Source organism: Piliocolobus tephrosceles, chromosome 11, assembly GCF_002776525.5.
Source record: "Piliocolobus tephrosceles isolate RC106 chromosome 11, ASM277652v3, whole genome shotgun sequence".
NCBI lineage: Eukaryota > Metazoa > Chordata > Mammalia > Primates > Cercopithecidae > Piliocolobus > Piliocolobus tephrosceles.
The window spans coordinates 66,109,025-66,181,113 of record NC_045444.1 but is presented as its reverse complement, the minus strand read 5'-3'; the positions used below and the strand labels follow the sequence as shown (position 1 = coordinate 66,181,113).

The 72,089-nt window shown below is 36.6% G+C and overlaps 1 pseudogene across 1 annotated transcript; it reads left to right on the top strand.

Annotated features, from left to right (window-relative positions):
* The first annotated feature begins 36,293 nt into the window (after positions 1–36,293).
* Positions 36,294–54,324, top strand: LOC111542807 (annotated as a pseudogene). The gene is made up of 2 exons (XR_002731663.1): positions 36,294–36,317; positions 53,739–54,324. The product of XR_002731663.1 is annotated as an NEDD8 pseudogene (transcript).
* The last annotated feature ends 17,765 nt before the right edge of the window (positions 54,325–72,089 follow it).

Genomic DNA, 72,089 nt, shown 5'->3' with positions numbered 1-72,089 from the left:
TCAACACACTGTACTGCTATACAACAGGCTCTCACTACTCAAACTATTAAGCAGCCTCCTAATTTAGTCCACATAATAACAGCAAACATTTATAGAAGATAACTCATGCCAGGTATTGTTCTGTGCGTTTTATGGCATTTGCCATTTGTCAGTGCTCAGTACATGATACGCCAAAATATGGCACCTTGGCATACTGAGTGTTTTTAGCTGAAGCAAAGTGAGAAAACCACAGAAGTAGAAAGGTCACTCTCCTGCTCCCCCTATTTTCCCAGAAGCAGGTCAAAGAGAATTCTCTGACCTACCTTGCCTGAGGTCATAAGACTCTCATTCTAGAGGGGTCCTCTCATTCTATAGTGCTGTATACCACCTGGAAGCCAAGACGACTCTGAACAAACAGGTCTTGCTAAGTTCCCCACAGTTTACTACCATTAGATCACACGCTTTCAGGCTTCAATCACACTTCTGCATAACTGTCCATAAAAATACGTCATTTTCCCTGGGTTTTGGAGCCTTCATTTCTGAAGCCCCCTGTGTCACATAAAACTTACATTAAATAAATTTGTATGCTTTTTCCTTATTAATACGCCTTTTAATACAGGGCTGTCACACAGCTGTGAATTGTTTGGACAAACGGAGGCAAGATGGTGCACATCCGGGTACTTCATCCCCCCTCCCAACTTTTCCCGCGGGCGCGAAAAGGCAGCGGCGCTGGGGAAGGTGCAGACCAACTGGGCATGTGCCAGGTGACGTCAATCCGAAGAGACCAAGATTTACCTGGTCGCACCTGTGGAACGCCCCTGACACGCCCATGCCCCACCTATTGCCCTCCCACTCCTAGAAAAGCCGCTCTCCGCCATTGAGCCACGGACTTCCCAGCTTCCCAGTCCTGTCAGATGTGGGAGAGCTTGGGGGAGGGGAACTCTGCCGGCCTTCTTTGCCGGAGGCCGACAGACTTCTTCTCCACACCTTAGGTTACTAAAATAAACTTGCAGTTTTGCGCCTGACCTTTGCCTACTTGCTGGTTCTTTTGTGCTCGCTCTGGTGGTCTTAGAAAAACAAGACATGAATGTTGCAATGGGTAAGAAAAAGATACTACCTTTTCTCCCCAACACAGTTAATTCTCATGTTTTTATCCCATTTTATAGATGAGGAAATTGAGGCACACAGTGTAAAAAACTTGCCAAGTTTTTCAGCCTGGTAGCAGTCAAAGTGCAAGCCCAGGGCAGTCTGATCCAAGGCCCTTACATACTTCTATTCACCCATTCAATATTTGATGTTGACTTTATCTTTTTCACATCTGTTCCTTTATTTCACACCCGTACTTTCCTTTATATTCCTCCCCCAAGCACTCTAAAATAAGCCCTGATTAAGTTCTCCTAATTGATGGCAATTGTCTCAGAATGACGTCTTCCTGATTCCTCTCTGCTCTGCACCATACCTCTTATTTTATCACACATCTGCCAGTTTAATATTTTCAAAATAAAGTTCAAGTGCAAATATCTTAGATTGGCATTTATAGTGTCCTGTACATCCATGTTCCAATCTACCAAGTACCTAAAATACTTCTATGTGTATTTTATACTTTGTTCAAACAGAATTTTTCATCACTCCTTGAGAATACCCTGTATTTTCCAAACTTTTATTTGCTTCAGATGCTATTTCCTCTACCAAGACTGGCCTCTCCTCATCTCTTTAGAAAATCTAAGCCACTTTTCAAGGACTCTTTCAAATGTTAACTACAATAGGAATCTTTTCTCAAGCTCCAGGCTGAAACTGTTTTGTCCCTCCCCCTCTTCCCCCTACCCTAGCATTTGAACTGTGCCTGTGGTATGAATCATACTGCATGTTACACTTAGTTATTTGTATACATATGGGAACACTTGGACTTGTGTGCTGATATAATATCCATAGGGGAAATTGTATTAAAGTCTATTTAGGGAGGATTTTAAGATTAGGCTGGGTTTTGATAAGTGAATGAATTTTTTTAGAAGGTGGGGGGGGGAGAAAAATTAAGGCATGAGACAGCTAGAAGAGAAAATTTCTATAAGGGAGCAGGTGAAAAATGGGTCCAGACCGTTGAAGGCATTTAATTACTCATTAAATAATTTAGATTTAATCTTGTATGCAATGGAAGACATCTAAAGGTTTCACATTTAGGAATGGAGTACATATAAGTGGTGTCCTGGGAAGATTAAACTGGTGGAGTGAGGATGGATTTGTAGATGGGAAGGCTCAAGGCAAGGGGATAGCCAATAGTGGAGCCAGGATGAAAATTCAATTATCCTTCTGGTTAAACTTGAATCAATCCTGAGATGTGATTGGCCAGAGAATATTACTGTATCAAAGAAATTGTCCCAAAGCAGCTGCTTAACAGCAAGATCTTTCAGGTCAAAAGGACAACATCCCCCTTGGCAAACTATTTTATAATCAAGTTTTCTCTAACAGCAAGGAGAGTTTCCAGGCTGTTATCTATTGTTAATAAAGGCCTATACTTCCACAGTTCTCTATTTTCATCCTGATCCCTGGAAACACATTTCTGCATCTCCTTCATGGGGAAATAGAACCAATATTTGTAGAGGGATTATTAGATTTTACATCTAATCTTTACAACAAGGCTACAATGTAGATGTTATTTTCCCCATTTCACAGTGTGGCAAAGAAGTCTCAAAAAGATTAGGTAACTTATTCAAGATCATATAGCTGGCATGTAGCAAGAATAAGAATTTGACTGCAAGTCTGGCTGGTAAAAATCTCATCCCCTTTCAAGGCCATGATGAACTTTTTATTTAAAATGAGGGCCTTGAGACATATTGGTTAATGTGTTTCATAGAACTTTCATTAAGATGTTCCATAAGATACTGATTCTGGGGAAACAGGCCCAGGATTTACAATTTACCAAGAACTCTGACTCATTATTTGTAGAATTAAAGAATGAGGAAATTAATTGGTTTTCTAATGGTTTGCTTTCTTATGAATAAAGAAGAAAACGATGGAACTTTTCTCATTTACATCAAAAAGCCTGAGTAGTTCACCTTCTAAAATCTGAATAACATTTTGAGTTTGACACCCCAACTTTTAAAGATGAAGACAGGCATAATGGGTAACACAGTGTTTTATGAAGCCTCAGATCTCCAAAATTAATGAAGATTTTCTTTTTCAGTATGACTGAAAATTAAGCAGCCTGGTTGCCAGGCTCCAAGATGGCCCCCAGTGATCCTTGCTTCCCGGCATTTATAATTTTATGGAGCCCCCTTTTACATTGTGTGAGAATTGGTCTGCATGACCAATAGAATACGATAGTTACGTACTTCCAAGGGTAGGTCATAAGGACATTGTGGACATAAGGATATTGTTCCAGTTACTATTACAGCTACCCTGGTTTAAGAAGCCTGTGTGATAAGGAGCCGAAATCTGCTACCAACCACATAAGTTCACAAAAATATTGTTCAGCCCCGTTAAGCCTTCTGATGACTGATGTCTCTGTTGCTTTGAATTGTAACCTTATGAGAGATACTAAACCAAGCTACCCAGGGAAGCCATTTTAGAATTCCTGACCCCTAAAAAAGAGAGAACATCCTAGTTGGTCTCCTTGATTTCTTTTAATTTCTGGAAACACTGAATTGTTGGATGTTAGGAATATTATAAAACTTAAGGTACTGTTTAATAGTTCATCATTGTAAACAGGTGTGCATGTATATGCATACACGCACATACATACACATGTGGGATCAGCAACAATTTGCAAGGTCCAGCACAAAATGAAAGCACAAGTCCTTGTGTTCAAAATTTAGAATTTCAAAACAGCAACAGCAGGGCCTTAAACTAAGGTCTGAGCATGAAGTCATGTGCTTAGGTTGCATGCATATGAAACTGGTCTTGTGTGTGTGTGTTAGTCACAGTTAATATTTGTGGAGTGCTTCCCATACCCCATATGCATACTCCACAATCATATCAAGTTAATCCTCACACAACCTTGTGAGGTAGGGCCTATTATTACTCCAGTTTCAAATGATGAAAATGAAGTTTAGAGATGCTGTTAACTTACTGAAGTTCAAACAGGTATTAAATGACAGAACTGAGATTCACAGTTGCATAGAAATTCCTGAGTCCAGACTTAAAATTGCTACATTGCAACTTTAAGGATATTGTTCCAGTTACTATTACAGCTTTCGGATTCTGGTTGGGGCTGCAGTTGTCTTGGAGGTTGGACTCTGCAGTTGACTGGGAGTTCAGGTGTCAGTCAGAGAAATCACACTTGGATCCTCCAGCATAGCAGGCTCAGAATAATTGAATCTCTCCCATGGTGACCCACTCTCCCAGAATGAGTGTCCCAGAAGAACCACACAAAAGCCACATGGTCTTTTCTGACTTAGCCTTGTAAATTACAGTGTTGCCTGTGTTGGTTCTAAGTTACTAAATAGGTCCATGTTCAAGGGAAGAGAATGTCAACCCCACATCTCAATGAAAAAAGTATCAAAGAATTTGTGGATATGCTGTAAATCACCACAGAAATTAGCTGGATGGTTATCTGGAGTCAATGTGTCTGTTTGAAATTTGTCCCCATTAAGGAGCTGCTTAATCTAATGAAATTTAAAATAGTCTGGATAATTGTGGATAAGTACAGATGAGATTTTATGATTAATTATTGTGGACAACACTGATAGAAGAAAAATTAAACTAACAGTGCTTGTTTATTTTACTAATTGACTAAGGCAGTCTAATTTGTAAGCAAGCATGTAGCAAAACCTTACAGGGAACATGATTTAACCTTGAGTCTTACCTTAATAATTAATATTTACACATGAAAGTAGCACAGTATAACTTGTCTTCACAAAGATATTAATGACAATTATGTTTAGTCCCCATTGCTTTGTATATTGCAAAGTTGTATTTGTATTTCTGAGGTGAAATGAATAGCTTAATGAGCTGCCATTTTTTTAAAATTTGTGAAAAATATACTTAACAATGATTCAACATTGTATGTGTGTGTGAGAAGAAAAAAAGAGAAAGGCAGAAAGAAAAATGGATAAGAATTAAAGATAAATGATTTGGACCACGGGTTGGCAAACTACAATGGCCAAAAACTGCAGCAGCCAAATCTGGCCTGTTACTGCTTTTGTGTTTTAATATAGCCTGAGAGCTAAGATATTGTTTTGTTTTGTTTGTTTTTTTTTTTTACATTTTAAGTCTTTTGTTAAAAAAAAGGAAAATAAAATAATATTTAATGGCATAAACATTTAAAACATTAAAACTACAATGACTATAAAATTTTATCAGAACACAGTTATGCTAATTCATTTCCAGATTGTCTATGACTACTTTAGCACAACAATGGCAAAGTTGAGTGGTTGCAATAGAGACCACGTGGCCCACATTGCCTAAAACATTTACTGTCTGCCCTTTTACAAAAAAAAATTTACCAACCCTGATTTTGACAAAATGAGAATTAAGAGAACTGAAATACATAGAGTTATTCTTATTAGCATAAACTACAGAGCCACACAAAGCCAATTAATAATGCTGAGAGAAATAAGTTTGTGAAAATTTTAGTAAATGTTTAAAAAATATAACAAGGTTTTTATAGACATAAAAATATATATAAACAAGGTTTATTTCTCTATATAAATATATCTATAAATAATATAACAAAGTTTTTCCCTGATTTTATACCTGTGTTAACTGAGATACTTGTCCTACAACATCTTTTTCCATTTTAGTAAATGTTTAAAAATATAACAAGTCTTTCTGATTTTATACATATGTTAACTGAGATATTTGTCCTACATCTTTTTCTGTTCTGTCAATGTAAAGCTGCAAATTCAAACACACATCTTCAATAATAATTTTCAATAGTTACAAATCAGAGGGTTTAACAAGCAGAGTTTTCATAAATGTTTGTGCCACAGATGTGAAAGTTTATAGAGAATAAAGCTGGAAATGTTTTTTTCCATGTACTCCTTTATTTAATGCCATTCTGTAAATTATTAAAGATATAGGTGTTCTGTGCAACAGAGCTTCTATTGTTTTAGCTATCACTAGCAGAGGATCAATGTGCTGACAGGTATCTCAACTGCAGATTACAATTTCAACCAGAGACTCATGAAGCTGGAACATTGGATTGTATATATTTTTCTTTAGTCTAGCTGTGGAAATAGACGCCTTAATAAAGAAAAGCACTAATGACTACAGTTTGAATTCCCCCTCTAATAGACATATCCAATCACAAGTTAAATGGCACAAGAACAGCAGCTTAGATAAAATAAATGGAGAGTCTTTCACCTCTAAGCTAGACTGAATTTAATCTACTGCGAATGACATACTGATTTTCTCTCCTATGGAAAATCAATCATTCAACATCTTTTCAGGGCTGATTGTTAAGTCTGTTAGAATGGATGGAATTACCCAGCCTGGGGACAGAGTCTGAATGTCTCATGGAATAACACCTGGGCCGGCACTCTTAAGAGCTGAGGCATGGACAGGGAGGAGCAGAAATGACCCTCAGACTGTAGAGCATGGAGCCAAGAGAGTTCCAGAACACAGTGCCCAGGTGGGATAGCGAGACATCAAGTGTCTCCTGAGGTGACTTGCCTATGAAGCATATTAGCCAAAAATGTTTGATCTCTAATCAAACTTTTTACACTTAACTTTTAGCAATGAGGAAATGAATATCATGAGAAAAAGTCTGACAAAATCAGAATGTGAGGTTTTCTATAAGAAGATTAGCCTGGACTCCTGGAAAAGTAAATATAGAGGCAGAATGGAGTGAGGAAGGGGTAGAAAATATGAAAACTGTTTCAATTTCTAAAAATGTCTTAAGTTGACATAAAATTGAATGTATTTATCATGTAAAACATGCCTTTTCAAAGTACATATACACTATAAAATGGTTACATCTAGCAAGTTAACTTTATAACCTCACATACTTCTCATTTTTATGACAAGAATACTTAAAATCTACTCTTAGCATTTTTCAAGGATACAATAATATATCATCATTAACTAGAGTAATCATGCTATTCAATAAATCTCTTGAACTTATTCCTCCTATAATTTTGTATTCTTTGACCAACAACTCCTAAACCCACCTACTCAACTCTCCCAGCCTCTGGTAACCACTCTTGACTCTCTACTTCTAAGAGATCAACATTTTTTCATTCCAAATATGTGTGAGATCATGCAGTATTTCTCTGTCTCTGGCTTATTTCACTTAATATAATTACCTCCTGGTTCATCCATGTTGTCATAAATGACAAGATTTTGTTTTTTTTATGGATGAACGGCATTTCATTGTGTATATACCGTATTTTCTTTATCCATGCAACCACTGATGGACATTTAGCTTGATTCCATATCTTGGCTATTGTGAATAGTACCTTCAGTAAACAGGGGAGTGCAGATATCTTTTCAACATACTGATTTCATTTCCTTTGGATATGTACGCCTTAGTGGGTTTGCTGGATCTTACGGTAGTTTTTTTTTTTTTTTTTTTTTTGAAGAACTTCCATACTATTTTCCATAATGACTCTACCAATTTAAATTCCTACCAATATTGTCCAAGAGTTCTCTTCTCTCCACATCTGCACTAACAATCATTATTCTTTTGTCTTTTTAATAACAGACATTTTAACAGACCTGAACTGATATCTCATTGTAGTTTTGATTTGCGTTTCTCTGATGATTAGTAATGTTAAACATGTTTTTATGTATCTGTTGGCCATTTGTATGTCTTCTTTTGAGAAATGTCTGTTCTAGTATTTTGCCCATTTTTAAATCAGATGGTTAATCTTGCTATTAACTTGTTTGGATTCCTTATTTTTTTTTTTTTTTGGATATCAATTTCTTATCAGATGTGTAGTTTGCAAACATTTCCTTACATTCTGTAGGTTGCCTCTTCATTTTGTAGATGGTTTCTTTTGCTGGGCAGAAATTTTCTAGTTTGATATAATCCCATTTGTCTAGTATTGCTTTTGTTGCCTGTGCTTTTGAGGTTTCATCCAAAAAAAATTATTAAACAAACCAATGTCACGGAGCTTTTCCCCTATTTTCTTTGAGTAGTTGCATAGTTTCAGGTATTACATGTAAGTCTTTAATCCAGTGTGAGTTGATATTTTATATGATGTGAGACTAAGGTCTAGTTTTATTCTTCTTCATATAGATATCCACTTTTTCCAACACCATTTATTAAAGAGACTGTTCTTTCCTTATTGTATATTCTTGGCACCTTTGTCAAAAATTAATTAGCCAATTAAATGTGTGGATTTGTTTCTGGGTTCTCTACTCTGTTTCATTGGTCTATGTATCTCTTTTTGTGTTAGCACAATGCCATTTTGGTTACTATACCTTTACAGTACATTTTGAAGTCAGGATGTGATGCTGCCAGCTCTGTTTATTTTGCTCAGTACTGATTTGACTATTTGGGGTCTTTCATGGTTCCACACAAATTTTAGGATTTTTCTATTTATGTGAACAATATTGTATTTTGACAGAGTCCACTGAACTTGTAGATTGCTTTGGGAAGTACAGATATTTAAAAAATATTAATTCTAATCCATGAGCACAGGATATCATTCCATTTATTTGTGTCTTCAATTTCATCAATGTTTTAGTTTTCATTTTAGAGATCTTTCACCTCTGCAAATCTATTCCTATTTTATTTTTTGTAGATATTATAAATGAGATTGTTTTCTAACAGTGCATTGTGTGAAAAACAAATTAAGAAAACAATCTCTATTGTGTTGAGATACAAGTTTTTATAAAGGGATATTGAATATTTTTAAATGCTTTTTCTGCATCTATTGAAATGATGGTATGGTTTTTCTCCTTCCTTCTGTTAACATGATGTATCGAGTTAATTGATTTGCGTGTCTTGACCCATCCTTGCCTCCCTGAGATAAATCCCACTTGGTCATGGTAAATAATCTTTTCGGTGTGCTGCTGAATTTGGTTTCCTAGTAATTTGTTGAGGATATTTGTATTTATGTTCATAGGGATATTGGCCTATAGATTTCTTTTTTTGGTGTTGTGTACTTCTCTGGTTTTGATATTATGGTAATGCTGACTTCATAGAATGACTTTGAAAGTTATCCCTCCTCTAATTTTTTGGATCGTTTGGGAAGAATTTATGTTAGTTCTTCTTTAAATGTTTGATAGACTTCAGCAGTAAAACCATCAGGTCCTGGTCTTTAATAGGAGACATTATTACTAACTCAATATCTTACAATATCTTACTTGTTAATGCTAAGATTTTCTATTTCTTCATAATTCAATTTTGATATATTGTATGTGTCCAGGAATTTATCAATTCCTTCCAGTTTGTTGGGATATAATTGTACATAATAGTCTCTTTTTTAAATTTAGTTTTGTTGTTATTAGAGACAGAGTCTTGCACTGTTGCCCGGGCTGGAGTGCAATGGCACAGTCTCTGCCTCCCAGGTTCAAGTGATTCTCCTGACTCAGCCTCCCGAGTACCTGGGATTACAGGCACCTGCCACCATGCCCTGCTAATATTTTATATTTTTAGTAAAGACACGGTTTCACCATGTTGGCCAGGCTGGTTTCGAACTCCTGACCTCGTGATCCACCTGCCTCAGCCTCCCAAAGTGCTGGGATTACAGGTGCAAGTCATTGTACCTGGCCTTTTTTTTTTTTTAATTTTATTGTTTCCATAGGATTTCGGGGAACAGGTGGTATTTGGTTATATGAGTAAGTTTTTTAGTGGTGACTTGTGAGATTTTGGTGCACCCATCTCCCAGGCAAGCAGTATAAGGTTGAAGCCAATTTTCTTATGATCCTTTGTATTAATGTGGTCTCAGTTGTAATGTCTTCTGTTTCATCTCTGATTTTATTAGACTCTTTTTTTTTAGTCTAGGCTAAAAGTTTGTTAATTTTATCTTTTGAGAAAACCAATTCTTCATTTTTTCATCATTTCTATTGTTTTTCTAGTCACTAGTTTATTTATGCTCTGACTTTTATTATTTTCTTCCTTCTAGTAATTTTGGGTTGAGTTTGTTTTTGTGTATCTAATTCCATAAGGTTCAATGTTAGATTGTTTGAAATCTTTTTTTTTTTTTTCCTATATAGGTATTTATTACTATAAACTTTCCTCTTAGAACTGCTTTGGTTCTAACCCTTAGGTTCTGGTATGTTGTGTTTCTATTTAAATTTGTCTCAAATTTTTAAATAATTTCCCTTTTAATTTCTTTATGGATCCATTGGTTGTTGAAGAGAATGTTGTTCAATTTTCATGTATTGGTGAATATTTCTGCATTTTCTACATTTCTTCAGCTATTGATTTTTGGTTTTGTATCACTGTAGTCAGAAAAGATACTTGATATGATTTCAATCTTTTGATTCACCAAAACTTGTTTTGTACCCTAACATATGATCTACAATGGAGAATGTTTCATGTGCTGTTGGTTTTCTCAAAAAGCTAAGAAAAATGTGTATTCCGCAGCTGTTGGATGAAATGTTCTGTATGTCTGTTGGGTTCATTTGATCTAGTGTATAGAGTTTAAGTTCAAAGTTTTCTTAATGATTTTCTTTCTGCTTTATGTTTCCATTGCCAGAAGTGGAGTGTCGACATCCCCTATTATTGTATTGCAGTCTATCTCTTCATTCATATCTATTCATTCTTGCTTTATATATTTTGGTGCTTTGACGTTGAGTGCATAAATATTTTCAATGTTTACATCCTTTTACTGAGCTGACCATTTTATCATTATGTAATGATCTTTGCATCCTTTTAAAGTTTTTGACTTGGATTTATTTTATCTGATATAAGTATAGCTATTCTTTCTCTCCCTTAATTTCCATTTGCACAAAATTTTTTCATCCTTTCAACTTTCAGTGTATTCTTACAAGTAAATGAATCCCTTGTACATAGCAGGTAGTTGAATCTTGTGTGTGGGTTTTTGTTTGTTTTTTTTTGTTTGTTTGTTTGTTTGTTTGTTTTGTTATCCATTCCAGCTACTCTGTTTTTTCATTAATTTATTTACATTCAAGGGAATTATTGATAGGAAGCACTTACTACTGTCATCTTGTTTTGTTTTGTAGGTCCCTTGCTTGTCTCTTGCTGCATTTCCTTGTGGCTAAGTGATTTTCTGTAGTGGTATGTTTTGGTTCCTTGCTTATTATTATGTGTATATCTACTATAGGTCTTCCTGTGTGCTTGTGAGGATTACAATATTTTATAGTTATAAGTTATTATAAGCTGATAACTTTAGATCAAAAGTACTTTAAAATTTTATTTCACTCCCCAGCTCACATTTTGAATTCTTGATGTCAGTTTGTTTTTATATTGTATATCTCTTAAATTATTATAGCTACTATTTTATACCCTGCTTCTAGGGGTCAATAGGGCAAGCTATCATTATTTTTTATAGTTCTTAAAGGATTATGTTATATGAGGTGGTATGGCTCTGTGTCCCCACCCAAATCTCCTCCGGAATTGTAATCCCCACATATCAAGAGAGGGACCCGGTAGGAGCTAATTGGATCATGGTGGCAATTCTCCCATGCTCTTCTCATGATAGTGAGTTCTTACGAAATCTGTTTAAAAGTGCCAGTCTCCCCTTTGCTCGCTCTGTCTTTCCTACTATCATAAAAGATGTGCCTTGCTTCCCCTTCACCTCCCACCACGATTATAAGTTTCCTAAGGCCTCACCAGCCATGTAAAACTAAGTCATTTAAACCCCTTTTGTTTACAAATTACTCAGTCTCAGGTGATATCTTTATAGCCACGTGAGAGCAGACTAATATAGAAAATTCATACTGGGATAGTGGGATAGTGGGATAGTGGGATACAGAAAACTGATACTGGGATTTCAGGTTAAAGATAACCTGAAAATGTGGAAGCAACTTTGCAACTGGGTAACAAGCATAGGTTAAAATAGTTTGGAGGTTCAAAAGACAGGAATATATGGGAATGTTTGGAACTTCCTAGAAACTTCAATGGTGTGGCCAAAATCCTGATAGTGATATGGAAAATGAAGTCCAGGCTGAAGTGGTCTCAGATGGAGATGAGAAACTTGGGAACTGGAGCAGAAGTCATTCCTGCTATGCTTTAGCAAAGAGACTAGTGACATTTTGCCCCTGCCCTAGAGATTTGTGGAACTTTGAACTTGAGAGAGATGATTTAGGGTATCTAGCAGAAGAAATTTCTAAGCAGCAAAGCATTCAAGATATGACCTGGCTTTTCCTGAAAGCATAGTCATAAGCATTTACAAAGAGGTGATCTGATCTAAAATTGGAACTTATGTTTAAAAAGGAAGCAGAGCATAAAATTTGGAAAATTTGCTGCCTGACCATGCAGTAGAAAAGAAACATCCATTATACAGAGAGAAATTCAATCTGGCTGCAGACATTTGCATAAGTAACAAGGAGCTGAATGTTAATAGCAAAGACTTTGGGGAAAATGTCTCTAGGACATTTCAGAGATCTTCACAGCAGCCCCTCCCATCACAGGTCTGGAGGGCTAGGAGAGAAAAATGGTTTTTGAGCCAGGCCAAGGGCCCCACTGCTCTGTGCAGGCTCAGTACATGGTGCCCGGCATCCCAGCTGCTCTAGCTCTAGTTGAAAGGGGTCATGGTATAGCTTGGGCTGTGGCTTCAGATGGTGCAAGCCCTAATCCTTGGCAATTTCCACATGGTGTTGGGCCTGCCTGTGCACAGATGATAATAGTTGAGCTTTGGGAGCCTCCACCTAGATTTCAGAGGATGAATGAAAATGCTTGGATATCCAGGCAGAATTCTGCTGCAGGGTTGGAGCTCTCATGGAGAACCCCTACTAAGGCAATGCAGAGGGGAACTGTGGGACTGGAGCCCCCCGCCCCCAGAGTTCCCACTGGGGCACTGCCTAGTAGAGCTGTGAGAAGAGGGCCACCATTCTCCAAATCCAAGAATGGTAGATCCACTGACAGCTTGCAGCATGCATCTGGAAAAGCCACAGACACAAGATCTTGGGAGACCACCCCTGGCATCAGCATGCTTTGCATGTGAGACATGGAGTCAAAGGAGATCATTTTTCAGAGCTTTAAGATTTAATGACTGCCCTGCTGGTTTTCAGAATTGTATGGGCCTGTAGCCCTTTTTTGGCCAATTTCTCCCATTTGGAAAGGGAACATTTACCCAATGCCTGTACCCACATTGTATCTTGGAAGTAACTGCCTTTTTCATTGTACAGGTTCATAGGCAGAAGGGACTTGCCTTACCTCAGATAAGTTTTTGGAGTTGGACTTTTGAGTTAATACTGGAATGAGTTAAGACTTTAAGGGACTGTCGGGAAGGCATGATTGATGTTGCGACGTGAGAAAGACATGAGATTTGGGAGGGGTTGGGGTTGAATGTTATGGTTTGACTCTCTTCACCCAAATCTCATCTGGAATTGTGATCTCCACATGTCAAGGGAGGGAACTGGTGTGGAGGTGATTGAATCATGGTGGTGATTTTCCCCATGCTATTCTCATGATAGTGAGTTCTCATGAGATCTGATGGTTTAAAAGTGGCAGTTTTCCCATTTGCTTGTTCTCTCTCTTTCCTGTGGCCATGTAAGGCATGCCTTGCTTCCCCTTAACCTCCCACCATGATTGTAAAGTTTCCTGAGGCCTCACCAGCCATGCAGAACTCTGAGTCAATTAAACCTCTTTTGTTTATAAAGTCTCAGGTCTCAGGTATAAAGCAGTGTGAGAACAGACTAATACATTGCATCTATATAGGTGAACATTCTTTAATTTGGAAATATATACTACAGTGTTTAGGTAAATTCATTTCTGCAATTTACTTTAAACCAGTTGAGCACATATCATGATAAAACAATATTAACATGAATGTAGTAGGTATATGTGTGTTAATTCTACTTTTTTATGATTGAAAATTTTATTTAAAAATCCTTAAAAACTTTCTGAGGAAAGAAGAGATATGCCTTATCAAACCTTTTATCTAAGGTTTTTACTAGAATGACAGAATCCAGCTATGCTGCAAATAGTAGTGCAGAGAAAGAAGGAAGTGGGAGCTAGAGTGATGCCCTGAGATGCTGCATATAACCAAGAGGTTTTCCATTCCTTGGATCACTCTTATCAACAGCAGGGAAGCTAATAACATATCAGAAGCCCTGAACCCCGTGCTCTCTGTCCACTGAATCTCTCTTCTGTTTCCAAACTTCAGCTTATTCTGCTATTATAGCCTTCCTGATAATCTTACCAAGGCCACGTTGAAGTTTTACATTAGTCCTTAGTTATGCATCTCCTTTGCCTTTCATAAATATTTAAAATCTCATAAGGCTCTATGAAGATGAGCAACACTATGTTTGCTTCCATCTCTTTTGAGTCATATGAATCTTTTATATTTGGAATTTTACTCTTAATAACTCTCAAGCTTTGGAGACTGTTTTCTTTTTATGCTTTCAGGTTACAAGAGTATGCCTATTTTAGCCCTTACTTGGAATTTGCCTTCCCCAGATTAAGACAGTTCCCTTTGCTCACCATTTTTTCCAGGACTGCATGAGATCTTCAAGGGTGGTAGTCATTCTGTTCTATGTTCTAAAACATTCAATTGACTAGCCCTGAATTAGGTTCAAATTAGCAGATATCAAGTTTCTAACTCTAATTTCTGAGAAATTAAATAATCAACAAAGAAGTATAGAATTTAGCTTTGAGTGCTATTTAACTCAGATAATTCAGCAGATATCTAAATTCCTCGGTACTCATTTTGCCTCTGTAACCTGTGGAAAGAATAAGACATACTTTTCCTCCATTTAGCCACTTATATTTTTATACTCACTTAAATGCTGTACTTCCTCCTTCCTTGATTTTCTCAGATATTCCTTTATAACAAACTATTATTCCACATTATCTCTTGCCCACTTTTGCCAAAGGTTGCCAAACAAATGAGGAATGGAGTCAAGTAGAGAACAGAAATCTGACTTCACAGTATCACACTGCTTTTCCTTCTATCCAACATGAAAAAACAGGTGGGGGGAGTGAGTGGCTTTCATTAGAAAGAGTCAGTTAGCTCCTGTTAATGAGGAAGGGGAAGGCTAGACATAAACATCACCCCTAAAAAATTAGGTTTAGGAATGCTGGACTTAAACCCTAGCCTCTAGAAGAGCAATCCTGGTGGAAATAACTAATGAAGAGAATTGGGGGACTGGGGAGAAAAATATTATAAGGAAACTAAGTCCTAATCACACATGTGACTGCTTTGGGGTGTTACAACTCGAACCCAACGGGTTACTTTGGCTTCCTTTTGAAATTGGGTCTCAGTAGCAGTCAAACTATTGTCTAACTGGAGTGACTTCCATCATATTAAATGCCCAGCAAGCCCATTCAAGGGAGGATGCCTAGCACAAAGGAATATCCTGACCTGGAACTAGTACAGGTTCCACTATTTAATTTGTCAGTTGCACCGACAATAAACAGGAATGTGTTCCTAAAGTCCTACATGTTAAGGCTGCTTATATTAGATTAACCCATATGAATAGGTTAAGAAGGAGTCCCCATAGATTCCCCTTTTCATCTAAAGACAAATTCATAATGCTTCAACCTATAGAATAGAAGGTGGGATAATCATTTTAAGTAGACGAAAAAAACATGTCATAAATGAGGAGATAGTAAGAGAGCATATAACTACTCTTTTGAACTTAAAACACTAGGTTCATATTAATTCTAACTTGAGGAAACATGATCTCAGAGCCAGGTTAGTAATTTGGAAAAATGTTTACAGAAGATCCAGATGCCTTGAAATCATTATGCTCAATCAGAATAAAAGGAAGGAATATGGAAGCTACAGATGTGGACATTTGGCAAAAATCTAAATATTCAGGAACTGATTATTACACAGTTAGCTTGTGAGCATTTATTTTTAAAAGGACAATGTAGTGATTGCTAAAGCAATAGTGTGCCTTGAACCAATAGCCAAAGCATACTTACCAGTGAAACAAGACAGAAGAAATAATTTAGAAACACTAAATCTGGAAAATTACACACAAAATTTTCATTATTTCTAGATAATATAATTGTATAATCAGAAAATTATAGAAAATCAATTGAAAACCCAGTTGAATTAATAAGGCAGTTCAGTAAATTAGCTGAATAAAAGATAAACAAGAAAAATCAATAGCTTTTCCATGTTTCTAGCAACCATTAGAAACTTTAATGAAGGTGAATTCACAAAATGGCACCTGGCTGGTAAGATGTGAATCAGCCTTGTTCAGTTTCCCAAGAAAATAGCTATGAAAATGCAGAAATGATGCATTTTAACAATGCTGAAAATTAGGACCACAGGCCAACTAATTGCAGAAATCAGAAAATATTGGCACTAATAGTAAGAACTATTGAGATTAAATGATCATTACAATGTATAGCCAAATTACACACATATTTCCCATTATTCATCATTTATGGTTAAGCAGTTAAGAAATGGATTTATTTGCTACTTAGGCAATTATAAAAATGCAAGGTCAAACATCTTTCAAAGTTAAAGGTTAAATTTAAAACAATGTAAAATTAGAAAATAATTTGAAGAGAAACAAGAATAACAGCAAAGAAAAAGTTGTCTACATAGCAATAGGTAAATGGAAAAGAAGGATGAGGCAGAATGAGGTGACAGGAAGCAGAAGAAGAAACAAAGGAGAGAAGAAAAGAGCAGTGCTAGGAGGAAGAGTGAATAAAAAAATAGAAAATAAAAACAATATGGAAGTATTCGGCAAAATATACAGTATGGCAATAAATTAAAATGTGTTGTGCAGACACAGTGGCTCACACCTGTAATCCCACCACTTTGGGAGGCAGGGGTGGGCAGATCACAAGAGGTCAGGAGTTCGAGACTAGCTTGGCCAACATGGCAAAACCTGTCTCTACTAAAAACACAAAAATCAGCCGGGTTGGTGGCAAGTGCCTGTAATCCCAGCTAGTTGGGAGGCTGGGGCAGGAGAATCGCTTGAACTTGGGAAGCGGAGTTTGCAGTGAGCGGAGATCGTGCCACTACACTCCAGCCTGGGCGACAAGAGTAAAACTCCATCTCAAGAAAAAAAAAAGTGTCAAAGACAAAGTCTCCAGTCGTGAACCTTAAAATATAACCAGACATCAAAAGAATGACTGAAAAAAGTGACATTTAAAAAAGGTTTAAAAGTTTAAGCATACAAAAAGTTTTTTTCAAACAAAAAGAATGATTAAAAAGTATAACTAGCATGAGCCATTAAGTATTACATAAGAGCAACAAAAACACAAGAGTAATTTTTAAAATATATATATAAGAAAAATGACAGAAAAGCCAGCAGGAAACAACATACCTCCCTCAGTCTTTGATCAATTAGGAAAAATAATAGAAGTTCTAAACTGGATTGTAATGTAGATCTAGCCAGGTGCGGTGGCTCATGCCTGTAATTCCAGCACTTTGGGAGGCCAAGTTGGGCAGATCACCTGAGGTCAGGAGTTTGAGATCAGCTTGGCCAACTTGGCAAATCTCCATCTCTACTAAAAATACAAAAATTAACCAGGCGTGGTGGGAGGCACCTGTAATCCCAGCTACTCGGGAGCCTGAGGTAGGAGAATATTGAACCCGGGAGGCGGAGGTCGCAGTAAGCAGAGATCACGCCATTGCGCTCTCCAGCCAGGGTGACACAGCGAGACTGTGTCTCAAAAATAATAATACAGATCTAACCTTAGATTCACATAGTTTTCAAAAGTATATAGTTAACATTTACCAGAAGAAAACTTTTCTTTCATTCATTCCATAGATATTAATTGCTTACCTGTATGCCAATGCCCCTAGTACCCTGACTCAAACATAGTGTTATTAAGTGTTAGAACAAGAGAACCCCAGGACTCCCCCAAAAGCAGAAATTTATCTGACTATACTCTGATCACAATGTAACAAAACTGGAATTGAACATACACACACACGCACACAGCCCTCTTAAGTGATCCTGGGGAGAAATGAAATCAACTGTAATTAACAATATTTAGAAATGTTTAAGTGAAAAAAATCATAAATTAATGACAATGAAAGCATGATATATAAAAATGTATGGGGTATAGGCACAGTTTAACTCAAATGCCAATACATAGCTTTAAAGTATTTCATTAGGAAATATCACAATAATCAAAGCACTTAACTCTAGACAGAAAGATAGAACAGCATAAGAAAAATACATTTGATTAGGATACAGAAAGTCAAAAGAAACCATAATTCTCACCCCAATAACCGAAACAAATCAAGTAAGTTGCAACATCATAGTTTTTAAGCCAATTAGGAATCTGAAGATACAAAGAAATCTAAATAAATTAATTCATTAAATGAATGAGCCAAGCCTTTCATAGGAGAAAAAAAGACCACAGCTGCTTGTGTTTCAGGCATAGTGACAGGAATGAGGACAAATGGACCACAGATGGATTGAAGGAGGAATGAACAGAACTTTTAACAAACTTTTAACCACCATATGGCATTACACACTAGAATTCAAAGAAGCCCCAGTCAGAGTGTATCTACACCCACACGCCAACATTTTCCCATAGTTCACCTGGTACAAAAATACCACCCCAGCATCCCAAAAAGCTGACAGAACATAGAGAAGAGGGAGATCACACATAGTTAGGTAAGCTGGTGGTTCACCTGTAAAGGAAAAGTCCTGATCCCACCTTCAAGTGTTGAAGCCAGTGGTGAACTGAATCAAATGAAAGGCAAATGAATGAATGAATGAGTGAACAACTCAACAACAACAGATAACTACACTAACTCAGGTGCTCCTCTAGCAGCTGGCAAAAAAAAAAAAAAAAAAAAAAAAAAAAGTAGCATGCTTTTTTTAGAAGGCAAATATTAACTTTAGGGTCTAGTATCCTTTTATGCAAAATGTTCTCTATGTAATCAAACATTATGAGACACAAAAATAAGCATAACACTGTGGCTCATGGTCAAGGTAGAAAAGTATCAACAGAAGACAACCCAGGAATGGCTCAGAGGTTGGAATTATTAGGTATCATCTTTAATTTATCTGTGATAAAAATGCTAACAGATTCCGGGAGAAAGGTAGACAACATGCATGAAGAGATAGACAATTTCAGCAAAGAACTGGGAGCTACATGGTTTTTAAAAAAAAACAAAAGCTTCCAGTGAAAATTCTAAAACTGGAAAAGAGAGTATCAGGGGATATTCTGGAAAAGAGAAATATCAGAGGAAATATCAGGGGAAATATCAGAGCAGATATTCTCACCTTCCTGATGTTAGGGGAGAAGCTTCTAGTCTTTAACTGAAGTATAACTTGAAGTATAAGGCTAATTGTAGACTAGAAGGGAGTGGGGTTTTTTTCAGATGTCCTTAAATGGAAGAAATTCCCTTTTTGGTTTGCTGGGAGTTTATTTTATTATAAATGAAGGTTGAATTTCATCACGTGTCTTTTTTTCATCAATTAAGTTAATACAGTAAGCATCAGAAGTGGGATTCTCTAGAATGACTGAATCATGGAAGCATGGTGAAAGCATTGTTTGGGGAAAGTGAGGAACAAAGAAAGATGAACTTTTGATGCCTAGGTAGCTACCAAGTCCCCTAGGGTATGAGACAGCAGCCATGCTATGATCAGTTGCTAGAAGTGAAAGTTACCAGTAGAATTTAAAAATGATAGACCCAACTCCTAAGGAATTTGCTCACTGGATACATAAGGAAATGCAAAACAATGATAAGCAAGCTAAATACAGTCATTTGAGGTTTTTTTAAATCTGTAATAGCTAAGCTCAAAATAAAGCAAAATGTTGGGGTAGACACTGTTACTGCATCAACCTTAGGGGTTTGGGACAATTTGAGCTACAGCATGTAGCCTTAAAGCCACTACGAAAGGGAAAAAATAATAGTGAAAAAAACACTATAGTGGGAGGAAACAAAAAAACTACTGAAACCAGGGAGCATAATGTGAAGAAATTGTTTCATTTTGTAGTTCAGTATCATCAGCTTCCTGAAAAATCTTTACTAAATGGACTGAGTTACTAATTTAGAAGTCTCCTTAGTTTTGAATGTTGCGAAATGGAGGAGCATGGATTGATGCAAGACATACAGATCACTATTGAATAATAGATGACTATACAAATCCCCTGGGGGGAGGCCCGGCACATAGCTGGCAAGTAGACTACATCAGACCACTACTGGTAACCCAGGGAGGCTATCAATAGGTCTTGACAGGAGCAGACACTTACATGGGACAGGGCTTTGCATACTTGTGGTAGACGCAAATGCTCAAAACAACACAAATGACCTGAAACAGAACATACTATGCCAGTTTGCACCACTCAAGCTATATTCCTTCAGACTGAAGAACACAGTGTATAGCCTATAGCATGAGGACAATTTAATGGTTATTCTTAAAATGTAACAATGGCTTCTATATCTGCATTTTCAGTATTTAAAATTTGATTGTGATTAAAATTTACATAAGTATGATAGAAAGTATGATTAACCTGAACACCTATATAAATTTTATATAACCCTTCATATTTGCTGTGTTCTTTAAACTCTAATAAATTACATCTTTTCCATAAATTGCTTGGTTTCTAGAAAAGTAGCACACACAGCAAATACACAAGAATCTGTAATGATATGAGCGTGATAACAGAGAAGCTAATTACAGGGATTTTTAAAAGCAAAATGCAAAAGGAAGGTAGGAGGGAAAGCAAAGAAAGAAATCATTTAACAAAACCATTCAGCAAAACAAGTGATGAGAAACAGGAAACGCTTAAGGCACTGATACAGCAGCAATTATATCCATATCTCCCATTAACTTTCTATTTGATGCCTCGGGGAGTCTTAACTCACAACCCTGGGAGACATCATTCTGGAAGGTTGGTTTACTTAGTCTTTTTTCTTTTAGAATTATTAAACTCATCATTAATGATATTTTTTTAAAAAGTAACATACACAAAAAATTACAGTTAAGAATTTGTTTTGTAAATGAATTGAATATTTTGATTTTTATTGAGTATGGTAGGAGATGAATGATCTCCTACTCATTCATGATTAATTCATTAATGATAAACATTCATTCCTTTATACTTGACAAATGCCCCCATTTTGTACATTTTTACCATGTAGTCATGGAGGAAGTACCAGAGAAACTACAGGCCTCTCTCAGGCCAACAGCATCCAGGGATTCATGTAGCCATCTGTGTAAAGGCTGGCAAGAATATTTAAGTTTATCTGATTGAATGTCATTTTGATATGAGAAGTTTCAACTCCACTGATACCCACCACCCAGGACAGTTAGTTGCTGGAGTGAAGCCACAATTTTCTCACCATATTGTTTTTGCTACTGTCCACTCCACCTACATTTTTTGATTAAACTGTGAATCAGTTTATATTACTCAGGATTAGCAGACAGAACTAATAGAATGTATGTGTATACAGAGAAAAAGATATAAGAAATTAGCACATGTGATTATGGAGACTGGCAAGTCCAAAATCTGTAGTGTGTATCCACAGGCTGGAGACCCAGGAGAGATGATGATGCAAATAAAATCCAAAGACATCTGCTGAAGAATTCTCTCTTGCTCAGGAAATTTAGTCTTGTTGCTCTATTTGGACCTTCAGCTGATTGTGCAAGGCCCACCTACACTATGGAGCGAGATTTGTTTTACTCATAGTTCACAGATTAAAGTGTTAATCTTATCCAAAAACACCCTCCAACCTGACACATACAATTGGCTATCACACAATCCCTCAAACAAATATTTTCCTGGTAATACATTGTCATTGATCTTTGCTAAAGTTGGGGGATTTAGACAGCAGACAAAACTTAGTTTCACAACTTTTTTCTTCCCTGAAGTAGGTAGAATTGAAGCCTAGAAGGGAGCAGTGGTAAGAATCCTAGGAGATGTCCAGGAACAGGACAAACCAGGTGTGGGAACTGAGGAAAACAAAACACCATAACTTGAAAGAAATGTAGATTTTTTATATCCCAATAATTTATCTACAGTAAGGATGTTTAAATTATGTAAATTCTCACATCCCTCAGTACCAGACTTAACTATATTTGAAATCACAACTATTTCATATTCATAGAGCCAATGGGACAGCCAGGTTTCCTAGAAATAAGATAATCAAATAGTAAGATGACATAATTTAGCTATTCTCAGGTCAGTAGTAGTCAGTGGCCCATAAGCAAAATGCAAACTCTGTAATAGATGCCATGAAGGTCACAGAAAGCTGAAAGGCTTAAAGGCAGGGGGAGAAACTATATTCAACAGTTAAGGAAAATTCACACAACGATCCCAGATACCTATCTACCTTGAGAAGTCACATAGGAAACTTTCATTCATAGTCTCAAACTGTATGGATAAGGGATGAACTTAAAGATGTTGAAATTCCATCTCTAATTCTGACAAGGATTGATATTTATGACAATGAAATTATTTAAATGTAAGTACTATCATTAATTATCTTCCATTTATGTCTTCTGGTTCATTTGGCTTTCTGATTCATACTTACAAGCATTAAGATTAGTTTGAATACAATTCAAGGACAGTGCTTTATTGCAAAATAACTTGCATATGAAACTAGTCTTTTTAGGGGCACCATCTGTTCTTCGTGACACTTTAAATGAAGGAGATTTCAGTTGCTAAATATTCCACAGAAACATATGAAGAAAATTCAAAGGGTTTGGGTTTCTAAGAAAATACAACATCCCCTAAACATGAAATAAAGCCCTTTCTTCAAAGAGTTTGCAATAACAAATAAATGTTTAATTATAGTTGATATTCATAGACCTTCTCTGGAAAAGCAAAATAGAATGTGTATTAGATAAATCTTTTTGTAAAGCAAGTACAATGATGAAAGTCAGTGGCATTCTTATTTATAATCATGTAAGGGCAGAAACAAATGGTGGTTAAGCAACTTGCCCAAAGTCAAATGGTTCTGAAAAGGCTATTTAATTTGTTCCCCCTTACTCAAGATGAAAATATGAGTCAATTGTCCAAGGACAGGGTTGAGCCTCAGAAGACAAGTTGTCTAATGGCATGTCTTTGGAGAGGTTATTGAGACTTACTAGGCCTTAGTGTTGCACTTTTAAATATCTTGAATATGCTAGAACATCTCACAGACATAATGAATATTAGTAGATTTCAAAGTCATTGCAAGTAAGAAGTTATCTGATAAATGTTAGGCATAAAAGTACCGATTAGTAATATTTTGAGCTGCTTGCATGAAAGGTTTTCATGAACAGCCCAGTTGGACTACTACGAAAGAATTGGAGCTGCCATCTTTTGTGAACCACTTTAATCTATAACAATCTACCCTGTCAATAAACCAGTTAAACTGTGGCTTTGTTGGAGAGCTAGGGTCAGAAAGTTTATTGTAGATTGTCATTTTGCTCTCTACATGGTGCTCCACACATCATTTTAAAATGATATGCTGTGTTCAATATTTTACATGACTGGAAGATAACTCTAGACTTGAATTTATTGCCACACATACTTGCAGCTAAATCATATATTACTTCAACCATTATTTTCAAGATATCAGCTAGTATAACTGATGCTAAACCATTTTATATATAAATTCATTTTGTCTCATCGTTCATTTACTACTTTATTGCTTTATGGTTATCTAAACTATTTTATAGCTGGAAAATTTTTGATGCCTTACATACAATATAATTCTGTTAGAGTAGGAGGAGGAAGAAAGAAAACCAAGACTTGCACCCTTTAATGTACCCTTTATGAAAAATATTTTAAGAGGTTTGATTTTGTTCTTAACTTAGAGTTGCTATGATTTGGGGAAGAGCTTTTTGTCTTGCGATAAAAATCGATGTTGCCTTATTGCAAATATTTGTTTTCAATATGGCTGAGGAAAAATCAGGACAGAAGCCATTTGTTATATGTATCTCTGAATTGCTTATATCTTGTGTAAATATCAATTCATCCTGAATTTCAGTTAAATTTTAATTGTCCTCAACATTCCTCACAGTGACTAGTTCAACACTTAAATTTCAACAATAATCTTATATTCCAAGGTTTAAACCAACAACCTCACTCAAAAAAATCAATGAGGTTCTTTCCAAGACATTGTATTATTTAGCACATAGAGAACTGAGTAAACCAAGAATTTTCTTATTTAAAAGAAAGTTAGCTTATATAGGCAAAGATCATGCAAGAAAAGATTACAGCAAGTATCTCTTTGAAGTTAAAATACTGACTGTCAGGAATCCGAAAGACAGATTTGTTCACAAAAGTTTTTTTTTTTTTTTTCTTCTCCGAAAGTGTTTTGACAATCTAGCAATGTAGTTAAGTAAAGAGAGACCTGGGTTTGTAAGTATAGTAACTCCTGTTCTATTTATTTCCTCACAATTTAAATGGAACCATTTAATGTGATATGGAGCCCACTAATTACTACAACTTCTAAACTTCTTATACCTCAAAGTCATTCAGATGTAGTGTTACATTTGGTTAGAAATCAAATTATCCAAAGCAATTGTGCACAATTATTTTGTATATATGCTTGATTTACATGGCATGTTTTAGCACTGAAGATCACATGCCAGTAGATTATGATTAATGAAACATCATACATCTCGATAACAATCTACATAGATTAAATACATGATTGCTTCACAGGCATTTACTGAAGAATAACCTCTGGAGGCACTATGTGTACTATTATATCTCAGGTAGGCATAAACCATAAAGATGATCCAGGGAGCAGAGGAGCCAGACATTTGTGTCTCTCTCACTCAGGTGAAGATAAAGTCCATGTAACTTAAGACAAAGAGTATCTGCTTCTCATCCCTCTTCCCACCTCCATAAAATAAAAATGATGACACTTTGCCAAGGATCACAGGAATGCCAGAATATTAAAATATTATCTTGTTCATCTACTCCATAAGAGTCTGAAACAAAATGGTCTATGTAAAGTGTACTAAGATGATTTTATTTTCCAATATAATTTTATATTTATTTGTAGTTACCCTGTAGGGAAAATAGGTCTCTAGTAAATTGGCTAAAATGAAGTCTTTAGTAAGCCTGTAAACTTACAGAAGGCCACAGAGGGAAAGTGATCTTAAAAATGCAGAAGCAACAGCTAAAGGCAAATAAACCTCCAGTCTACTTTGTTTATGTAATTTTAACAGCTTGAAAGTGCAAAGGGATGGGAATTATGTAAAAGAATAAAACATAGGTAGATTATCAGAAAGAGGAATTAAGGATTTCCAGGAACGTAACATGTTAAATTACACTAATAGTGACATTAATGATTAAATGAAATCAAATAAGGTACTTACATAAAATATAAAGAAACATTCATTCTTCAGGTACAAAGCACAGCATCTTTGCAACGGCCAGATCTATGACCAAAATTTGAGAGCTTCTATTCTCATGAGTAGGTTTGCAGACCACTTTCATAGCCATCATTAACTTCCATATATAATGAGTAAATCATCCACCAAATTGTCCAAAATCTTGAATTTATCCATGTTTTTAGCTAACAGCACCTACTATGAGTCTGACTGTGAGATAAGCTCTGATTAGGAATATTAGAAAATCTCCTAATATGACTTATCAGTTTAATATTTCGAAGATAACTATCATCTCTGCCGAGCGCGGTGGCTCACGCCTGTAATCCCAGCACTTTGGGAGGTCAAGGTGGGCGGATCACAAAGTCAGGAGATGGAGACCATCCTGGCTAACACGGTGAAACCCCGTCTCTACTAAAAATACAAAAAATTAGCCAGGCGTCCTGCCGGGTGCCTGTAGTCCCAGCTACTCAGGAGGCTGAAGCAGGAGAATGGCGTGAACCCAGGAGGCGGAGCTTGCAGTGAGCAGAGATCGCACCACTGCACGCCAGAGTCTGGGCTACAGAGCAAGACTGTCTCAAAAAAACAAAAACAAAACAAAACAAAAAAAACAAAAACAGAAAAACTATCATCTCTGAGAATTATTCAAAACCAATGCCTATTTTTAGCTAGACTGTGAATTCTTTAACTTAATTTCTAAAATAAGGTATAAATATCAGAATGGAGGAGATAAATTTAACTTTACTTGCAGATAACATGATTTGAAATTCCAACTGCTCAGGGCACATGTTCAACCTTTGAACAAATCACTGCACTTAGGAGGGGAGTTAGGAACTACGGATGGTCTATAGCTTGGGCTCAAGGTCTGCCCCAGTAGGTACACATATTTGGGAAGTTCCACTAGAACTCTATGGAGTAGATAAGACTGGTTCTGCTAAGGAAGAAAAGGGTTATTAGCAGAATGGGGGAAAGGAATGCTAGATGATTTTTGAAGTCTTGTACATTTGCACTGTAAAGGTGGAGTACTTTGTATAGTGTCTGGTGCATAAGCCCTCACTGAATATAGTTATTAAAAGTGGGGACCATCTTTCCCTCTCCAGATGTTCCTGTAAAGTAACTTTGACTGCCTTTTCAGAAATATCGAGAACAGTTTTCTCTCTCAATATCGCTCTCATTAGAGAGAAAAATTACGTGACTGGAAAAGTTTAGAAAAACACAAAGCAAGAGTAACTCTCCCCTCCTAAGACTCCCCCTTTTGCAATATTCTGTGCCCAAGATGGAGAGATTCCTTCTTGTCCCTGCCACCATTCAGGATATAGCCCATGACTTGCCCTCTAGAGGTCAAAACTACCTCTTCCTTTGGGTATAAAGCATGTCGATTCCCCATACATCTAGCCAAATGTGAGCTTTAATCTCATCTTAGATGGTCACCCCAAATACTTGCTGTGAGGACAGGTGTCAGGAAATCTGACTGTGGTGGCAGCTCTATTATCTAGCTTCACCAGAAAAAAATCTATGATTCTGTATATTGCGTGTGTCTATTTTTTTGTTTAATCCAAACTAAGAGGGATAGAGGTGGGATTAATCATTACATATTTAAAGACATGTTCAAGATCGCCAGCATTAGCTGTTACTGTTACTGAGATATGGCACAGCACTAAACAAGCAAGAGATTTAGTTACTACTCAAGCTTAGCTTAAATTGAATCATAGACTGTAGATCAATCATAATGCTTTAAAGTTGTCTAACACAAAAATCAAATACACAACAGAATGTAGTCAAGGGGGAGGCACAAAACCTATTGAAGATAACAGCTGAGGTTTGGTAGAGTATAGCCTACTATCCTTAAATGTCTGTGATAAAACAAAGTTTATTAACCAAAGAATATCTTCTATACAAAAAAGCAAGCCAAACTCTATAATCTCGAGGTTTCCTATTCAGGAAAAAAACTAAAAGTTTTCAGAATAACTTGGGAATAGGAGTGAAATCAAAGTATCTTAATATGCAGTTAAATAAGTATCAGGATGAATTGAGCCCCTTTGAACATAAACTTAGATGCATACACTGCCTCAAAGAAGAAAGCCAAGCAGAAAGGACAGAAGTCAACATCAGAGTCAGGGTCAGAAAGGAAGGATGCGTGACAGACAGAGACGTTTTGCATTCAAAGGAAAAGCAAAGGAAAAGCAATGTTATAAGGAGACAAAAGTTTAAATATATGAGAAAGTCTTCCCATATACCCCCAATTCTATTTCAAAAGGATTAATGTGAACAAAGAGGATACAAATGGATAGTTTTCTACATTGTGAACTGACACACTAGATGACCACTGAGGTCTTCCACCTCCGTGAAACCAAAAAATTATTTAAAACAAAATATTGGTCACTCTTGAATAAAATGAAAGAGGTTTTAATTAATGCTTTCAGTTGGTGTTTTACTACTCAAATTTAAACAAATTTCATGAAACCCCAAGAATTTCAAAAAACTTACATATGAAAAAAATATTAAACAATGATATAAAGGTTGTTTTCCCTAAAAGTCAGACTATTTTGTCAACAAAAAAATATGAATCTACAAAAAGAAATAATAAAACGAGTCTCAGAGGAACACTTACACACTGTTGGTGGGAATTTAAATTAGTTCAACCATTGTGGACAGCAGTGCGACAATTCAAAGAACTTAAAACAGAACTACCATTCTACCCAGCAATCCCATTGCTGGGTTTATACTCAGAGGAATGTAAATCATTCTACCATAAAGACACATGCAAGTAAATGTTCATTGCAGCACTACTCACAATAGCAAAGATGTGGAATCAACCTAAATGTCCATCAATGACAGATTGGATAAAGAAAATGTGGTACTTATATACCATGGAATACCATGCAGTCATAAAAAATGAGATCATGTCGTTTGCGGGAACATGGGTGGAGCTGGAGGGTATGGTCTTTAGCAAACTAATACAGGAACATAAAATACCTCATATTCTCACTTATAAGTGGAGGGTAAATGATGAAAATTCATGGACACAAAGAGGGGAATGACGGACACTGGGGCTTATTTGAGGGCTTGAGGGTAGAGGGTGAGAGGATGGAGAGGAGAAGAAAAAAAAATACTTGGCACTAAGGCTTACTACTTGGGTGACAAAATAATCTGTGCAAAAAACCCCCATGACACAAGTTTACCTGTATAACAAATCTGCACATGTACTCCTGAACCTAAAAGTTTTTAAAAAGTCTTTACTACCACCAGGACAGAAAGTATTCTTTTTTCACTGTTCCCTCGAGAATTGAAAATCTAGAATTTCTATAATCTAAACATCTTAAATTTATTAAGATAACTGTACTTATTAACCATGGAAATCTGCATTCAAATAAAATTTAAAATAATGTCAATCAATGGCAGCAAAGTGATATTTATATACAAACAAAAATAGGTTGAATTTGCAGAGGCAGTATGACTACTCTTGTATAAAGTATACATAACGGATACAGAAATAATTATTAACAAAGAACAGTCAGGGGTACACATAAAATTTGATAAGCCACCAGGAATACACCAAAAATGCAAATCCTTCCTCATGATGTCATGGTTGGATAAGTAATATCCTAACTTGCATATGTATATAACATATGTACAATAGAGAGGGAAAAAAGGGGGACTGTTTGAATTTTTCTCTGCTTAATGGGAGAACGAGGACTGCCTTAGAATTTGAACTAGGCTATGTTAATGAAATATTTTAATTCCAAATCTTATTTCAAGACCTATGCAAAGTTTTGAGTATGCCTAGGAGGAATGTTCCGAAGAGTAAAAGGTAATTAGCATGATATCAGGCAAGGGTCAAGGAAAGATAGTCACAAGGAATCCCCAAAACAGAGATGCCCCAGAATTGTAAGAATAGGGAGTTTAGGTTTTCTTCTGTTGTCTGTTATGCTGTAGGCTGCCACCATGATTTTAAATGTTCAATGAAAGTGTGATGTACATAAGTTGTATTGAGGAATATGGGAGGCACATGTCTCTTCATTAGCAAAGTTTATAGAAGTCAAACAGTAGTTTCAAGAGTGAATACAACAATCAGAGATTAAGTACTCAGCACGAAATCCCAAAGAGATACCTGTGAGAAAAAAACACACCCCCTCCTGACATCTTCCATATCTAGAACCTCCTAGAAATCCGTGAAGATCTGTTTAAGAGATATTTTAGACTCCCCACAGTAAGTGGAAATAGAAGCTTGAGTCATTCTATTAGGATATTTTTTTGAATGTTTTAGTCATCTGACGAAAGGCTACTTACTCTTAAGGAAGCTTTAACATTATTAAATACAGTAATAAAGTAAAATTAGTGCACTACTAGAGTTTACTGAGAAATGAAATTCAGTGTTCTGCTTTGAAGTCTGGCTGCTACACAACAGCCAAACCTTCAACTTCTTGGTATGTTTGCATACAGACATATGGCTGGATTGTCCAGTATCTTCAGATAATTTATTTAATTTCTTCAGGCAGCATTTATTTTGTTTTGAGCCACTTAAGACTCAGTCACTTCTGTTCTTGCCTTTCGATTATAAATTAGTTTAATTTTCTTCAATTAAATTTGCCCAGGTTTGGCAGCTGACCCCATAGTGTGAGGCAAGGCACATATGCATCAACAGTGCTTTGGGGTTGTACCTTTCTAATACATATATTTTTGAGTTTAGGATTTATAGGTCTTGGAGCTCAAATATAGAATTATTCAGTCTCTTGGCTCTAATGCAGAAGCAAACTAATATTCCAACAAAAGTATACTTATGCAGTGAAACAGCAATGTTTTTCCTATCAAACGTGGAAACAGATAAAGCAGGTTAGGTCCCAGGCTTACCTGATGAGTGTAGGAAGAGCTCTGCATAAGGATAAAGATATCATTTCCCTGCATGAGGAAGTGACAGTAAGACATGCCTATGTTTGAACCATCATATTCTAACTCAGTCCTTCACAAGATCAAATTTTATGTATGATAAATGTTGCAAAGAAAGCAGGACTACAGTTGTCACTCTTTTAATAAATAAAATATATCTACTGCTAGAACTCTATGTTATTGATGCCATATAAGATCCAATTTATCCAATTGGAATAAGAAAATGCAGTAAGAACCCTTTATATTGTGCAATTGATAATCCTCATGTAACTCTCATGCAAAATTACGCTCCTCTTCGAGATAAATTGTTGAAAACTAAAGACAGTGACATTTTACCTCAAAATTTCCTCTGCCCCTCAAAGTACCAGTTTCTTAGCCACCAAAAGGCACAGATTAGAAACAGCTGTAAAATGTACTTAATTTCTCAAATCTATGTGCTTGATATGAAATAATAGAGAATCTGTATTCCTGGCTTTATTCTTCCTACATTGATCAGCCGAACAAGAATATGGTAAAAAGGGAGGTAAAAATATGTCTTCTCAATTTGTATTGTTTGCAGATTAACATTCAGTACATACGGCTACCATGGTAATAAGTTAAAATAGTCATAAGATATGGTGAAAATTTTTAAATAATTCATGTCTCTAAACTATGAATGCAGAATTTTTAAAGTTTCTATTTATAGTCTTTAAGGGAACCTAGGATTACACAAGAGTATGCTTTCGTGAGTACAAATTCAGAAAGTTATAAAAAATTAATGATGAGAAAGCAAGCCTAAATGTGATGTTATCTTTTCTCTCAAGGCAAAACAGAATGATTCAATTATTACTATTATTCCCCTTGTTTTCCTATTCATAAATAGAAACAGTGATCCAGTGTTAACTCCTACTGAACAGGCAGTCCACCTGCAAAGACCAGCACCCAGGCTCTCATGATATTAAGACAGAGCAGGGTGATACACACCAGCAAAACAGATTGTATTGTCTTCCTGCAGAAGATCGTTACCCTGAGGAAAAAAAGAGTGGGTGAGAAGTCTTAGTTTTGATTTTTTTAAAAATAGGTTCTAATTTATCAGTAAAAGAAGTTATAAAACATGGGGTAACTTTGAGCATACCCCTTTTAAGCCTCTTCAAATGGGAAAAAGCAAACTGCTCGTGGCTTCCTGCTGATTACCTGCTTATGTATAGGTTAAGTGTTTCAGAATGAAAATCCTGATGTTTTCTGGGCAAGCTCACCTTCTCAAGGTCCAGATTATCGTGTGTCAGGGGATAACAGTTACACATCTGCTTCACCTGCCTTCCTAACTCTTCCTCACCTGTTCTCTAGTGACCCAGCCATTGAATGTCCTGTCCTGTATCTAACACATGCAGGATTTGCTTAGCCAACATAAGTAGTGCACCCATTTTGGCCCCACAGGAAGTTGCTATAACATGAACAAGCTATCTGTCACTTTTATTATTTGGTTAATAATTTAATGTCTAGAATTGTTCTTAAGCTATTAACGAGTTTTGACTGTTCAGCCTCCTTTCCTAACCAATAGCAAGGAAGGGTAGTGAATATACAAAATATTTACAAATATATATAAATATACACATTATATATATGTATATGTACACAAAATATACAAAATATTGTGAGCATATGTACTTGCAGGGCAGAATTTTGAATGTCTACCATGTTAATAAAAAATGCTATGGTTCTGATAAAATTAGAAAAGACTACATACATTTATATATATATACATACATGTGTGTGTGTATGTATATATATATATATATATACACAAAATATTGTGGGTATGTATACTTGCAGGGTAGAATTTTAAATGTCTAATATGTCAACAAGAAAATGAAAAAATGCTATGGTTGTGAGGAAATTAGAAAAGACTACATCCTATGAAATAATACCTTTTTCCAAACTCTTGTTAGTTGAAAATGTATTGCATTATGCTGGATTTCAGTTCTAAGGACTTCCCTGGATATTTTCTGAATACTTAGAGCAATTTGACAAATATTAAAATTGTGTCATCCTAAGACTGCTAGGGCAAGATGGGAAGATTTTATTTCTTTGTTCTTATTTGGTCTTATGATAGATAACTATTTTTTATTACTTCAGATAATTTCATAGAACTTCAATTTTATTTTGAAGGAAAAGAAATGGTTGTTGACAGTGCTTTAGAAATTAGGATTAAGCTGCCAGTAACCTTGATGTCAGGCAGTGGAGCAAGCCATAAAATGATGAAATGTGAGAAGACAGCCTTATCTTGGACAAAGAAAGACCCAGTCTTCTCTAGCAGAATCCATTAAAATCACATTTTGTTTATTCATTTGCTTGTTGTATAAAAATAAGAATTGGTCTCTTTTACTCTAATTTAGAAATTACTAATTTTGGTCTGTTGCTGTTGTCTTTAATTAGCAGAAAAGCTACTCTGAGCTATTACTACTAGAAAGTATCTAAAAGACATGGGAATTGGTCTTGCTGATATTTCCATTATTTTTACTCAACAGGGATTCTAGAGATAACTATTTTGTATCCGATAGGTATTGGTTACTGACACTTAGAAATTTTAAATTGAAATATCTTCATAGAAAATTTCCTAATAGAGATTCCATTTATGTTTAGTCATCTAGAAATTATATTTCCAGATTTTTCTAGTGAAGATTGTTTTAATTTTATCAGCAAGAATTGCTTTGGTGCTTCACTGTTTTTCAGGATTTCACTTACCTTCCTTACATAGATTACTTGCTTCAAACCTATACAGCAATTACTGATGTCAAACATTTGCATAAATTTTAACTAAAATTGTGTTGATCAAATCCAAATCCCCATATTCTTATTACATGCTTAAGATCATTTATCTAAATGTATTTTTCTTAAACATTTAATATCTACATTTTAACCAAAGTTTCAGAATTTAATACCAATGTCACTTCAGAATGGTTTTGTTTTTGTAGTACCTTATTAAGAATACTCATGATTTCAGTTGATTAATAGTAATATTTGTTTTTTTCTTTATATGTATTTTTTCTTTCTAGTCTTGCTTTAGTAATCTTTTCAGAAAAATTAAGAGAAAGTTACAGTCACCTTGGGAATCATTAACTCCTTTTCCAATTAGGGCTCCCTACCAACTAGGTTCCCCCTACAGATGAAGGACAGGACTGAGCTTGTTTTCTCTCAGAAAGGAAGGTTCTTTTCCTTTGAGACTAAATTCACCTGACTGGGAGGTAAAAAGGTGTTTCTGGACTTAGAGTATGGAAACCTTAAGAAACAGTAATCTGAACTGATCTTGGACATAATCTGATAAAAAAAATTAGGTGTAAAACACTTATTACCATGGCATCTATATGAAGTATGAGAGATCCTTATGTTGATGGAGTATTCTACAGTTTGGCTGCATCAATATCAATATCCTTCGTGTGATATGGTACTCTGGGTTTATGTTATTATTGGAGGAAACTGGATCAAGGGTACATAGAATCTCCCTGTATTATTTCTCTGCACTAGAACTACATGTGAACCAGAAATTATCTCAAAATAAATTTTTGAAAATATGTGTCTGAAGTGCTCACTTAATTCCTCTCTGCCCTTTTCTGTAAGTAGGCAAACGTGGAGAAAATCTGCCTAAGAATTGTCCAAAGTCCAGTTTTATTCAGAATTAAGAAAGCTGTCTTTGATTTTCTCTTGCATTTCGTCTCAGAGGTTTCTCTTTCATTTTCCATCAAGAAGCCTGAATTCCAGTCCCAATTTTGCCAATAAACAAATGACCTAAGCCATATCATTTTACTTCTTTGATTGTCAGTTTTCTCATATAAAATGGGGGATTGAGCTAGATAACTTTCAGGGTTTTTCTAATGTTAAAATTCCATGATTCCAAGTATACTGAACTGGTGCTAAGTATTTATGAAGCAAATTATAGTAACTCAGACAAGTTATCAGAAATGAGTTCTTAAGTAGAATATGTAACAACAAGGTAAAGGCTGTGGGTTTCTCAGGTGTTCATCTGTTGATAGCTTTGGAATAGAAAGAATATCTCAGGAATCCTAAAACAATACAGTCTTCTAGCAGGCAACTAAAATTGGCCCATATTCCTATTATTTATGCAAAACCCAGGTGACCTTTAACTGAATATTAATACTTTTTTAATGTTAATATTAACATTACATCTCAATATAAAAAATTTAAACCAAGCTCTCATTGAGAAGGAGCCGTTAGTGACTATTAAGTGTCTTTACTTCACCAAGAATATTCCTTACAAAACTGTTTGTTCCAGTCATTCTTAACACCTCCATACAGTGTAAAAACAAATGCAAACTCATTTGTGAAAATATATTCATCCAGTTACTTGAATGTTTTGCTCTCAGATTCTGTTGAAGATTAAATCAACCAAAGGTCACATGAAAAACATCACTGAATATTCTTTAAAAACGTTTTTGAAGAGATTGTCTTGATATTGATTCAGGGTCTGTTGCAAAAGGATTCATACAGGTTTAGCATGGATAGAAATATATCCTTTGAGAATTTAAAACCAGGAAAAAGCTTTCTCCTAAAAAATGTCCGCATTTATTTATGTCACATAATTTGAATTTATAACCTATAATGTTTTTCTCAGTCTTTGCAGTCTAAAAGCTCACACCTAAATTTAAAACTCAAACTTAGTACTATTAGATTAGTAGTATTAAACAGTTTTTAGTATATACCCAGAATTAAAATGAATAAATATTAAGAATGAGGATTTCTGGGTCTACAGCAAGAGATTCTGATTAAGCAGGTCTGAAATCTGCCTTTTTAATGACTATCCAAAATAAACATGCTGCAAGTGACCCATTGACCTTTTGTTGTGAAATACTAGCTTAGTTTTAAATATTTCCCATTTTTGACATTTCAAAGGTATCTACCTTTATAGCAGCTTTATTATATAATTATTTTATCTTAATCTTATTTTCTAGAATTAAGCAGAATAAAAATAAATTGTGTATCTTGGCAAAAATATAAACTTATATCACAGGCAATTAATTTGAATTCAGTGAGAAAACCCATGGATGTACATCCTTGTATCCTAGGTGAGAGAAGACTTCTCAAAACTGCAAAGACCAAAAATAATAATAATAATAAATTTTGTGGTATCCAAATTAAGAATTTCTATTCAATGAAGGATAACACAAAGTTAATAGTTGGCAGATGGCAGACTATATATGCAATTGCTGAAAGTATCAAAGAATTGTACAAGATTATGCTATTTGCACACTCATACACTAAAATCTACCCAGACTTATGCCAACAAATATAAAAAAATAGTGACCCCAGTGAAACACAGGCAAAGAACATGAATAAGCAATTCAAAAAAAACAAGTATGAAAATGCTAACAAGCACTTAGTGCTTCAGTTCATTGGTCATGAAATTTAAAACAAAAAATAAGATATCACTTTACATTTAATAAGCTGGTAAACACTAAGAAGCTATCAAGGACTGGCAAGCATACAGTGACTTAAGGATGTGGCTACTCTGAAAACAGTCTGACTGTCAAAGAACTTTGCCAGCCCTTCTCTTGCCCATGTTTTCTAGGTAGGAATTACACACCTATGATGTTCATCAAACCACCAGAAGTCCATATTAAGTCTTTGCTCGCTCCTTAAATCACCTCTCTCTTGACTTGAGGAGGGGCAAAAGCGCCTCATCCCCCTGTGGGAGAATGTGAGAGTAGTAGAACACCAATAGCCCTCTCCCCAAACTGTCCTTCAAAATTGAGCCGGTGATCCTTTTGTATCCTTCGTGCCAGTGAAAGGGTTACGAATCATGCAGCCATCCTCCACAGTCTCCCACAATCTCCCTGGAAAATCTCACATCATGGAGTTTTCTACATCATGGAATTTGGAATGTGGCATCTCTTAACTCAGTGCTTCAGCTAAATTTTCCATTTTATTGAACTATTTCAGGTGCTTACATGGGTCCAACTGAACAAAAAGATAAAACCAAGGGAAAACACTTGCTTTGATTTTTATCTCAAAAGAAAAACAGACTCATGCTACCAGAAGTGGGTTAACTTTTACACTATACTTGACACCTGAATTTTTCTAGTCTTTTGTATTTTAGAAATAAAATATTCTGGATAATCTAGAATCCAGTTACCTAAAGCCTCTGCAAAAGGACCATGGAACTTCAAGAGGAAGATGAAGTATGTAATTTTTTTTAATCATTATGGTTATGCTTCTGAAAGTTTGGTTTTAAAATAATTATATTTAAAATGTTAACTGATTTTTAAATGAAACTTATGAATAAAGCATAATAATTTACACGTCCAGATTTACCCTTCAAAAATTGAAGAAAGTGTTATATTTCAAACTCCAAAGAAATGAGATTCTTTTAAGTTCTAAAACTTGAGTCAATTTCTCTGTCTTACCAATATATTACACTCAAGGCTTGTAGAGCAGTATTTCAAAGTGTGGGCAAGACTACAAGTCTCAGAATCACCTTAGTTATATGTAAAATATTCAAACTCCTAAGCCCCATTCCTAACCTATGAAAGCAGAATCTCATGGAACAGGGCCCTAGGATTTTGCATTTTTAAATGCATTCTTAAGCAACAAACTCAAAAGCTAAAGTACGTAAGTGTCCAAATTAAAATGTGAAAACCACTGTTGTGGAAGCTGTACTTGGGAAAGATTTTTTTTTTTTTTTTTAAATATAAACTGAATAGGGTCTCTTCTCTAAGTTTATGACAGCCTGGCTTAATGATTAGGGCTATGGACTAGAGCTCAACAAATGTTTTTTATTCCCTGTGCCACCATTTTCCCTTAAAAATGATATCAGTAAATTATTTAAATTCACCGTGATAAGTAGGATATACAGTAATTCCGTTTTCTTGCCTCAGAGGCATGGCATGAGGTTAATTAAATAACAGCTGCAAAATTCTTTTGGCTCCTTAGAGAAAGACATTATATAAGACATTATATTACATATGCAGCATTTTTGTCTCCTATGACAATAGAGCTAAAGTGTTCCTGAGAATTCAGCCTATGGCAGAGAAAACAACCATGACACAGCTCTCACAAGCACTTCATTCACAAGGGCAAAATTTTGTCAGTTGGTATCAGACCCAGCGAATGCTATGCTTCTATTCTTTGTGCAAAGACCACTGCCAGCTTGTGGAAAACAGTCATTGTCCTTATCTTGGGCTTCTAATTCATTTGTGGGAAATGGTGACAAGACAATTTGGGTTTTCTGCTATCGAAGATTCATGGTTTATGAAGTCTTAGTCACCCTGAGGCCTGTTTTCTGTGGTACATGAGGACTCAGTGAGGCCACGCTGAAGGTCAGGTAGTGTTAATGGAAGGAAGAGCTCTACAAACTAGACATCTCCCCAGGGCTTTGAACTATACATATCTCTCCAACAGGGTTTGCCACAAAAACCTGCTTTTATATTCCATTATATTCTGGAATTAGGGCCAAAATAATATTATTAAATCCAATGTCGATTGCTCTGGGAAAAATTATGTCAATCTGTAAATGGTGTTTGTATTCATCTGTCAAAAGAAGATGAGGGATTGCTTGCAAAACGTAGATGAAATAGTCATTAAACAGTCCTGAAGTCTACCAAGTTTGATAAATAATTGTCATATTTTGACAAACATGATGAATTTTTAAATCTATCCTGTAAAAATCGGTTTTTGTAGAAAGACAATTCCTTTCTAACCTTTATCCTATTTGTTGAAAAGCTTAAAATTGGTACGAAACTATAACAAGAGACAATATAAGCAAATGTCTTTTATCCCAGAAGCAAAAACTTTGCCTTAAGTATTATTATTATATAGAAAAACACAGTCTTTCTGGTCAGAAACATTGCCTTTTACCTTTAAAGCAAGGATTCCTTAAGAAACACCTTTTTAAAATTTGCATTTTTAATTGTCGTGGCTGAGTTAGTCTTAGGCAAAAAAAAAAAGTAAACAGATGAAACTTGCCTTTGATATCCTAATCTCTCATCACTTCCATACTTTCACTGCTCCCACACTTCAAATATCTCCCCCTCAGGAGTTTTCTCACCTCTGTGTTGGGGCCGTAACTTCTTCTACCATCAGATAACTTAAACTTATCTGAATTTACACTAAAAAGGTACAGAGTAAGTCAATTCAAAAACAGGAAAATATTCTGAAGAATGATCAGTCACTGCTTAAACCAAAAGGTAGAACAATTTTTTGTTGTAGATTTATTCATTTTACCTGATTTTTTGTTTTTGCTGTTGTTATACTTTAAATTCTAGGATACATGTGCACAACATGCAGCTTTCTTACATATGTATACATGTGCCATGTTGATGCTTGGACACAGGGTGGGGAACATCACACACTGGGGCCTGTCATGGGGTGGGGGACTGGGGGAGGGATAGCATTAGGAGAAATACCTAATGTAAATGACAAGTTAATGGGTAGAACAATTTTTTTAAAAAAAGAATCTAGGAGACTTTGCAGGGAGGAGAGTTTGGTATGTGACTTTTCTCTGTAGAACCCAAGATTTCATTGTGTGGATAGCCATCTATTCAGCTTATCAATTTTTAAAAGTTAAAAAAAAAAACTGAACAAGAGTAATATCCTAATTCCTTCAAACAAAATGATGTCCTCTTACCTCAGCTTCAAATCTCATCTCAGTGCAGTGTTGCATCCAAAAGAAATTACAGAGGTGTCTTGAAGAGGCAACAAAAAGAGGAACCGGGACAACTACTACTACACATACTACAGATAATTTTTTCTATAATCTTTTTTGGATAGATTTTTCTCTTATGTCCTTTGAATTGAAACAATCAATTCCCTAGATTTTTCATCTTTGTGTTTCCAAAAGCACCTCTAGCCTTTTTTTCCATTATTGACCTCGATTTTCTTATGTAAGCAGAAGTCTTCACACTGCAATTCTACCCAGTGTTCTGGTCAGTATGTTAGAAGCCCAGGAACCTAGCAGTGATAGCAAAGAACTCTCCTTTAGGGGGTGGAGAGAGGGTCAAAAATCATGAACATGTATCTTCAATATTTTTGCTTCTATAGCATCAAAGCAGTATCACATCAAAAAGAGGAAGAGTTCTTGTTTGAGGACCATTTTATCCCAAGTCAGGGCTGATCCCTATTCAACCCTCTGAAGAGTAACAAGTATGAAAATAAATGGTGTACTAAAAGACAATTTCAGGTCTAGGTACACAGTGACTCAATGAGCACGCTCCTCCTCCTGTCTGGAACACTATTTTCCCATGTTTGTTGGCCTAGCAAACTTCAAAACATGCTTGAAAAACCAACTATTAACACACCCTGAAATGGGTTCTCTGGCACAGATTGTTAGTTACCTTCCTTCCAGTCCATTATTTGCTTGTGTCTCATAACAATAAAGCTTTCTATTTTTAAAGGGACAGCATACAAAAAGAAATAATTAAAATATTTCTATTTCTCACTTATTTTTCCCTTAGGTATGGACATAAAACCAATTCCTGGCCAATGGCCTACAGGCTTGAAGAATGGGTTAATCTTCTGAGCTGTTCTCTTAAGAGAATCCTGGGTGCTTTCAACTTTCCCAATTTCTCCTTCCTGCCGGCTAGAATGAGGATGATGGTGAGAATTATTGTGGACTATGAATTAAGCAACACACTTGTAATGGCAGAAAAAACAGATAAAAAGTAACTAAAGCCTTGAGACTGTGGAACCGCCATACCAGCCCTGCAATTTTGTGCCCAGAATTGAGGTATGAGAAAAACTATTTCATTTAAGCTACATTAACTTTAGGTCTCAATATTCAAACTTAAGAACCCTCCAACATGTTCTGGTAGTACTTGGTGCAAGTTTCTCTTAAGACACTGGTGTCTTCGTAGTCAATAAATATTGGACTTCTTATCTAGAGACTCAGGTAGGATATCTTATAATTACTTGTATTCTGGTGTTAGATAGACTATGTTTGAAATAAAAATATGCTGACTATAGATAGACAAATGAGTAGTTGAGTGAATAAATGAATAGATAATAGGTCATGTGATCAATTTGTATTCATTCAGATTCAGACACGTTTATCTTACGACTTAATGGAGTTTTCTGACTTGAGATTTAGATGACAATATTTAAATTATAATAGAAAAAAAGAACAAACTTTGGGTATAAAAAAACATAAATTGGGGAAAGGATGCCTTATTCAATAAATGTTGCTGGGAAAAATGGTAAGCCCCATGTAGAAGAATGAAGCTGGATTGGCTAAGGTCATTGGCTTAGGCAAATAATTCATTTGTTGCTTAGGCAAATGAAACAAAAATAAAAATAAATGGGACCTACTCAAACTAAAGTTTCTGTACATCTAAAGAAAAAAGCATAATATAAACAGACAACCCACAAAGTGGCAGACAATATTCACAAACTATGCATCTGAGAAACAAACAAATCAGCACAGAAAAAACTAATAACCCCATTATTACGTATGTCTATTCATAAAGTTAGACATTATTATGTATATTCTCAGAAGAGGATATACAAACAGCCAACAAACATTAAAAAATGCTCACTATCACTATTAGGGAAATGCAAATTAAAGCCACAATGAGATACCACCTTACTCCTGCAAGAATGACCATAATTTTTAAAACCCAAAACATAGACGTTGGTGTGGTTGTGGTTAAAAAAGGAACATTCTGGTGTGAAGTGTTCACTGCTGGTGGGAATGTAAATTAGTATAACCAGTAGGAAAAATAGTATGGAGATTCCTTAAAGAACAACAAGTAGAAATACCATTTGATCCAGCCATCTCACTATTTGGTATCTACCAGCCATAAAAAGGAATGAAATAATGTCTTTTGCAGCAACTTAGATGGAACTGGAGGCCATCATTCTAAATATGGAACCAGCCTAAGTGCCCATAGACCAATGAGTGGATAAAGAAAATGCAGTATATATACAACATGGAATACTACTCAGCCATAAGAATGAAATAATATCTTTTTGTAGCAACATGGATGGAGCTGAATGACATTCTAAATGAAATAACTCAGGAATGGAAAACCAAATACACGTTCTCACAAGTGGGAGCTAAGCTATGAGTACCCAATGGTATAAGAATGACATCACAGACTGGGAAGGTTGGATGGTGGGTGAGGGATAAAAGACTATAAATTGGGTATAGTGTACACTGTTCAAGTGACAGGTACACTAAAATATCAGAGATCACCACTAAAGAATTTATGTATCCAAAAACCACTTTTACCTCAAAAATTTAAATAAAAAATATTTTTAAAAAAGAAAAGGGTAATGGTTACTATCAGAGAAAAACAGTAAAAGAATAAACTTTGGGAAAAAATGCTATAAAGGATTATACATGGTGATTTTCTAAAATGATTGATGTAAACACACACATAATTAATGACAACCACTTACTTCTCACATAGGATTCTCTTCTAATGAGCAGTCACTCTTCACACAAAGTCCCAGTGCCAGTGCTGGTTTTGGCCTTATTTTGTCTACTTTCAAAGTGGTCTTCTACTGATAGAGTCAGAAGTTCTAAATAGAACAAGCTGTAAAGTTTATCAGATTTTATCTGTACTCTCAAATTCAGTTTCTAAGGTATAAGACCTCCTGACTCAACTGTTGGGTTGAGAACTAAAGAACTAGTAAAAACACCGTTCCATCTAGCCATCCCACTACTGAATATCCACCTTGAGGAAAAGTCATTATATGAAAAAGACATGCACATGCGTGTTTGTAGCAACACAATTCACAACTGCAAAGATATGGAACCGACCTAAGTGCCCATGAACCAACAAGCGAATTAAGAAAATCTGGTATATATACACCATGGAATACTACTCAGTCATAAAATGGCTGAGTATTGAGGATCAGTGCTGCTACCACTGTTGCTCTTTTATCGTTCATTTATCCCTATCTCTTTGCATTTCCATCTTCATGTGTATTTCCACAATGCTGTGAGAGAGAAACTCCCTTAACGGTCAGAAAAATCAAACTCTTGATTTATACATGACAATTTGCATTTTGTGCAGAGTATCCATCTGGGCTGAGAGGGCCATTTCACCCATTCTTTACTCACTCCAAGACTATGTCACCTGAGCCCTTCTGTTGCTGCTAAAGGCTATAGTTTAAATGGGCCAGAAATGGCTGTCGAGTCTCAAGATGGATCTTGCCCTTATGGCACACAAAAGCCCCCATTTTCCTGTTCACCAATAGCTATACTGCTGATCCCTCATGCGTTTAAATCTGTTTTTCCCTTTGGGGTTTTCCTTGACTTTCAGTTTCCACTGATCTCTTCCTCTCTTTTTAGCAAGTTAGACATTATTACGTAGCCTACACCCTTAGAATTCAGACACAAAGCGCAGCAGACAAAAGCTCCACCTCTCTGGGAATATTTCTTCTATTCCAGGTCCCTTCCCAGTCTCCACCATCCCGAGATACACACACACACACACACACCACACACATAAACCCTCTCTCTATGACCTTTTCTATTCTCCTTTCAAAATTTCCCCCTTCTACAACTACTCTGCAACTACTCTGCAACAAGGGGCAAATGGTCATGCTTATTTTGCAAAAGCTGCAGCTGGCATTCAAATTGCTGCTGTACTTGCAGAAAAGTCATTTTCAATATTCTTTAACTCTTTCACAATTCACTTTAAGTGGTTTACTCTACTTATTAGATAAGACCTATAAAATGTGGTCCTATCCTTCAGAAGTTTTATTCTAAGGACAAAAAATATATGTACTTTTAAAATCTATATCCATGTAATGTTTATTGTTATGGCATAAATGTTTATCTATATACAACATGCCATAACATTGCACTATGCATTTTAACTTATTTCTACTCATCTGTGTCTTGTTTGAAACACAAGAAGTTTGAAACCAAAGTCCTGGCAATATTGACTAAAGGGGAAATCTGAATAAGTGATTTTATTTTCTGTTTAAAACAGACAATTTATGTCAGATATGGCTTATATCCAAATTCTCCTGCTAGGTAGGTCCTATCTCATCTATTCATCTGGTGAATTGTTTTTCATTTTCACATTAAACTCTGCTGGCATTAATCATGTACCTATATTGTACTAACTCAGTTATGAAAGTATCTTACGCCCCTCATGTAGGAAATTCCAAGAAAATCACACTATTTTTTATTTATTTATTTATTTTTTCTTATTTGAGACAGTTTTGCTCTTGTTGCCCAGGGTGCAGTGCAGTGGCACAATCTCGGCTCACTACAACCTCCACCTCTCCTCCTGGGTTCAAACCACTCTCCTGCCTCAGCCTCCCAAGTAGCTGAGATTACAGGCACGTGCCACCAGGCCTGGCTAATTTTGTATTTTTAGTAGAGACAAGGTTTCACCATGTTGGTCAGGCTGGTCTCGAATTCCTGACCTCAGGTGACCTACTAGCCTTGGCCTCCCCTAGGTGCAGGGATTATAGGTGTGAGCCACTGCGCCCAGCCATATTCATTTTTTCCTCAGTTAACCCACATGTTATTAGAGACAAATTCTGATAGCTCAGTTCTTCTTACTGCCTTTCATACAGTAATTTCACAAACTTCTAAACTTTCTTGTTCTATTGTCTATTAGTTCAGTCTAAATATTACTGTTCACAAGGCTTTACTCAATATAATCCTCTCAATATTTCTACAGAATTTTAGGTTTCATTCCTGAAATATCCTCCAAACCTCATTTTGTGCAACAGTATCAATACATTTCAAATTGACAGGTTTCCATCCAAGAAAATAAATGGTAAGAAGTTGAAATATGACTAGAAAAACTGTTTGCTAACACCATTCATCAGAATTCTTGAAAAATAAGTGAATTTGATCAGTTAAAATCCAAGGTAAATTTCTTAGACATGGATTTTGTGATAAAGCATCTCTCAGAATGGGAATTATTTAATTACTTCTCTTTAATGAAAATGCTAAGTATCTCCATCACATTTTCTTCAGGCAAATATAGGTGATACTCTTCTTGACATAAAAATGCTTAATATGACATAGCTACAGGTATAAATATTTTCCATGTTTTGATCATACGCATTGAAATGCTATTACTTTCACCCTTTAAAAAAATCTCCGGCCGGGCGCGGTGGCTCAAGCCTGTAATCCCAGCACTTTGGGAGGCCGAGACGGGCGGATCACAAGGTCAGGAGATTGAGACCATCCTGGCTAACCAGGTGAAACCCTGTCTCTACTAAACAAATACAAAAAACTAGCCGGGCGAGGTGGCAGGTGCCTGTAGTCCCAGCTACTCGGGAGGCTGCGGCAGGAGAATGGCCTAAACCCGAAAGGCAGAGCTTGCAGTGAGCCGAGATCCAGCCACTGCACTCCAGTTTGGGAGACAAAGTGAGACTCCGTCTCTTAAAAAAAAATAAAAATAAAAATAAAAAATAAAAAATCTCCTTAAACATGTTGAATAAATAATATAGGCCCATATTATGGGTGTTTTATGTTACAAGACCAAGGGGGCAATCTTAAGTCCAGAGAAATGAACTCAATGCTTAGTAAGGTTAAAAGTGGCCAAATCAACAGCCATGAAAGACTTTTAAAATTGGTGAAAGGGTCTACCTTAACTACTAACCTGGTTTGAACATGTGTATTTTAATTCTGAGATTAAATTATTAAATTATTGCAGATGCCTTTTCATTATAAAATTGAAACCAAATCTAAGTGGGAAGGTTGGGGAAGAGAAGTGTTTGCCTTTCTAAATTGGGTACGTTTTAGCAGCAGGCCTCTCACAGATGTGCAAAAGGAGTGGAGACCATGAGCTCTACAGAGACACAAAATCCACTGACTTCATGATGGTGTGATCAGATTGAGCAGCAGTCTGAAACCAAACAGATGAATAATTGATAAATATATCAAGTGAGGAAAGCAGGTCAGAAAGGCACAAGCTGCTAAATTAGAAAGACCAGTCCTGAATGCCTAAATTTGCCTCATTTGCTTTTCACTGTTAATTATCATTTTTGTTTAGAATTTTTAGAATGCTTTAAACTGGTAGAATAAATTAAAGATATCTTCTTCATTGATCCTCGCTGCCTCACCCTGCTCCAGGAATGCTGATGTACAGTCAACATTCTTTCTATTCAAAATCAAGCTCAGCAAAATTGCAAGGGAATTTCAAAGTTTCCTTATATATAGCACATTTTGGGAATAAAAAAGGAAAAATATATTAGGTTATTTGATAAATTCATTTATTTATTTATTAACAAGTATTTAATATATTATTCATTTAATTCCATTAGCAAAAACTATGTAGCATAAGCCACCTAAGTCCTTTAATATAAGAAAAATTGTCATTGTTTTGGTTGGAAACAGGGGCATATGTTTTATTTTTATTTTGATATTATCAAATGAGATTGTGACATCTAGTAACATTTTATAGTTAATTCTGTGTGTATTTTTTTTTTTTTTTAAATAGAGAAGAGACCTGTATTTTTCTAACCTTTAATTCCTTTGGATCAGAAATCCTCAACCCTGAACACATCTGGGAATTTTGCTGATTCTTTTCTTTGGGGAATTATATACAAATTTTCACTACAGTAAGAATCTCTTTTGTAAATAGCTTCCAATCTGTCACAGAATACTTTTTACTTTAACATTAATATATCCTTTAAAAATTTACTTGGTGACCCAGGCACAGTGGCTCACACCTGTAATCCTAGCACTTTGGGAGGCTGAGGGTGAGGCTGGTGGATTGCTTGAGCTCAGGAGTTTGAAGACAAGCCTGGGCAACATGGCAAAACCCTGTTTCTACTAAATAAAACAAAAATTAGGGTGTGGCAGCACATGCTTGTAGTAGCAACTACTCAGGAGGCTTAGGTGGGAGGATGGCTTGAACCTGGGATGTTGAGGCCGCAGTGAGCAGCCTGCTGAAGACTTGTCAAGAAGTACAATCAATGAGTATTGAGCACTTTTTCTGTGCCCAACACATGGCAAGGCAACCAGAATATTAATATAACACCAACCAGCCTACACCTGAGAAGCTCACACCTTTATCCTGGTCCATTTGTAGTATTGCCTATTCATATGCAGCATAGTCGGTCAGTTATTTAACAGGTACCAATGATATAGTAACAGGTGCCAGGAACTGTGCTAGTTCAAAGTTAGAAATATAAATACAACATATATTCAGTCTTCTAGGTACTCAGACTAGTAGGAGAGAGAGTACCTAATGGGAAATCTCTGAAAAATGCTTAAGAGAAATACTTCAAAGGTACTGTAGTAGCAAAGGTAATTATCTTTATCTAGGGGCATCAAGGAAATCCACACAACCATTGGGCATGCTCAAAGCCATACTGCTGGACACACAGAGTCCTTAGTTGTCTCATGTATATAGACAGCAAGCTTCTTACCAATATGTCTCAATTTATCCTAAAAGAATACCTCCCTCAGACCACCCACCAAATGGCTCTGTCTCTGGGCACGGTTACCACTTGGCATCTGCTGAGATGTACAGCGAGGGTATTAATTACTGCTTGCCGTGTGATAAATGTGGTTGATAGTTCTTGAGGTTAGTGTTTTGTGGATCTTAATGATTCCAATTTGACAGACAGCAAGCCACTAAATGGTTACCAGGTGGCAAAAATATTGTGTTACCCTAGGTAGAACCGAAGAGACTAATATGAAATCACCTCATAGAAGTACTTGAAAGCATATTTTTTCCAAATAATCTTAAGGAGAAATTCTAAGTTTTTCTATTTTTATATTTAGAAAAACTGATTTCTTAATGGACTCAACCAAAAATCAAAGAAATTATTCAGACATAAAATACAGATTTGAAGTCACTGAAGCATAATGAGGGATATCAACTATAGAATGCACAGCAAATACCTAGCCTTTGGAAAGAAAGGGCCACATACATATTAAGTAATTTAACTTTACTACGTAACATGTTCAACTGTTTAAATAGCCTAAGTATCTTTATGATAAGACATTTAGCAGAAGATATTTCCTCAACTTTAGAAAATTCCTACTAGTATATTAAAGTACTTACCAAAAAAAGAAAAAAAAAAACAGAACAGAGATGTATTTGTTTCCTGTCTAGTAAAAACAGCAAAAATCCCAACATATGGCTCTCCTACCTCCTCACCAGGTCATAAGCTTATTGAGGAAGAGGCCATTTGTCCATTATTCTTATACTCCCAGAACATAGCAGAGGGTCCAATCTAGGGGTAAATAATTTTGTTGAGTCATTTAACAGCCAAATCTGGACTATGGAGATTGAGCCTTGGCATACATTCCATCATGTGTATAGGACCTCCATCCCTCATGAGTCAATCTGCAGACAGGCAGACAATGCCAGTCACTGTGCACACATAGACACAATATGTGAGGGTACAGTAAAAACAATTACAGAATTTAGAGTCACTTTCCTTAAGGAGCTTAATATAGTTTTTGAAGAAGGGTGGTTGTTAGTGGGCGTGACTATTTTGCATCCCAAGGACTAGAACATTGCAACCCAAAATTCTTTATACAAGTCTTAATCTAAAATGTAGGTCTAACCTATGACCTCTCCACTTATGCACCTTATATCGTCATAGAAAACTGCTAAAGTAACAATAAAACCTGATGTTATTTGCCAGTGATGATTTCAAAAGGTCAATCATGCCATTTCTTGAATAAAAGCCTCTACTAACTCTCCCATTTCTCTTAGGGTAAAAAGCCAATGCTCGCCTAAAATCTAACTTTCCTTACTTTCCTTCTTCACCCTGAGCACTAGCAGTCTTCTTCCATCTCAGCTTTTGCATTGCGCTTCCTGTCCCCTTGTCCCAGAACCTTCTTCTCACACCCTTTCTATGTTCAAGTCTTTGCCCACAGGTTACTTTCTCAATGAAGTTTAGCCTGCATACCCTGTTGATGATTGGAAATGAAAGGAATTAGTATATGCTACCCAAAAATATGCCATAAGAATTATTTTGAACTGAAGACAATTGAGAAACAGCAGATGTAGGAAAGGCTTTCTGTCCTACCATTTTTGTTTTGTTTTGTTTAAAAGCAGGAAATACATTTTCCTTTGTTAAATGTCCTTCTTCCCCTTTTTCATGAAGAGAAGATTCATTACTAGAGACAGCATCGACTTGAGTCTACATAACAAACCTTACTAAATAACCCTTATCTCCCCCTTATATTTACCTTCTCATAATTTACTTTCCCTTAGAGCCCACACCTCCCCTTTCCTTATCAAGTCACTTCTCCACAATTTATCATCCTATGTTGAGATATTATGTAAGTCCCAAGTTTTAACCACCCCATTAAGTTACTCCTCACTGAGCTCTCCCACATGTATGTGCACTGCATACATAAACCACCTTTTTTTTTTCTCTCCTGGCAATCTATCTATTATCAGTTTAATTTGCAGACCCCCGGTCCTGAATCTAAACGATGGTAAGGAAAAATATTTATTTCCAACAGAACCTTTCTCACCTAGTGTTTTCCATCCTCATTGTGTTTTATTTCCTGTACAGCACTGATAATGCTCTAACATATTTCATGCATTTAGGATTGACTTCCCTCTTCCAGAAAGTAAGCTCCATGAGGACAGCGATTTTTCTCCCTTTTGTTCTCTGATGTATCCTCAGTGCCTTAAGGAGTGCCCAACACATAGAATGCATTTTTGAATTAGTCAATTAATCAATCAATTATAACCACCATGACCTTTGCACATGAGCGCTACACATAAGGAGCTCATTGAGATTAGAAAATTAGAGTTTAATTTCTTATTGGGATAGAAGAGTAACAAATCATTGGGAAGTCACACTAGAAATGTACTCTTCTCAACATTTATCATAAAATATTTTTATAAGCATCAAAAAACACTTAACAAGAAAAACAATTGAGTAAATTTTAGAGTTTTTGGAATAATGAGAAATGACTATGTGTACGACAAGGAAATCCACCAGCAAAGAGACTTTGCTTCAGTCATCATGTATTTTTTTTTTTAAGCATCAGGTAGCCTATCCTTAAAGAGAAATTTGCTCTCCAGTTATACACTTATAAATATTATTGCTGTGTGAATGTTTCAGTCACTATCTGAACTCTATATTAAGTGACTAGTCCAAAGTCACCTACAAAATTGCTTTTATATACCCAACACATAGCTGTAAAACCCTATGTGAAATATTTCATTTTCATAATCAGTTTTAATGTTTATTATTTTTAAAAATGGCCTCTAGGAATAGAGCAAGTAACTTGAGAAACTTGATCAAAATAAATTCAGTTAGAGCCAGAAGTGAACAATATCCTGAGCAGCATGCCTAGATTGTTTCTAAACTATGATGAATTTCCATTATATATTGTTATCTATTTTCTTTTATTCAAAATATGTTGAGCTTTTGGTGTGTAAAAATGGCTCAAGAATCTTGACTGCACAAGCAACCATAAAATAAAAACTATTTTCTAATCTTGGAAACATAAATTGTTGAATCACTATTAAATCCAAATTTAATTTAGTTATATTTCATTTAGATTGATAACACTATTGATTGCATGATACATTACTCTATCACTAAGAAAACACACTTAAAATTGTAAGTAAGATGTCTTTGATTCTAATACGCATTCCAATTTCAGATTTTAAAATGGGGAAAATGTCTATCTGAATCAATGAGTCATTTTCTAGTATTTAGGGTATTTATAACCAGGGTAGCCAAATACTCTTTCTACCAAGGAAACAATAAGAGCAAATTAATTATTTGAATAAGCTACTATTGAGGAAGGTTGTTCTTGTGACACTCAGGATTATAAAATACTATACTAGATTCAAGAAAAATTGTAAAATAGCCTATAGTGGAATAGTTCTGGCTAGCATGAGAAAAATAATTATTCATGATCCAGAAGTTAAAAATCTAGAAGAAATTAGCCTGGATCGAAAAGAAATAACATTTTCCTCATAGTCGTTTTGAAGGAAATGCTAAGGTGCAAAAAAGTATTATTGTCTTAGAAAAATATTGGTCCTTCTTAAATTCATGAAGTAATTGATTTTCTCAAATTGTTTTTATTGGAATTCTGAATTTTCACATAATGACTTTGTCTAATAAAAATATTCACCAATATGATCTTTTATATCTAATTCTTCTTCATGCTGTGCTTTAATGGGAAACTAGAAAATGTCATTCTAAAAATTGTTTTGACAAATAGTAGATAAATCACAAAACATAAGCAAGATAATGTTAAAAATGAGGAAGGATTTGGCAGCCAAATAGCCAAGGAAAAAAAAAAAAAGAACTACTAGTATAAAGATTGAAAGCACTTATAAAATTTTAAGACTGTGTGACTAGATCTTTCAAAACGGGAATTATAAACAATAAGAAATGTCATGCAATTTTATTTTATGCACGACCATGTAAGTAAATGTACCATTTGATTTAATAATGAAGATATGAAAAAGATAAACTGTTAACAAAATATAGTCTGCAATAGCTTCTTTCAGAAATGGTGTATACATTTTAAAAGGAGAGAGTCAATAGATGTAAGATTAAAAAACATTATTCATCTCTTTCTCACAGCAGGGTGACTAAGCCTGCTGTCACCAAACATGTTACCTCACTGTTCCCTGATGGAGTTCCTTTAATAGGATGAGATGAATGCAAGTGTTTAACTATTTTAACGTATCAACAACAGAAAATAAAAGCAGCTATTGAAACAAATTATCTGGCTTCCCATTCATTAAATATGTTTATGTGATTAGACAGAATGGTACTGATGCCTAAAATTTTTATACAGGTTGAGCATCCCTAATCTAGAAATCAAAACTCCAAAATGCTCTGAAATCTGAAACTGTTAAAGCACTGACGTTATACTTAAAGGTTATACTCAAAGGAAATGCTTACAGGAACATTTCAGATTTCATACATTCGGATTAGAGATACTCAACAAATAAGTATATGCAAACACAGCAAACCTCATACTATTGCACTTTGTTTTATTGTGCTTTGCAAATATTGCATTTCTTAAAAATTGACAGTTTATGGCAACCCTGTGTCTAGCAAGTCTATGGGCGCCATTTCTCCAACAGCACATGCTCACTTCATACATCTGTGACATATTTTGGTAATTCTCACAATATTTCAAAATTTTCATTATTGTTATATCTATTATGGTGATCTGTGACCAGAGATCTCTGATGTTACTATTGTAATGGCCTTGGGGCTCCATGAATCATGCCTGTATAAGAAGGCAAACTTAAAAAATGTTGTGTTCTGACTGATCCACTGACCTGACTGCCATTCCCCTATCTTTCTGCCCTTCTCCTCAGGCTTCCTTTTCCCTAAAATGCAACAATATTAAAACTAGACCAATGAATAACCCCAACATGGCATCTAAATTTTCAAATAAAAGGAAGAGTCATATGTCTCTCACTTTAAATAGAAGGCTAGAAATGATTAAGCTTAGTGAGAAAGGTGTGTCTAAGAATAAGATGGGCCAAAAGCTAGACCTCCTGTGTTGAACAGTTAACCAAGTTGTGAATGCAAAGGAAAAGTTCTGGAAGGAAATTAGAAATGTCACTCCAGTGAACACACAAACGATAAGAAAGCAAAACAGCCCTATTGCTGATACGGAAAGTTGTAGTGGTCTGGATAGAAGATCAAAATAGTCACAACATTCCCTTAAGCTGAAGCCTAATCCACAGCAAGGCCCTATTTCTCTTCAATTCTACCAAGGCTGAGACAGGTAACAAAACTACAGAAAAAAGTTTGAAGCTAGAAGAGTTTGCTTCATGAGGTTTAAGGAAAGAAACAATCTTCATTACATAAAAGTGCAAGGTGAAGCAGCAAGCACTGATGTAGAAGCTGCAGCAAGTTATCCAGAGGATCTCGCTAAGATCATTAATGAAAGTGGATACACTAAACAACAGATTTTCAATGCAGATGAAACAACCATCTATTAGAAAAAAATGCCATCTAGGATTTTCATTACAAAAGAGGAGAAATCAATACCTGGCTTCAAAGCCACAAAGAACAGGCTGACTCTCTTGTTAGGGGCTAATGCAGCTATAGTGACTGAGTTGAAGTCGATGCTCCTTTAACCATTCCAAAAATAGTAGGGCCCTTACGGATTATGCTAAATCTACTCTGCCTGTGCTCTATAAATGCAGCAATAAAACTTGGATGACAGCACATCTGTTTATGTCATGATTTACTGAATATTTCAGTGCTACTGTCAAGAGCTACTGCTTAGAGGAAAAAAGATTCCTTTCAAAGTATTACTACTCACTGACAATGCACTTGGTCACCCAAAAGCTGTGATGGAGATGTATACAAAGATATTAATGTTGTTTTCATGCCTGCTAACACAGGATTATTCTTTGATTCATGGGCCACAGAACGAATCTCAACTTTCAAGTCTTATTATTTAAGAAATACATTTTGTAAGACTAAAGCTGACAGATAGTGGATTCCTCTGAAGGATCTGGGCAAAGCAAACCGAAAACCTTCTGGAAAGGATTCACCATTCTGGTGTCATTAAGAACACTTGTGATTCATGGGAGAGGTGAAAATATCAACATTCACAGTTTAGAAGAAGTGAATTCCAGTCCTCATGGATGACTTTGAGAGGTTCAAGACTTCAGTGGAGGAAGTGCAGAAGTGGCAGAAATAGCAAGAGAACTAGAATTATAAGTGGAGACTAAACATATGACTGAATTACTACAATCTCATGAAAAAACTTTAAAAGATGGGGAATTGTTTCTTATAGATGAACAAAGAAAGTTGTTTCCTAGGATGGTATTTACTCTTAGTGCAGATGCTGTGAACATTGGTGAAATGAAAACAGAGGATTTAGAATATTACATAAATTCAGTTGACGAAGTGGCAGAGTTTAGGATGAATGGCTATAATTTTGAAAGAAGTTTTTTCTGTGGATAAAATGCTATCAAGGAACATCAAATACCACAAAGAAATCTTTGGTGAAAGGAAGAATCCAGCAACGTAGCAAACTTTATTGTCTTATTTTTTAAAATTGCTGTAGCCATCCCAACCTTCAGCGGACACCACACTGATCAGTCAGCAGCCATCAACATCCAGGCGAGACTCTTCACCAGTAAAAGAATTACAACTCACTAGTTTCAGATGACTTAGCATTTCTTAACAGTATTTTTAATTTTTATTTAAAATAAAACTCCCTTCACTTTCCTTTTTTTCCATCCTGTTCCACTTTTTCCTTGGGCTCCCTTTTCCCAAAGCTCCCAATTTCCTCACCCAGTCTTTATTCACAGACGATCACTTAATTTTTGTGGGATAAGGACCTAACAAATTATTTCTTTTAGTAACATTTACATTTCCTAAGGTTACCACCTTAGGTAACCTTAAGAAGGTAAGAACCACCTCGAGGAGGATTAACAATGTATCACCAAAAGCTTCTGGAGATGTTTCTATATGCCCCTTGGTGCAAAGAATTAAGCCTATACTTCTATACTAAGTTGAAGTATATTTCACATTTCACATGTCAGTTATATTTCCCTCCAGCTTTCATTCTACCTATTAAGAATTTTACGAGAATCGCAGAGTCGTCATCTCTGCTGTAGCTAAACTGGATGCCTCATTTTAATTTATGACGTCACTGAACCGAAACGCGAGAGCACTCCCGAGCCTTTCCGGAACCCTGTGGAAAGGGGGGGGTGGGGTGGAGCCAGACAGTGACCCGGAAGCAGAAGTGGCCCTTGCAGGCAGAGTGCTGGAGAGCGACAGCGGCGACCGGAGCGACGCTGACCGGAAAGGAGATTGAGATTGACATTGAACCTACAGACAAGGTGGAGCGGATCAAGGAGCGTGTGGAGGAGAAAGAGGGAATCCCCCCACAACAGCAGAGGCTCATCTACAGTGGCAAACAGATGAATGATGAGAAGACAGCAGCTGATTACAAGATTTTAGGTGGTTCAGTCCTTCACCTGGTGTTGGCTCTGAGAGGAGGAGGTGGTCTTAGGCAGTGATGGACCCTCCATTTTACCTCCGTACCGTGTCGCTCATAATGAGGCATCATATATCCTCTCACTCTCTGGGACACCAGAGCCACTGCCCCCTCCCCTGGATGCCCAGTATTGTACATCTACTGGTGGGAGACTGTGAGGACCCCAGGATTCAGTATTCCTGGCCCAGAGGGCCCTTGCTGGCTATTGGGTGTTAGTTTGCAGTCCTGTGTGCTTCCCTCTCTTATGGCTGTGTCCCTGATTGTCAATAAAATATTTCCTGGCCTCCTGGGGAAAAAAAAAAAAAAAAAGAATTTTACATGGAAACATATAGAATTTTCCAGGATAAAGAAAATCCTTACACAAAGAGTTTCATGAAACTCACTTTGTTCCATGCAAAAGGAGTTTTGGATATAGAGCAACATCCAACTCTAGTGAGTAGTTCTACGGAGTTTTTCAAGCAATTATGATAGAATGTTTTCATTCTCTCTAGTCAGTGTGAGCTACTAAGATTAAATTCGCAGCTTTTCATCAAAGCTGATGTAACTTTCTTACTATCATATCCTTTAAAATAAGGACTGTAGCCTGAGGGCACCTAAGAATATGTGGCCAAAGGCAAAAACAGAGGGTTTTTGCAGTTTAGAATATTTTAAACTCAGAATATTGACTATATATTTTTGGTCAGACTTTTTCTTTTAAAAGTAGCAGTAATATGCCCATTTTGTAGCCACAGTTTTAAATTTTTCAGTCTTCACCCCACCAAAACAGAACACAAAGCAGAACAACAAGTGAGGAGGAGGAGGCGGGGGAGAGAGCAGCAGACGGTGGGGAGTAGAGGGGAGATGATGCCCTTCTGTCATACAACATAATCCATTTCAAATATCGAAACTGGCCAAGATCAAAACTGGCCAAAACAACAAACTCCACTGTTGAAGTTGACACTAGGGTATAAGACAATAACCAAGGTTTCTCAATTGAAATAACTTTGCCACAAATTTAATCTCAGTGTCTTTAATATCATGGTTCCTAGCCCTTCATGCTCATTAGTATCCCCTGGGAAGATTTAAAGCTGTACTGATTCCCTAAAGCCACTCTCCTGATTCTGATGTGGTTGGTCTAGGGTGCAGCCTAGGCATCAGGAGATTTAAAAGCTTCCGGAGGGATTGTATGTGCAAGTACTCAGTGTTTATCAAAAGACAGAAGACACAGCTATTCTAGACACCTGTTTGATAGCGCCCCAGCTTCATTAGATGTCTACCTAGTGTTGAATCTTTGTAGCATCCCCCACATTTGTTCTGTGAAACAGGGACAATAGAAGATCACGGTCTTACATAGTAGCTCTCTAACCTATCAATCAAGGAATTGTTCCCCTCTTTCTCTGTGGGTTCTGACTCATGCTGCAGTAGAGAAAAAAGACAAACAGCCTAGCCAATAAACGACCGCTGCTACGCGATCGCCTTTCTTTGACTACAGTTAAGGGCCAGAAACTGCCTTTTGGGAGTGCAGAGACCGTGTAGGAACGATGCTGCCATCTGGCTGCCTTCCTGGGCATCTTTCTTTAAAAAAAAAAAAAAAGAGTTACTAATCATACTCTCCTACTTCATTTACACATTAGACACAGGCTTCACTATTCCTCTGCAGCGGGGACTCTGTAGTGACAGGCAGAACTCAAAGGGAGAGCAGAGCAGCCCAAGGGGAGCAAAGCAACCCGAAGAGAAAGCAGAGTAGGCCAAGTAGAACAAATGCTCGCCTTAAAAGAAACTTTTTCCTGAGACAGGGTCTCATTCTGTTGCCCAGGGTAGAATGCAATGGCACCATCTCAGCTCACTGCAGCCTCAACCTCTCGGGCTCATGGGATTCTTCCCCCTCAGCCTTCTGAGTAGCTTGGGACTACAGGCGTGCACCATCACGCGCCCAGCTAAGTTTCAGCATGTTGCCCAGGCTGGTCTTGAACTCCTGGGCTCAAGTGATCCACCCGACTCAACCTCCCGAAGTGCTGGGATTAAAAAGGTGAGCCACTATGCCTGGCAACACCTTTAAAAATTTCTTCACCTACCTGTCCACCTTCAAAGTTGTTCTTTGAGGGCTTTCAGGAGTGAGGTTAAATACAAATGGGATAAGGCAGTTTTGTTACCAGGAAGGATTTAACATACTGGTTCTCAACTTTCCTACACATTAGAATCACCTCGGGGAGGTTTATGAAAATGCAGATGGCTGGGCTCAACTCCCAGAACATCCAATTCAGTAGGTCTGGGTTAAAGTCTGAGAATTTGCAATTGTAACAACCTCCCAGATGACACTGTGCTGGTCTGGGAATCACACTTTGAAAACCTGTGAACAAATTGTCAAAAATTAATTGCTGACAATCAGTAATATAATAAATCCATTAGCCCCCTCAGCCAAGGAGGCAAGACTGGGTAAAGAAGCCATAGACGGTGGCAGTGACCAGGGTCAAAAGATGTTGCCACTCTGGGGTTGTTCCCAGATATCTGTGGAGTAGCATACCAAAAAGGCCAGGTAAAGAAGTGGTATGTATGAGGATTGGACGAAAAATGCCTCTTCATTGTTTTGCCTGGGCTCCTCAGAGACTTCTGGGAAACATTGTGTTGTCTCTTACCTAAATATTAAATAATCTCCATGCATCTAATTTAGTGGGGGGCAGACCTGTTTCACAAGCCAAAATAACAGGCTGCAATAACTGAGGATTTTATAGAGATAGAACCTGACCAAAGATAAATTAGTTTGCATTCTCATAGCACCATCTAGTGGAAATTTCAGGATTTTTGTTTTACATCAAACAGCCTAAAATGGAGGTAGTTTATGTTATGACAGGGAGAGAGGGCTGCACCATTGCTAATTGAGTTGCAATGCAGACAAGTAAAAATAGGAAAAATGTGGCTATGTGAAAGATATTTTTTAACCATACACAACATGTTCTATGAAAACAGCAAAGCCATTAGCTAAGGAACTTGTATGCACAAAGAAATATGTACAAATAGCTTTTCCAGAACAGTCTGGTAAAAATACGTAGTAAAAGTAGGAAGATTATGCTATAGAGAAATATATTATGTTTATGTGCTGTGTTTATATGCCACAGCCTCAAACCTCCTAACTTCTTATTAACAATTATATGAAAATATAGGAACAAAGCTCATGTTCTGTATGAATAGAACAGGATTCAAATAACCACACACATTACAGAGTTGAATAAATTGAATTCTCTATTTTCTACTGTATAGTCCAGGAAGAGACAGAGTAAAGACGAAAACAGAGTTGGCAAATCGCTGCTGGTGGTTCTGAGAAGGGATCAGAGAGGAAAAAAATGCAAGATGTTAAAAATCTGTTTTACTGGCCCACAAAATGTTTGCAAAACTGTTCTAGGTGAGCTGATAGTTTAAGGGTAACTGTTTCATTAAATAGTTTGAACTCAATGGATATTAATCAGAAGCAATTTTCTTTCTCTAATCGTATGATTGGTCAACTTCTGCTTTCTTGCCCCTGAATGATATCTCAGGCAGATTCCACTGATAATTGATCATTTTCATAGTTCATATAAATCATGTAATTTTACCTAGCTCAGCTTGTAAAACAGATGACCCAAAGGGGTCTGGCCTGCCCCTGCTCCCGACTCCAAAACCATGAAGCCAACCTGGTGGCGCAAAACCTCTTTCTCCACATCAAGATCTAGTTTCTTTAATTACTTGAGGTGGAATCAGAGGAGAAGAAACAAAATAGTCTCTTCAACCCAATGCTTTTTTGTTGCAGAATTTTCTGCTGGGTATTGCTGCTCATCTAGAAAACACCAGCTACCAATGAATGTCCTGTGTCGAAATACTCCTTACCTCAGAGGCCCTGAAGAGTCTCCCCGACATAGTAAATCCAACTCTAGCCAGTCTTTCCTGCCCCTTTACAGCTTCCCCCATTAGCCTCTTTCCACTGCAGTGCCTACAGCCTGTAAATAGGACTCAGGTGGAAGTACTGCTAACGTGACTCAGGTTCGGCTACATTTCCCCACATCCACTCAGCCTTTGGGAGATTTGTACATTCTCGTCACTCAAGTGCAGAATCTTCTGTTCCATGGCAACCACCTTCTTTCTCTCCACAGGCTTCTCCCTGACTCAGACAGTAACTGATTAAGGAGATAGCCAGTCGGGAAATAAGATACTGACTCCCTTCTTTTAGTGCCACCCACAATCTCATAAGGGAGGAGTACGAGGCTTCTCACCCCATAAACCCTTCATGTGGAGGACTCTGGGCTCCTTTCTCCTCCCAATTGTCCCTCTATAACTTCCCTTCTGCTAGCCCAAATCTGCCTAGTTGTATTAATCATGATCCAAGAGAGAAAAAAGAAACATTGGATTGCCACCTTCACCTGGAGGGACCCACAGGTCCAGGGTCCAGGGTCCAGGGTCCAGGGTCACTTGGTGGAAGCTAGGCCACACGTAGGCCTGAGTGGTGGGGATGGGAACTGGGGCTGCAGAGAGGATGGAGTTACCATGATCTGAGGCATAGTGAGAGGAGTAGAAATACCCTTCCCTCGTGTGTGCTCCGCTGTCCCAATAATGTCTCCACTCAGCCCAGAGCAACAGGAAGCCAACTGGCTTGGACAACCTGAAATACCGAAATACACCTAAAATACACCCTGCCACGTATCACAGCGGGGGCGAACTCTTCAGGTGTACCTAAAATACATTGGAAGAGGAGTTCGGCTCCCCTGTGATACGTGGCAGGGCAGAAGTTTGAGGAAGGGATTGAGACTCAACAGGCCTAGGATGGCACTCCAGTCTTTGAGAGTGGAAAAACTGGCTTGGCTGATTCATACTCAAAACTCTTCTCTTTTGTACCCAGATCACCAATTTCCTTGAATCCATCTAAGCTTTGGAGTGAAATGAAAGGTCCCTAAAATCACATAACCCTTGTTTGCTTTCATCTTTGTGTTCTTGTCACCATTTTCAGGTCAAGACAAAAAGCTTCTCAAGTCTCCCAATGTGTTCTTCAATTGTGGTATAAAAATAAGCAATTGCCTTGATACTACACTGCTTGGCCCCAGACTGTATGTGAAATATTTTTATAAATATTATTTTACCCAGTCCATTATTTCCTACCCCAAGTGAGATTTCAAGATATCCAGGATTTTAAAATTATGTTTAAGTATATGTTATACTATGGAGAACCTCTGAATATATTATATTTCAGTACCTTCAACTAAGATTTTATTAAATTGTGTTTCCACTTATATCAAAAAATCCCTGTACTAATAAATCTTCATTGAATTTTATATGTGCTCAGCACTATGCTTTGAGAGAGAGATAAGTATCTTAGGCTGAGTTCCCCAGAGGCAAACTCTGAGATGAAGATTCGTGAGCAAGTGGTTTATTAAGAAGGTACTCTCAGGAGAAATAAGGGAGTAGGGAAAGCAGAATAGGAAGGCAAACCAAGCAATAGTGTGTTTCTGACCAAGTCTCATAGAGGATAGCCTCAGCCTGGTCCTAGAGGGAACTCCGGGTGTCCTGTAGGAAATTTATCCCAACTGGAAGCAAAGGAATTTGGCTCTCATGCTCCAAAACACATTATTAGATAAGAAACCTGAGGCTGGGCCAGTGAAGAATGTTCACAGGTGCTGGCCACTGGAAGAAAAACCATGCCAAGGCTGCAGGAGGGGCAAGCAGATGGGCAAAGAGATTGTGATATTGTTATATAAGAAGGAAAATAAATATTTGGTCTTCGTCCCCAGTTCCTGGCATAGAGTTTCTAAAACTCTTGGAATTTCCTGATAGATATGAGAGAAGAGTCCTTTATTATTCATAAGCCTCTTTCTATCACACCCGAGTTTACGCTAACACGGCAACTCTTGATAGGTCCCCTAGATAGCTTCTGCATGGAAGCAGTGAGGAAACTCATGTGATATTGGCCCCACCCCCTGACCTCTGGGAAGGGATTAGGGGTTGGAGACTCAGTGATGCCTATGTAATACAACAATGCAACCTCCATAAAAACACTGAACGTGAGGTTCAGCGAGCTTCTATGTTAGTAAGTACATCAAGATGCTGGAGGATGGCATGCCCAGAGAGGACATGGAAGCGCTGCACCCACTTCCTTCCCATACTTTGCCCAGTGCATCTTTTCCATTTGGCTGTTCATCTGTATCCTTTATAATATACTTTATAACATAGCAGTAAGAGTAAGAAAGGAGCTTTCCTGAGTTCTGTGGGCCATTTCAGCAAATATATTGAACCTGAAAAGGAGTCGTGAGAACACCTGACTTATAGCTGGTCATTCAGAAGTATGGCAGGCCCTGGACTTGCAACTGGCATCTGAAGTGGGGGTTGTGGGAGTCAGCTCTTCAACTGTGGGGTCTGCACTAATTCTGGGTAGTAAATGTCAGAATCAAGTTAAACTGTAGGACAACCAGTTGGTGTGCAGAGTTGGAAACTTGGTTGATGTGGGGGGAAAGAGTCCCACACATTTGGTGTCAGAAGTTGTTAGTAAAAATTAGATTAGTGTTAGTAGAGTAATGAGGGAATCTGGGTGGAGCACCAACAGTCTCTACTTCAATCAGCGTAAAACTTGTCTTTCCATTGGTATATTGCCATCTAGACAACTGAACAAAACTGGACACCAATATTAGACCAAGTATATAAGAAAGTGCAAAGTTATGGCATAGCTGAAGCACACTATCACAGAAAAAAAAGCAGTGGTGACCAAACTTTGCAGCCCATTGAAATCATCTGAGAATCTTTAAAATATACTGATGACTAGATTTCACTGCTCAGCACTCTGACCTATTTGGTACGGAGTGCAACGTGGGCAAATTTTGTAAAGCCAGTCCCCACCCTCCAGGTTATTCTAATCTGCAGGGAAGTTTGGGTAGAACAAATTTAAAGCAACAGAAATAAATGTGAATTGCATCCCTGGTAAGGGACATCAGGTAGGGAATGAGGCTTGAACTGGGTTTTGAAAGATGGTAAGAATTAAGAGTAATAAGAAATAAAAGGGGCCAACATTACTGTCAAAAGATACCACATAAGTTCTAAGACAAAAATTAGGACGACCAAAAAAGAATCAACTAGAACATTTCTTGCTGAGACTACTGGAAAGTAAGGTTTTAAAGATAAAGTACCTCCCTATTACAGTGGATTCACAAGTGAAGCAATTTTTTTTTTGAACTTGACCCAGGGGGCAACCATTATAGATTTTTTTTTTTTTAGTGGAGAACTAAAATGATAAAAGTAATGTTTAAAGAAAAGTATTCCATTAACAATATAGAAGATAAATTCAAATTGCAAGAGACTTGAGTCAAGGAAGTCTGAGAAGAGGCCATTTCAGTAACTCTTTTGATATGGGACTAGAGCAGTAGCTGTCAGAATTGAAAGGAAGAGACGAACAGGAGAAGGTATTTTAAAGGAGACAGAGGTCTTGAATCTTGGATACAGAATCCACAAAGAGAAAGAAATTAAAGAAAAATCAAAACTTAGTAGGTGATGTGAAATATTAACTGATGTGTTTCTTTTCATGCACATGAAACCACAGACCTACCTTCGGTTGGGCTGGGAGACATGACGCAGGCATCAATCCATTTGGGATGTCAAAAAGGGACAGTAGTAAAAAGATCTCAAATCCTTTGCTTTAAATAACAATAAAGTTATATTGTGCATATAAGAGAATATTTTTCAAAAAAAAAAGTTAAAGCTTTTTGCTTTCTTCATTCTAGCTTGCTTGCTTTTCTGCCACCGCCCTTCCTCACGCGCCCCCCCCCCCCCCCCACACCATTCAAATCTCCCTGGGAAAGAAGAAAGTTCGGCAGGAACAAGATAGGTTAGACACTTAAAGAACTTTGAACACTATCCACTCCTATTTCTCTGTCTCCTCCACATCCCTAAGACTTGTGGATCAAAAAGAGCCAGAAGAATGTACCACCCTCCCTTATCCCTACAGATGCAAGGAGAGAGTCATGAATGGAGTCCTTTCTGCCCACCACATGGCACTGTTTGTGCTATCTCAGACACAGAGATCTTAATGATGGTGCTATATGTTGATAGCCCCGGAGAGAGGTCCTTGAGCAACAGAAGTTATTTGACATATTTTAGAGTTGGTAGCCCAAAGATCTGTCAGATTTGGTGATGAATTATCACAGCAAAAAGTGATATTGGACCCTCAGTTTTCCACACTGTGATGGAAGCAAAAATATCCTAGCAAAAGTAAGAATTTGTGCTGACAATCAAGGATGATGGCAGGATAACAATATCTCAGCTGATGACAGCATGAGACAGATCCAGACCAAGATGACGACCCCTCCTCACCAACACTGTTCCTCTGCAGTAGAAAGGGGACTAAATAAACATATTAGTGACAAATATATGGATATGTAGATATAGCTACATTTTATAGTTATTCATGTAATTAATATTTAATATAAATGTTAAACATAAGTGACTGAGATCACTAAATTTGATTATAATAATTATGAAGTCATTAGAGTTTTTCTAGATATGATTGGGGTTATTTTGCTATTAGAAGAAACGATGCATGAGGTAATATAATTATATTTCATTATAGAAAAATAAAGAATGTTATGTTTTTTGCATCTGAATTTGTAGTCTTTGAAAATAGTGTAGACTTCACAAGGTTTTAAGGTAATATGACAGAGAGAATGATGGTGCCAGATGATTAGTCTGACTCGGCACAGATCAAGTTTGAAGTAACAAGACAGGTGGTAGAAAATACACTTTAGGGGGGAGGGATGGCAGTGGGAGTTATACCTGATGTAAATGACGAGTTGATGGGTGCAGCACACCAACATGGCACAAGTATACATATGTAACAAACCTGCACATTGCGCACATGTACCCTAGAACTTAAAGTATAATAAAAAAAAAAAAAGAAAACACACTTTAGGTTGATGGAATCCAAACTAGAGTCAGACTAGAACATAAAGGCCAAAGCTATATATTGATTCAGTAGTCATTAGCATGAAGCTGATCATTTAAGCCAAGATGAATGTACAAAGAAAAGCAAATAGGAAAGAGCTCGAAGTGGTGCCTAAAGGACACAAAAGTGAGCTTGATATTTTAATTTTTAATGCAATTATTCAGGCATATAAGAGGGCATGACATAAAATGTATATGGTTTTTCCTGCATCTTTTCCATTATTTGATTAACCTAAGTCATAACAATTTCATAGGCCTATATTTTCTAATCTCTTTAATAGATTTAAACTACTTGTGTAGGTTTGTGGAATATAAGACATTGCTGAAATACATGAGAAAGGCTAAAAGCTAGACTTAAGAAAATCTCCCAGAATAAAGAGCAAAAAAGCAAAAACAAAAACCCAAAAGGTAAAATAGAGTTAAGAGATATTTAAGAAGTCCCAAGAGGCCCAATATCCAAATAAAGAGAAATAAAAATTAAAGAAATATTAAAATTTCCAGAGCTGATTCTGCAGCGAATATGTATGTATTTATTGTAATCTGTTTATATTTTTATTTCACAGAACTAACCCATCAAGTCACAGAAGTCATAATTTTAATTCTGAAAGAACATAAATCCTATGAGCCCTGGCAATGTCCACATTGAAATTTATGACAATAGTTTGGGAGGTGGAAGCAGAGAAAGAGACCTGATGGGCGTGTGGGAACCCTGCTACCAAACAGTATAGAGGGAAGAGGAACTGTTTTAAGGTAAAAGACTAAAGTTTTGAGATTATTTAAAGTCCTGATAGTAACCTAGAAATAAGATTGTATCTAACTAAATATGGGACAAGTCGGGAAGAAGAGGGTAGGGTCGGGTAATATTGTGTGACTGAGCACAATCCCCATGGTTGGGAGCACCTGAGATGGACTCCAGTGATCCCTGACCCAAGCTATTGTAACACTCTGTAATCCCATCCATTTGACCATAGACCAGACTTACTGACTTCTAACAAACAGAATACAACAAAAGTGTTGAGATGTCACTTCCTAGATTAGTTTACAAAGAAACTTTGGCTTCATCTGAGACACCCACGCTATTGCTCTCTGGATTGCTAAAAGGGAAGACAGCTGCCATTTGGTGAGCTGCCCACGTGTCAGAGAACAGGCCAAATCTCTCTCGAAGAATTGAACGCTACCAACCAGGGGAGTGAGCTTGGAAAAAGATACTCCTTCTATTGAGAGTTCAAGATGAGAAGGCAGTTCCAGCCAATACCTTGATTGCAACCTTATGAGAAATCTTAAGGTGGAGACCTAGCCAAACCATGCCTTGATTCCCAACTCACGGACTGTGAGATAATATACTAAAAAACGCATCATCAATTTAGAATAAAAACCAAACAAGCTGTTGAAGAAAGTGCACAAAAGTTGAAAAAATATTACTCCAAAGATGATAGACAAAGAATGGCAATCTATTTTAAGAGGTATCTGCAAGGGCAAATGAGAACAAATGGAGCCAAAGCAATAAGTGAAGAGAGGAAAAGTTTTGTAAGCTATAAAAATGATCTGAGCCTGTAGTCAAAAGGGGTCAAGATGTTGCATGCAACATTGATGAATGGAGACTCATGCTTAGAAATCATCTGAAAAAAAGGAATTTTAGGAATAAAGGGAGTACACCTGTACATGTTCAGGAAGAATACATGGAATTGATATTTTTTAAAATAAAATGCATTCTCCAATACATTGGCCACAAAAAAGTGGCCACAAAAAAGCAACTTCTATATGAAGTGAAAAAAGTGGTTGTGTTCTAAAGTTGTGCACAAAAGCCACTGAAAGACATGCTTAGACATAAAAGGGCTATGAAAAAAACAACTATTAACTCTTCTCTTAAAAAATGTGTATAAACTGCATTTAATTGAATGAGCAATAAAATATTTAGTAAAATGGGATACATAGGTCTGCGTGGGAAACACTGATATCAGTTGAGTATGTGGAATGAAATAAAAATATAACTTTAGTCTGACTGAAAGTAAATGTGTGTAAATACTTAAACATTCATAGCAAGTTCAAACTGATTTCATTTTTATTGAATTTGATAAAGATACTACCTTCTGGGGTGTTTTTGAAAAAGTGAAAGAGAACCAGTAAAAGATTTTATCAGTTAACTTTTACTATGTAACAAACCACCCCACAGCTTACTGAGCCAAAACCACCACTATTTAGCTTATGATTCTGTGGGTAAGCAATTTGGACTGTATTTAGTGGGCCAGTTCTTTTGTTCACATCTGGCCTCACCAATGCATCTGAGTCCAACTGCCAGGTGAGCTGGTGAACTAAATAGTTTAGGATGGCTTCTGCTAGGACAGCACCTCTTTGCTGCATGTGGTCTCCATGTTCCAATATGATAGTCCACCCTTTTTCATATGCCAATGGAGGAATTTTCCAAGACAGCAATTGGAAAACATGCAAGACCTCTTAAGTTTGAAGCCTGAAACATGATTTCACTTCCATTGCATTTTGTTGGTCAAAGCAAATCACAAAGCCAGTCCAGACTTCAGGGTGGGAAAAATCAACTCTAACTCCTAGTGGGAAATTCTGCAAAATTATGTTGCCAAGGGCCATGGAGATCAGAGGTGAATAATTGCAGCCAATGTTACAAACAATCTGCCACAGCCTAACATCTGGCCTTAATTATTCACATCCCTCTCACAGGCAAAATATACTCACCTCCCTCCTGAGTCATCCCGAAATCTAATCTAATCACAGCATTAGGCTCAAAGTTCAGAATCTTGTGATCTTTTTCCAGTCTGGTTGTAGCTCCTCTTGACATGGAGGCCTGTGACCTAAAAAGACAAGTTGTCTGTAATCCATAATCCCAACCTACAATAGTAAGGTAGGGCAGAATAACAAGAGACACTCCCATTCAAAAAAGTGGGAGGATCAAAGGCATATAACAGTCATGGTCCACAGACATTATGAAATTGAGCCAAGCAAATATTTCTACTCAGAGGCAGTGATGTTCCTTGATTAAGGCCCAGCTTGAATCCCTGGAAGTGGCTTCTCAAATTGTTCTCCATGACCCGTGGCTCCACTCGCAACTGCCCTTCCTTTCTATTTCTGCCAAGTCATCTTGAGTATGAGCCTACTCAATGAAACGTGGCTCAACTGTCCCTTTGCCACCATGGCTGACAACCAGCCAACCCCAGAAGCAGAGCTACCCCTACTGTGTACATGAAGGATTCCAACTGAGCCATTGAAGCTCACCCTAAATTGCAAGCCACTGAATCTGAGTTAAATAACTGTCTTTGTTTTAGCTCCTCTACTTTAAAGTAGTTTATTATACAGATATAACTAACAACCCATGAAATTTAAAACAAAAAAAAAAAGTATAACCTACTGCAGTAGATTTAACAAAAAAAATTGTAGTCCTTATAAAGATAAAACACAGCTAACAGAAACAAAAACAGAGAGGATCAACTGTATCACTTATTTCGGAAAATAGGCTAAATCCTGTTCCTCAGGTAAAAGGAAAATACTGTCATTCAGTTCAAGATAAATTTCAGCTATATGTGGTTAACATTTCTAAAATATGATAGAGAAATGTCAATAAAAGTGTGGGCAGATAAGTATTAGCAAATAGAAGCAAAAAAAATGAAAGGCAGTGATTACATGATTATAAAATTAAAGACTCAAAGCTTCAAAGGTATTAATGGTCTATTTAAATAGATAAGGGGTTAAGTCAATAATACATAACACTTATAAATCATTATTACTGGTAAACAAGTTCAAGAGAAAAATGACAAAGTAGATATTTACAAATTATTAAATTTGAATTACATTAATAAGATTTATTTAGGACTCAATATTCTATATAGAGTGAATATGCATTATTCTCAAGCATCCCTAGAACACATCTAAAAATCACATAGTAGATAATAAAGAAAAATTCAAGAAAACCTCAAATCAAAAATTTGAAGGGCCCATTTTCTGATAGAACAAGGGCCCTTATCCACGTATGGGGTTCAGAAAATCCATAGACTTCCTGACACAGTATTTTGTGTTTATGATCATTTTCTCTGTGTTGCATGTACAGTTTTTCATCAATATTCCAACTAATCCCAATCCTTCATACATATGAAATTGGGAGCTAATAAATGAAATTATAAATGAAAAGGTAAGCCTCCAGTCACAAAATTTCTAAGAAAAAATATTTTAAATGTTAGTGTTAAATTTAATATGATACAAACATAGTGTAAACTACTGTATGCATTTAACAGATGTGTGTAATTGGAATTGCTCTGGGTTAGAGTGGACATAATTGTCATGTTTATTAACCAATGATCCATAAATAAAAGCGCTTGTTACATTACTGAGTCCTGCATGCATACTGCAATATATATGGCTTATTGTTTTATGTGTACAATTTTTATTAGAAATTTTTTCTTGCAAGCAAATCTATAGCCTATTCTATTTGCAAACAGACTCCTTAGAGAAGCAAGAGAACTTGAGCAACTCCAGAAACATATATAATCTCAGCTTCCCAAAATTTCCCTTCAGAACCTCCCTCTGTCCCAGAAGTCTCCAAAAAGTCTCATGACATTTCCTTGGCTCTGATGGCATCAACTGAGTGTCCCTGAACTCATCATTGAGGACAGGGAAAAGTGGGGATCTGATTGGTTATGCCTAATTCACATATCCCAACAGCCCTCCACCCAATCGCATTTGCTGAGAGCAATTGATGAGCACATTCCAAGTTCAAAATGGGAATATTACCTAAACCAGCTGAATAGAAAATGTTATTAGTAACATGATACATACAGTCTACTCAACATGAGAATTTCATATTTGCATGTTTACTGTTCATTCTTGCCATTCTGTAGTTTAAAGGAAATGGCTATTAAAATTCTTAAGCTGGCTATAATACTGTTTACACGTCCTTTTTCTCACACCTGTTTTCAAAATTAATAGAAATACCACACTTCCTAGAATCTGGTAGTTTTAGGTGATTAGGATTCATGGAATAAAGCTACCCTACATCTGCATTATCTCATAGTTCATACATTAAAACTAAATTCAAATAAATTCCCAAAATTTAGCTATTCAATTAAATCTTGAACTCTTTTGATGTTTATCATTAATGATTCACACATTTCAGCAAAATCAGATGAGAGTAATTCATCGTTCATGCTTCCTGGAATACTGAGATCTAAAAACAACCAAATTCTTTACTTGCAAAGATATATCTTTCATTTATAACTGAAGTTACAATGTATGGAAATTCAGTAAAGATAATTGATGGGAGATAAAGGGTTCTGAAAAAAAAACTTCAATAAAGTGAAAATGTCATACGAAAGAAAAGGCATAATATGAAAGTAAAAAAAGAAACCTGGCCGGGCGCGGTGACTCAGGCCTGTAATCCCAGCACCTTGGGAGGCCGAGGTGGGTGGATCATGAGGTCAGGAGATGGAGACCATCCTGGCGAACACGATGAAACCCCGTCTCTACTAAAAAATACAAAAAACTAGCCGGGAAAGGTGGCAGGCACCTGTAGTCCCAGCTACTTGGGAGGCTGAGGCAGGAGAATGGTGTGAACCCGGGAGGCAGAGCTTGCAGTGAGCCAAGACCCTGCCACTGCACTCCAGCCTGGGTGACAGAGCAAGACTGTCTCAAAAAAAAAAAAAAAAAAAAAAAAAAAACCTAGCACACAGAGAAAAGACAGAGACCAAGAATTGTTCTAAGAATGTCTAAGAGCTTAACCTCCCCGACCTCAGCATAGAAGAAAATAAAATGTATTTAATATTTCTTGGGCCTCAGAATGTATGGCACATCGAAGCAATACAAGATAAATAATTTAGGCTGTTTCAGACTGAGATTGGCAAAATCCCAATTTGTCATAAACAGGATTTTAAAAGCTTGATACTGCATAAATAATTTATAGTTTCTGAAGAAAAGTTCTAAATTTGAAACCATGCATTAAATAGAAGTCTGTATCAACCACAGGGCCCTCATCTCCTTCAGGAGCTGACTGAGATACTTTACAAAAAGGTCATCATAAATAAAAGCAAAATATTTCACTGCTTATTTCCTATTTTTGGAAATGTAAACCAAACCCAGGACATTTAAGAGATATGTCATAGGATTTTTAAGTAAATAAGAAAAATGTTGCTTATATGCTCTATTAAGTAAATTACATGCTAAATTACCCTTCCTTTTTTTTTTATGGGAGAACAGTATTAATTCCATATTTACCAAAGTTCCATATCACAACACAAAATACACTTATGATGCAATGTCTTCAAAATGAAGCAAAAATTATAAACCCCCAGCAAGAAATCTGAATACAATTTTTAGACAAGATTTTTTACATTTCTTGCCCACTTGACATAATTTTTAAAAATGACTTGTCTTTATGAAACATATCTAAAGCATTCAAAAGTATGTTTATATAGAAATAATCTTTCCATATTCATGTTTCATTGGTTTCTATAACAATTTACTTAGATTACATGATGAAAATAACAAGTACTCCTACTGACTGATGGGTTTGGAAATTAGCAGGACTAGTTGACAGTAAGCATGTTACACATCCAAGTACCTGGATTTGAGGCTAAAATGAAGCACCAAAATTTAACCAAGTAAACAATAGTCAACAATACACATTTATACCATATTCTCATGTTCTTAACACTGTTAAGTGCTATATATGGACTATCTCAATCACCCAGAAACAATGAGGTAAGCATCATTATTATTTTCACCTGTGAAGAAAATGAAGCTTAGAGCAGCTGAATAACTTGCCCAAGATCACATGGCTGATGAGTGGTGAGTCAGGGTTTGATCTTAATCTGCTATCAGATCCAAAGTTTTAAAGGTCTGTGCTATGTTACCAGGAGTCTTCACTGTTGAACATCAAAAGTGGAAGGCTCGCAAGGTAAGATCAGAGACTTCCCAGACCAAGGTTGAAGGTTGCGATTCTCACTGATAACATTCCCTCCATTCCTAGTCTACATGCTCCTTTGTCATAAGGATATGAGTGACTTCTCTTGATGTGTTGAGTAGAGAAAGGATCTGTGAACCTTGGGAAGTAATTGAAATTTAAGATGCTGTAAAATTTTTGTGAAAGTTTTTTTCTGACAGAGGTCTTAGGAAAATGTTTGATTCTCCTGCCTTGAAAGATGCTTATAACTATAAAAATGTCTTAATATTCTGCTAGCTAATCCTGCACTCAAGAGCCCATGGTCATGGAGCTAGGGGTAGGAAAGGGGTTCTGATTAGCTAATAATTATTAAGTTTATTGTAATTATTATAGTTTTATTACTACCATTATTGTTCCCGTTGTCACCCTTGGTCTTTCTTAATGCCATCTCTTCCCTACCCTCAATCCCCGATATTTCCTATCACTTAAGTAAATCTATCAAAATATACTCAGCCCCATCCCAGGCAGGTTTTCCTAACCATACTAGCACCTGGTGAGAGGTGACTTGCATTGGCAGTCATGGCATTTCATGAGTATCAGTCAAAATGTATTGCAAGGTAAATAGCATTAATCTGGCGAGTTTCTTAAATGGAGGTCAGATAAGAATACTGTATAATAAGGCAGTATGTTAAGGAAAACAACTACTATCTGTATAGTGTTTGCTATGGACATCGGCACTATGCCAAGTGTTTTACTGACCATCTGGCTGACCCAAGTATATCAGCAGTGAGACATGTGTTCCATGTGATAATATCCCTAGCACACAAGCAGATTAATATTTTTTGAAGAGTAATCCAGGTCGACTTTCTAGAGTTCCTCTGCATTTAAAAAACTCTTTATAATTTGGCCCCAAATGACCTGGACAATCTTGCACTACTTTCCCATGTGAACCTGCTCCTCCAGACACCATCTCCATAGCATAGCTGTGTGGTACAGCAAAGAGGCCTTTGATTTCACACCTGGATGTATCTCTATTCTCTGTACTTCCTGTCCATGAAGTTGCTCACCCTTTTTAAGAGTTTCCTTATCTGTTAAAAAGAAAAGGGAGGTGATAAAACAATGAGGATAGGACAAGCCCTACCTCATAAAATGTATTGCCTATAAATTCCCAGCCCAATACCTGGCACATATAGCAAGCGATCAATAAATATTTCTATTATTGCTTTATAATTGTTTTAATTAAAAAGAAGTTGAAGAAATGGACACGTCATCCTAATGTTTTCTGACACTTAAGATGACTTTGACTACTTTGTTTTTTTCTATAATAGAATACATATTTTGCTAAATATGTCCAATCCCCCAGACTAATTTATAGAACTCCTAGTTTTAAAAAACAAAAAAAAACACTAAAATAGAATATACATGTAGGATTCTGGAGTCTAAAACGAAGCAAAATTTTACCAAGTAAACGATAGTCAACAATAAACATTTATACCATATTCCCATGTTCTTAACACTGTGTTAAGTGCTATATATGGACTATCTCAATCACCCAGAAACAATGAGGTAAGCATCATTATTATCCTTTTTCACCTGTGAAGAAAACGAAGCTTAGAGCAGTTGAATAAGCAAGATCACATGGCTGATGAGTGAAGAGTCAGGGTTTGAGCTCAGTCTGACACCACAGTCAAAGTTTTAAAGCTCTGTGCCATGCTGCCAGGATTCTCATCACTGTTGAACATCAAAAGTGGAAGACTCACAAGGTAAGATCAAAGACCTCCCAGATCAGGGTTGAAGGGTGCATGTCCTCCTGATAACATTCCTTCTATTCCTAGTCTACATGCTCTTTGTCATAAGGATATGGGTGACTTCTCTGATGTGTTAAGAGAAAGGATCATGTAAATCTTGGGAAGTAATTTAAATTTGGGATGCTGTAAAATCTTTGTGAAAGCTTTTTTCTCTGACAGGTCTGTCTTAGGAAAATGCTCGATTCTCTTGGCTTGAAAGATGTTCATAACGATAAAAAAATGTCCTAATATTCTGCTAGTTGATCCTGCACTCGAGGGCTCATAGTCATGGAGCTAGTGGTAGGAAAAGGCTTCTGATTAGCTAACAATTATTTAAATTCTTTATTATAATTATTGTTGAGGTTTTATTACCACTATTATTGTTCCCATTACCATCCGTGGTCTTTCTTAATGCCATCTCTTCCCTACCCTCAGTCCCTGATATTTC